This window comes from Molossus molossus, unplaced genomic scaffold (genome assembly GCF_014108415.1).
Source record: "Molossus molossus isolate mMolMol1 unplaced genomic scaffold, mMolMol1.p scaffold_m16_p_6, whole genome shotgun sequence".
Classification (NCBI taxonomy): domain Eukaryota; kingdom Metazoa; phylum Chordata; class Mammalia; order Chiroptera; family Molossidae; genus Molossus; species Molossus molossus.
Window position 1 is genome coordinate 102,989,867 of NW_023425399.1, and position 72,089 is coordinate 103,061,955.

Here is a 72,089-nt window from a genome sequence, read left to right on the forward strand (position 1 = left end):
GTGAAAGTCAAATGAGATGATCTATGGGCTAGGGCTTTATGAACTCCACTGCATACAGGAAAAAATAGCTATTCGGGTTAACGTGAGTGAACACATGAACTGGGTGAATACAGATTATCATTGTATAGCACAGAGAATTACTTTACATTAATGTGCTATGTACAGTGGAATAAATTCAAAGTTGTTACATTTAGTCTTTTATCTCTTTCCAGGGCCGTAAACACACACTTGCTGTATACTTAGATATTGCCAATGGATACAAAATAGATTTACTGCACATAGAGATTCCTAGCATACATGTTTTGAAAATCTACAACCTGAACCTCCTATACTTTCTCCTGGTAGATCAGAATAATTTATATGAATTGGACCTTACTTTGGGAGAATGAAGTAGATAAATGCTATCAAAATAATAAATTTAGCCGACACCTACATAGCGTTTTCTGTGCCACACACTGTTCTATGCACTTTACTGAGCTGAACTCAGTTACTCACAGTCCTAAGAAGATATTTTATTATCCCCATTTTCAAGATGAGAACGAGGCACAGAAAGTAGAGCTTCCATAATTTCCTAACTGAATGGACAGATTCTTGTGGGACTGATGCTTCTCTTCTCCATTATGTTGCTATTATTTGCTTGTGTTTTATCCTGGTTGGGGTTTTCCTTTATCCCCTGCCACAGCAGACTTCAGGGGGTGCTTCCAGGGGGATTCCCTAAGGCATCCTGTCAGGACTGGGTGGCGCAGTGGAAACTGAAGCATTTCTCCTTGTTGACCAACATGAGGGCAAACAACAGGTTTGAAACTTTTATTTATTTATTTATTTTGATTTTTTAAATATTTTTTTCTTTATTGATTTTGAGAGGAAGGGAGCGGGAGAGAGAGAAACATCGACGTGAATGGGACACATCGAGTGGCTGCCACCCGCACGACCCAACCAGGGCCGGGGACAAACTGCAACCGAGGTGCATGCCCTTAGCGGGAACCAAACCCGGGACTCTCTGGACCGCAGGCCGACGCTCTAACCGCTGAGCCAAACCGGCCAGGGGTTTGGAACTTTTAAAGTTTCTTCACAGAAGAAACCAGCTGCTTTCAGATGCATACAGCCTTGGATTCCTGCCTTTACCTCTAGTCTGTAAAGTACGGATGTCAGTCTGTCTGAAACGTGACCTCGAGAGCCAGCCAAGATCTCTGCTGTGGACAGTCCCAAGTGTCTAGCACAGGGTGTGCCACACAGTAGGTACTTAGTATTTGTTCAGTGAATGTGTGTCCGCCTGATTTTGTTTGATCTCACAGACAGGACCTCTTATCTACTAAGCTACTGATCTCTGAAGGGATGGGAAGTAAAGATGAGTGTGGTGCACACTGATTAATGTATGCATCTCTGCAGAGCCTCACTTTTAAAACACGCATTTCAGCTGCCCTTCCTTTCCCAGAGGCCTTTCTCTGTTCCTCGCAGTTCCTCGCTCGGTCTAGTTAATGAGACATCCCTGCGGGGAGAGAATGCAATGCGTTGGAAACAGTTCTCACAGTGCTCTGGGCTCTTGCAATAAAACATATCAAAGAAAACGGGAAAATAAAGGCATGAAAATGAGCGCTGCTAAGGCATGAATCTCCAGAGAGGAGCATTTAACCAGAAGCCCAGCGCGCCTGAGTCACCACCAAGATTGGCCCGAGGTGAGCTCGGCACATCCGCGTCGGAGCGGGAGACACGCCTTCTGCACACACAAGCCTCCCAGATCCTGGCCGCCCGACCCGGGCCGGTGCGCCAGTCCTGCCACTCGCCGGCCAGCCACAGGTGGGAAAGAGAAGGAGCTGTCCCCGGGATGGTCGCCCTGTAGAGCAGCGCCCTTGCGCCGCTGGCGTGGAAGCCCAGGAGCAGGGCTCCGGGAAGGGGAAGTCGCCTCTGAAACCTGACACCCACCCTTCGCGCACAGGAAACTTCGCGGGCTGGTGAGTTGGGGCAGCCGGGGTGTTGTTGCTGGAATGGGTCCCCACCCACTCGGGGTATTCTCAGGCTGGCCTTGCAAAAGGAAGTGAGACGTGGATGTGCAGCGGCAGGCCAGCCAGAGGCCGGGGATCTGGTTGTGTGTGTGAGCGCTCAGAGCAGCAGCCTCCACGGAGACCCGAGCTGGGAGTCGTGATGTGTGCGCGCGCGCGCGGGTGGCACCCGAAAACTAGCTGTTGTCTTTGTTTTGGTGTTTGCATTTCAAACAGCTGGTTAGGATAGAGAACTCGGCACTGCAATGGCGATCTCCTTCATTGGTATATCAAACAGCTACTCAATGATAATGTCGATGATGACCACGATGCCATGATTAGAGTTGCATTTAAGGAGAAGTAATTGAGTGAGGCAAGCCAGGCAAGTGATAGCACATTTCTTTGCACTTCCTCAGGTGAAATAGCTGCAGAGAAATCAAAAGTAATTTTTGTCTTCCAATGTTTTGCTCAGTTTTTTCCCCAAATTCCAAGTGTTGCATCGACTAGGGTGTAAGCAAGTGTGTTCGTTCAAGTGGTGACAACAGATTAGCTTCCAAGACTTTCCCACTCAATACAAACATTCCTTGAAAACTATTGAAGCAGGTGAAAGGTAACTAGCTAGCTAAAGCTAGAGGCTGCCTTCCTAGGAAGAGTGTGTATGTGGTTAAAGTCACACACCTGTAACATGTTTACTGGCTTTTAATTTCAAGATCTCAAATAAGGGTATAAGAGTCCAGTTGTTTAAATAGTTAAATTAAGCCCAAATTAATAACGTAGTTTCAGGGTTATTAGCAACAAAATTGTTATTAAGATAATAACAGCTATGAATTTTGATTTAGTTGTTTCAAAGAAAAACATATGCTGTTTTTAATATTTAGTTACATTCACACATATTCAGTAATATTATAAAATATATATATTATACATGCTTGTTAAGTTCTAAATTTGAAAAGTTAACAGAAAAGATAGACTTCACCATTATAGCTTCAGGTATTTAAGTTTATTGAATTTTCAAGTTATTATAAAGTCCAAATTGTAGTATGAAGTGAGAGCCATCTCCCCTAAATAGTTTTCATAGCTTCCTACCATAATCCTCTACCCACATGGCATCAGTCCGTCTTGAAGGCAAGAGGGGTTCTTATGTATGACCAAAAAATAGGTATTCTTGAGATAATTTGATAGTAATGAGGCTTTTCTGCTTAAGAAATAACTATGGCTTCCAATAAAATGTTACCATCACTGCTTTCAAAAGGAAAATAAAACATTGCCGAGGAAACCGGATGAGCCTGTTCTCTTAGTTGGCAAGAAGAAATAAAGGGAATCTGTCATATGTGAGCAAACCTCAGCTCTCTCACAGAACATTTCTGGGACAGGAGCACTTGGCCTGATAGGGAAGGTAACCACAGAATGATCATCTCAGCTCCTTGGCACACCAGCTCACACTGGTTATCTGCTGGTGTCTGAATTGCTTTCCGTGTATTTAACTACCCCTCTGGAAAAGTGGACGTCATCCAACGCCCCAGGTGGTTCAGAACAGAAACCTGCTCTTTTCCCACCCTCACTCTGAGAAATCTCAGGTTATTTGTTTTTTGATTTTCAGATCAACAGAGCATGAAATGTAGACAACTATTCACATACAACTCAGCTCAGAGTTAATCCAGCTTCTTGAATTGATTCATCAAGGCAGGTTAACCAAGAGTTCAGCTCTTGAGCAAGTAATTGTAATGTTGAGATACAGGAAAACAATTACAGTACCAACAGACAGGATAAACAAGTTGTCTTCCATGACAAATATGTCACTTTCTAAAGATGGCAGCTAAAGGGGAATGATTTTTACTCCTTATTAGGTGAATATGGGGCTTTATATTCATGATATAGTTGTAGGAAGTAGGAATATCACTAAGAGCAAGCAAACAGTATTGTAAACCCCATAAATGGAGTTTAGAGTATTACTTACTTTGTTTCATGCCCTTTGCAGTCATTATTCATGAAGAATACTTGTCTAGAGTGCAAATAATGAGAATAAAACTCTGTTTAACACACAGCTAAAAAGTGTCTTCAGTGAGACACCTAAGTCAATAAATAAATGAGCAATTATGCAAGTGTCAGTGCTACAAAAGTATTGAAAGGATAATCATGAGAGTGACCTGGGATGGGGAGGGAGGCTCTGTGTGACTCAGTGGTCAGGGAAAGCCTCAGGGAAGGCCATCTTTTTAAAAGATCACCATGGTCTCCCTGAAGAGAAGGTATCAGAGGACAACCAGAGTAGGCAAGAGACCAGTTAGGAGGCTATTCCAGTATCCAGAGATGACAGTGGCATAAAGCATGTAGAAGCCGTGTTCCTAGAGAGAAGTGGATCGATTCAGGAAATGTCTGAAGGCAGAGCTAACACAACGTGCTGATTAACTGGATAAGGGGTGGGGACGAAGGAGAGGAAGAGCCAAAGGGATCACCAAGTTTTTTACCGAAGATACTGGGTAAGTGGTAAAGTCATTTCCTAAGATGAATAAGGCTAGCAGAAAAACAGGTTTGAAAGGAAAATGAATTCATTTCCAGCCTTTTGAGGTATTTTAGGTATCCAAGTGGAAATGTCAGACTAGGCTTTTGGATATAAGACTCTGGAGTACTTGGGAGAAGTCATAGGCCGATAGAGAGACTTGGGAATCAAGTGCCCATGGAGGCTTTTTAGAGCCGTGGGCCTGAGGACATCACCAAAAAAAAAAGTATGTATGTGTGTGTGTATATATGTATATATATACATACACATACATACACACACACATACATATATATATATATATATATATATATATATATATATATATATATATTATATAAAGTCCAAATTGTAGTATGAAGTGAGAGCCATGTAGAGTGTACATTTATGTACCTATTTACACATTTAGGTAGGTAGGGTAGATAGATATCATAGACATTGATGTGCACACAAAGAGTAATGTAGTATGTAGGAGAGAGAGAGAGAGAGAGAGAGAGAGGTAGAGCTCTAAGGGCCAAGTCCTGGTTTTTCTAACATTGAAACATTTTGCATAGAAGGAGCTAGTAAAAAGCCAGCATAGTGGGAGGTAAACCAGAAGAAAGTGTTGTCATGGAACCCAAGCCAGGAAGTGTTTCAAAAAAAAAAAAAGGAAAGGACAATTGTGTCGGATATTGCTAGGATTATGAGTGACATGAGGACCAGGAAGTGATGATTGCAGGTGGCAATTTGGAATCATTGCCAGCTTTGATAGGAGATGGAGTTCTTTAAAATAAGGAGTTCAGATAAACTGTCTTTGAAAAAATTTGGAATTAGCATTTCACATTATCCCAATAGAGATAATTCATGATACTATATAGAGACTTTAATCAAATCAGTTTTTTAAAATGGCTTATAGAATGAATGAACAAAGGAATACATAATTAGAAATACTTACAAAGGTGTTAAATGAGCTGTAAGTATAGTATGAGCAAGAGTAAAACCAAGTGTGGGCTGAAACTTGGGGAAAAAAAAATGCTAAGGAGAGCAAAACATTCTTCTAGTTGTTTAGAGCCAAACAGTGAATAAGTAAATCATTGGATGTAAGAGAAAACATTGTTACTCAGTGTATATTGCTTTTCTCTTCTTTCTAATGAAAAGAAAGTGTTTAAAAACAGGGAGGATAAGACAACACTAAAATGAAATTTAAACAAAAGATGAAAAGTTAATGTGACCGCAAGCAAATTCTTTAAATGGTAAATAATAATGGTAAGGGCAGTCAAGAGGACCTGTCTAAGGAAATAGTGTTTTAGTTGAGACATGAAGGAGGTCTGGGTTCTAGTCAAATGGACAGTTGGGAGAGAAGAGTCCAGACAGAGCCAAAGCATCTGTCAAATTCCTGACCTGGGAAAGAGCTTGGTGGATTCAGTGAGCTTGCAGAAGAGTTTAGAGAGAAGAAGACAGGCAGTAAAGAGGGGCACGAGGTGAGGTCAGAAAGACCACTTGGAAAGTCATAAGTACCGTACTCCAAGACTTAGTTGTTGTAGGGACAACTTGTACTGGGAAGTTGGACTAACTGACCTTCAGGCTCTCTTCTAAAACTGTGATCCTACAGATGCAAGAACAATTTGTGTGATGTTTGATAGATATTCTAGAACACTAATGAAGAGATAGTAGTGACTGTGTAGTTAATACATTTGTAAAAAGATATATAATAGATCAAAGTATATTAAATTGTAGCTGCCATGTACGCCAAATGTCTAATATCCAGAAATGCAGAAAGAAAATTTTTTTAGTAGGTGAAACTATAATCAAGAATATCAAGATTCATCCACATAATTTTGGGAACAATTTCAGAGAAGACTGATGGAATGTCATAAATTAGTGAGATTTACATCAAAACATTAAGAAGTCTATCCCTAATAAACTACTGTTAGTGCTGAGTAATATAGTTATGAGTATGGCATTTAACCTCCATAAGGCTTGATTTTCTGTTGTGTGAAAGAAAAAAAAAAGTTGATTGTTTTCATATTTCTATGAGTCTAGCTTTAGACCTGGGTAACTTACAGTTCTTGCTTCATGTTTAGTTCTTTTTCTTTTTTTTCTTTGTATCTTTTCTTTCTTCCTTCCATTTATGTACCTATTTACACATTTAGGTAGGTAGGGTAGATAGATATCATGGATATTGATGTACACATAAAGAGTAAAAAAAGAGAAAATATATATAGATTCTATAAAAGAGAAAAATTTTCATTTTAAAGGCTTAGGGAAATAGTACAACATTTTATTTTAGTTTTCTTTCTGTAACACACAAATTTATTTTTAATTATGATGATCTTGGGATCAACCCAATATGTTCTTTTTGTTGCTTCTCTCTTTAACTTACTCAGGAAATTAAAATTGTGTACCAAATCTGACCTGAGGGATATACCAGAACAAAAATAATTAGAAAAAGCAAAATTGCTTTGTATTCTACTTGTCCAATCTAACTTAGGCAAGGACCTGACAGCCTGAGAAGTTCATTTAAAAAAAAAATTACTCAGTTCTTGTGGTCTATTTACTCAAAATATGCTCTTTTCATAAACAAAATGTAATGTTGATAAATGTTTTTAAACATGTCAAAATATTTAAAACATAGAACAAAATTAGATTTAAAGATAAGAAAAACTAGCATCTCTTAGTGCTTAAAAAAATATGAAAACCTTTTCCAAGATCAAGAATGTAACCAATCGCAGGTTCAACTGCCTGCCACAATAAAAGCCAAACTCTCGAGACCGGTGCTGGTGAGAAGGAAAGTGTGTTATTCAAGTGCCAGCCACCTGAGAAGATGGGGGACTCTCATTTCAAAACCCATTTCTTCATCTCAGTACAGGCAGAGGTTTTTATAAATAGGAAGAGGGGGTTGAGAGTTCTCTATTAAGGGGACTACATGCAGACCAGCACAGTCTATTCTGATAAGGGCCTTGAAACTGGTCAAGCAATGGTCTGCTGTGTATCCTCTTGGTTCTATGTTTGAAGGTCAGAAATCTCCTGGAGCTGGAATGCCTGAAGGTCAGAATCTGTATCTTTTGAAGTTAGTTCCTGGGATTCTGATACAAACATTCTGTTTATCTACAAGCTACGTACTAGTCAGAGTCAGCATTTACAGAAACAATGTCAAAAGAATGGTGGGGTGGTTTAAATTCCCCACTGTTAGAAGAGCTTCTGAATATTGACTCAGGTACCTGCATGGACTGACTTAGGTCTGTGGTTTTCTAAAGTTTTCTCCCACATGTTGGGAAATGCAGGAGCCATGTAACCCATTTGCTAATTTCTTAATTAATTGAGTAAAAATAAAGATAGTTACCACAATTAACTATGTAGAACCTATTGTTTCTAGTATCTGTTCCTATCCTGCTCAATTCAGTCTTTGACTTTAATTTTTTTTTTTTTTTTTTGCATTTATCTTGAGATAGAGCAGGAGGGAGAGAGGGAGGAAGAGAGGGGGGGGGAGAAAGAGAAACATCAATGTGAGAGAGACACATCAAGTGGTTGCCACCCACATGACCCCAATCGGGGCCAGGGACAAACTGCAACCAAGGGACAAACGTGCCCTTAACAGGAACCAAACCCAGGCCTCTCTGGTCCACAGGCTGACACTCTAACCACTGAGCAAAACCATCCAGGGTGACTTTAATTTTTTTAAGATTGGCAATACCTGTTATCAAATGCTGCCTCTCGGGGCTTGGAGGTAAGAGCTTCTACTAGAAACAATACAGAAAACAACACTGCAAAACATATCTTAGAAAAATTGCTTTGATAAAAATATTCTGGTATCTATAACTGAGGGTTAAAACATAAAGAAACAGGCATAAATAAATAGAGCATTATATCAGAAAGACCTATTCTTTATAGGTCTTACTGGTGCTAGTTGATGAAGACTGGATAGTGGTAATCAAGTGAAATGAGCCACCTGGGGCTTGTCTTTCTCTCCAGACCACACTAGACCATTATCAGGTGCTAGTTATTTAAAAATCAACCTAGACAATCTCCCAAAATCTCCCTTGTTAGATTTTAATTTTTCACTTGCTGGTGGGAAAAAACAAGCAAACTGAATTAGAATGCATAACTCATCAGCCCGGCTTCTGGATACCTCCTTGACTGAGGTGCACTCTGCCCGCCCCAGGAATGTACATACTCGATGGGAATTCATTCTGTTTGAGATTACAAATTACAAAGCATATCGCTGGATAAAGGTGAGGACCTGATGAAAATGGAGGGTAAGGACCCTTGTCTGTTTTTTTTATTTTATTCTAATGGCAAAAGTTAACGCCAACCTGGTGCCCTCTGCAGATCTGGAGAAAGCCTGGCACGCACATGTTCCCAGTGCAAACTGCGAGGATGCCTTTGAATTCCACGTAGTGGTTTTCTCTGTATAACAACCATAGGACAATAACCATGTGGCTGTGAAGATGACTTTCCTTTGCATTATAGTGTTTTTCTTCCTGGTTCCCAGCGGCTTTTCTAATCGAGTGTGGTTTTCATGGTTCTGACTCCCTACAGCTTTTCACTGTCTTAAAGTATAATTTGACTTTTAAAGTAAACTTATAATGGGAACCAGAAACCACTTTCCTATCCTTTAGTTCATGGAAGATATTGGACCAGGGTGATTTTCGTGAAACAGAGCCTTGAGGTATGGCGTATTGAGTCTAGAGTAGTAATATTGATTCTTAAAATCAATGAAGTAAATATTCACAAACCCACAGGGATAGGCACCAACTAATTCAAAGGAGCAAAGGAATAATTCAAAATCATAAATGTTAAGTATTTAAAGAGAGATATACTGTTTGCATCAGCATGTCTTATAACCAGAAGTAACAGTTTTTTGTCTTATTTTTCAGGAACCCTGTGTTCTAAAAGTGTGTAGAACTTGGAACAGGGGGGGTTCAAGAAATAGCCCAAAACTACTTCCTAATTTGTCTTTTGTACCGTAAACAGGTTATTGTGCATGGTCACTTGATCCAAAACATGAAAATAAGAAATCCAAGAATTATTGAAATACTTTGGAGAGCACAAATTCTGCCTGGATAGCATAAACTTTAGAGAAAATGCCGTTAGTTATGATACAGTTGATACTGTTAATCACAATAAAAGGTCTGTTCATCATGTTAAAACTGCGAATAGCAATGTGGTCTCTGGTATGATTTTCATATATCTGAATTTTTATGAAAAAAAATCTTTAAGTACCTTTTATCTATCAGCACCATATTTGGTACTTTGATTGTAAAGATGAATAAGACATAGTCCCTGATCTTGAAGGACTAAAATCTGGTAAGGTAGAGATATACACCAGCAGATAATGATAGTGTAAGCTGATAAAATTAGTGCTTTGAATGCTGTATGATAAATTTAAGCTGTAAAGAGATCAGTTAGGAGTGCAAAATAAAAATATGTCTGAAATTAGGTCAGTGATTATAATGTTAGAAAAGAAAGGTCAGATTAATTAATGAGCAGCATTAACCAGATATTAGAGAAAGAAATGTTTATAAAGTCCTAATTGCTGGCCTAAGGAGGCAATAGATGGATGAATAGTGATCCCCGAAATTGAAAAGATGTATAAAAAAGGTGACGCATGTTGAGGGAGGAAGACATACTGTATGTGGGATACCTGTGATCATTCAGTTAGGTTTTGCAGGAAAATGACGTCCATCATCTAACCCTCCTAGGGGAGGTGAGGCTGGTAATAGTGACTAGGGAATACTGGAATGCAGGCAATCACTGAAATTCACAGGAACTAATGCCACCTTTCAGGGAGACCCTGGAAGGAGAGGGGCATATAGCCATAAAATAGGACTCATAATTTTCTTTCTTTTCTGTAAGCACTGGCCTGCTTTGGCTAATAATGCCATTTAAGTTCTGGAAGGACTTACTGGAACAGTAAGGTTATATCTAATTATTTATATTTATAATATTATTGTTAAATTGAGAGGATATATTAAGTATGTCTGTAGCTCTTAGTTTATGACTATGACATCATTTGTTCCTTCTTGTAGGATAATCATTTTAAGTACTTTTTTCTTTTCCTGTAATTCTGCTCACCCATGTTCTCTCCCCGCCGCACTGTGAAAAGTGAGAAGTCTGATCTTAGCTAGGGATGTGTTCTAATACTGGAGAGTGCAAACCTAACAGATTCCTAAAGTGATTGCATCTGTCGATTTGGGCTCATTAATATCATGGTTTAATAACTGACACCCGTCCATATTAATTTAAGAACAGACTAAGTCCTATTCTCTTCATTTTACTCAGTAGCTCTGTTTAATCTCTGCTGTGACTGAATTTATGACCCTTTTCACCTCAAGATCTACTTACCAAAGCATAACAAAATGTATCACAATGTTCTAAAGGAACTGAAGAATAACTCTCATGTAACAATTATTTTTGCAATTTCCTACAATAGGTCAAATATTGTCAAATGATTGACTTGTAAGTGTATGCCAAGGGACTAATTAAGTTTAGAGAAAGTTATTCTCTCTCTTCTCTCCTCCTCCTATCCCATCTCCATCCCCATGATAATATGCATTTCAGTTTACTGTTTGCAATATTTTATTGCACTGACAAACATTCTTTATATAACCATCTACTGACTCTCACTCTCCATCTCAAGTATTTTTGATGATTAAGTAATCAGTATGAACATTCTGCATACCCACTTGTCCAATTGAGGCATCCTCTCTGTTCCTTCTGGATTAATTCCATGTGTGTAAAGCATTCTTTGTTATAGATGCATCATTTCAGACATCTAGTTCTGAACAAATGTGTTCTTCATAAAAGCTTCTTATAATAAGCCAATAGCCCAGTTATTTGTGTTCTGACTATTATAGATGGAGGAACAATATCGTAAAAACATTTGATGACTCATCTATGAGTTAGACACATAATCCATGTTTGGCAATATCCCAGTTAGTATTTCTAATTAGAACCATGTTGATTTTAGTCCTTTGGTACCTTTTTCCTCAAGGATTTGGTTACTTATATTATTCACTAAGCTATTATCTATGAATCTTCTAGATTATCCCCCTGTGTAAATTCATCAGTATTCACATTTCCTTGAAAAATATCAATGTGTTTTTTCTTGTTTGAGGTTTGAGGATAGGTAAGCTAATATTCTGAGTACAAATCTCTTACTTTGCTGAGTATTTGGACTTGTGTGAAAGTATAATATAATGCAAAGAAAAATGCACAAATATTATCTCAGACTTAAAAAGTCCTCTTATAACTTATGATGAGCAGTGGAGGACCCCTGTGAGGTATGGCTGTTTGACCTGGTTGTCAAGGTGAAAACTGGCATTGTAATGTGTTCTTGATTAAAGACTGACAAGTACCATCATTTTCAGCTTTAAAATACTATCACCCAAAGAATGTATTCATTGCTTGCACTGATTTTCCGGTCTAGGCCACTGTGTAAGAAAAGGGAAAGTTTGATCATTTTCCTTTTGATGCGACATGTTTCACAAATTCTACTTCTTCTTAAAACTGCTTCTTGTTTGGAATAGGTTTTAACATTTCAGAACATTCATGTCGTGTATATGCCAAGATATGAACAAGATGAAAGAAGGTTAAAAAGAAACAAAAATGTCTTCCATTCCAACCATATCTTTATGAGCTTAGTGTCTTTAACACAATGACAAAACATCAGCTCAACAAACAATTTAAAGGCAAAATTGAACTACATGATCCAGGCAACAATGACATCTTCTCCAATCCACAGAGTTCTAAGGAAAAGGTTGTACAAAGGCAGAAGCAAAAAAGTTTTTTATCTATTTGGGGCCTTCCTTTTGACCTGATGCATTATCTAGTCCCTCCAGATACTAAGAGCATATATCAAATCCAGCATGAATGAGACAATTAAGTCTAAGAAGTAGGCTAGACTTTGAATAATATATTTTGTTTTTTAAGCAGCAAATATCACTTAATTCCCATTACTTTAAAATTTTCCTATTTAACTGGATCTAAAATGAATTGACACTGGAATTAAAGAGGAGAGGGAGTGTCCAAACTAAATTTATACCCTGGCCATAGGGTCTATAAGGAACTCCATATAATTCTTAAGACAGTTGCTTTCGTCATAAAGCCTTATTAAGGAAAAAACAAAAGATGCTTCTTTGTAGACTTTTTAGAGAAATGATATATCTTCAGCTTCTTCTATGTCATTAAAAATAATGAAGTTTTTTTATAAGGCCAAGCATTTCCTGGGGTCCCTAAACTCCTGCCTGGGCAAATGATTTTATTACATGTCTGTGTTATCATGGAGGTCATATTGTCTCCTTGAGTCTTCTTTTTCTTTGACATCTATTGACAGTTGAGCAGAGAACTTTTCTTTTTAGTACAAGTCATGGGTACAATTGATTTCTCAGAACTTTTTCTCAAAGCCCACTTTTCTCTTCTGATAGTTTTCTAGAGCATTTGGTACCAATTTATTGCTCTCAAACTGGAACATCAATGACTTGTTGACCAGTCTTTCTGATGAATCAATTTCTGCTAAAGTTGCTATGACTGAAAATAGCTAATAAACTGGTCTTCCCAGTAAGCACTGTGCTTTCCAACATGTAGTGAAGAGCTAAAGGCATGCCTACTATGAGAAGTTTCAGGCGTAAGAAGAGATATCTAGAGGCACAATTGGGGGCAAAAAGAACTTTGTTAGTTAAAGCTAGTGTTGCTCATGGGGATGGTGGGGCCATGACCTGCAATTTCTGGAGCAGCTACCATTTAAAATCTTCCATCACCAGGGCAGACTCTGGGTTCGATGAGCAATCAAATCCCTAGTTCTGAAAATATGGTTGTACTCCCTTGTAGAAAAGGCGACCTTTCTGTAGAGTCTCTTGAGGCCCCCCTCAGAAAGGGGATTGGCCCGTTCGTAGAGTTTGAGGCTTGATCCCCAGTACTACCCACAGTACTTGACTGTATATCCTTGATAGTTTGTTTTCGGTTTCCTGTCTTGTGGGTGAACATTACAAGTATGTGTAAATAGACTCAGTTGATAAGCTGGCAGGCACTGTGGCTAGTCCGTAGACTAAAGTTATCGTAACTGATAGAACTGCCTGAGCATTTTTTCGTCAGCAATGGTGGCATTTTTCTTAGCTAACTTCAGGCAATTGCGGGCATCAGAGGTGGGTTTATAAACAACTATGGTTTCTCTAAACAGGTTCAGGTCCACAGGTGCAAACTAAAATGCCAACGTCATAGATAGGTGATATCAAAAGATCACTTGGTTATTTACATCTTGGTAATTTTAGAGTCGTTCTTTTTTTTTTTTTTTTTTTTAGTTGATTCTTTTAGAGAGAGAGGAAGGGAGAGAGAGATAGAAACATGGATCAGCTGCCTCCCTCATGTCCTCCACTGGGGATTGAGCCTGCAACCTGGGCATGTGCCCTGACTGGGAATTGAACCGGACCTCTCAGTCCATGGGACGACTCTCAATCCACTGAGCCATACTGGCTGGGCTTAGAGTCATTTGCAATATCATTACTGCCCTTTGAGTTTTTACCTTTAGAAATAGACACCAGTATACTTCAGTCCAATTTCCAGCCTGCCAGCTTAGAAAAACCTACTTATTACATAGAATAAAATAGTTCCAAATTGAGGGTTTAGACAATTCACAGGAATCGCAGAGATAAGAGTTTGACTTTTCTTAGAGACAAAATCAAACCTTATTGATTATAGTGAGCCACATGGTGTCCAGCGTTTGCTGTTTAAGCATATTCGGATGTGTTGCCAAGTAACAAGGTAGGTCAGATGTCTAATGGCAGAAGATGGCTATGTAAGATATAGGCCTACAGTAAAACTAACCAGTTCATCATGGGAACGTTTAATGCTGGTTTTCTATCTGTACTTGGCCTATTTCCAAACAATACTTCATTTCAAGGCAGTGATGTGGAAGTGGCGGACACACTGGATTATAAGAAGGGGTATGTAAGTGGTTTCTTGTTTAATCTACCATCACTACTGACATTTTTTGAAATATTTTTATGGGTTTTTCTTTGCAGAACTACTAGGACACTTAATGAAATGAACGGAAATAATTTCCACTCTCTTTTCAAGGACCCAAGGTTTTTAAACGATTGTTCAGAAAAACGTTTCTGTAATGCTTGTGTAAAAGGACATGCAGATGTATATTCCGTAAGCATAACATGGTTTATCAGGACGTTCCCAGATCCGTCAAAGCTTTGGTGATAATATCAAGACAGGAAAATAACCATTGGGATGTATCAATAGTAGAAGTAGAATTACTTTTTTTCCTGTTGGTTAAAGCAGAATTCAAAATATTGACTGTAATATCTTTTAAGATACTATTTGCCATTAGGTCTTATCTGTCTTTATTTTTAATGGCAAAATCCCTACTTGAAAATATTCTTAGTTCAGCAGCCTGCTGCAACTAACAATGTTCCCTTAGATTTGTTAGTTTCAAACAAAGCTATTTGTTGTATCTTAAATTTATGCATTTGTATTAGTTTTGATGAGCAGAGAAACTGTAAACCTCCATGAAGGTCAATGACTGTCCTTCAAATGTCCCTATACCATTGTCACTGGGTATTGTGTCAGCAGTTAACATGACCAGATTGAAGTTTCTGGTAAAACTTTCTGATGATTGAGGTTCAAAAAGGCACTAAAGTAAATTAGCACCCTGTACAGTGCTATTCACTAAAGCATTGTGGTAATAGCATACCTATACTCTTACATTTTCAATAAAATTATTTTCATTGTTTAAGCAGTGGTAAACTACCCTGTATCAAGAAGATGCTTCCAACTCTCTGTACAGGGAACTTGCACTTGAACTGGTTTTTAAAATAGGTCAGAGATGTATTTGCATTTATCTCTTCTGTTTCCTCTCCTGATTCCCTAAGAACCAGAGGTGACAGTAAACATATTAAATAGCATCACACCTGCTGACCAATCAGAATATCGGGGACATTTAAGCCACAAGGGATTGTACCTGCTGCATATCAGCTGGGCCAGAGGACCAATGTCAAACTGTTATAAAATCAAAAAGAGCAAACTGGCTTATTTGGAAACCAGACACATTCTAACCTTCAATTCTGTTTACTTGATTCTAACACTTTCAAATACCAGATAGTAACAGGAAGATTCTTCCTGTTCTTCTGAAATATAAAATATGAGTGATGAAGTCTTCTTTGAATGGTTTTTTCAAATTTTATAAACTTTGGCCAAACTGGAGCTATATATTCTTTTCTTCCTTTTCAGATAGTCAAGATTAAAATAATTTCAAAACCCACGAATAGTAGAGCACCCTTCCCTCACATGCTGGAATCTCTATGCTAGTCGCTCATCCAAATAGCTTTAGGACCAGAGTCCAAAGGAAAGACAGGCCCTGGCCGGTTTGGCTCAGCGGTTAGAACGTTGACCTGCGGTCCGGAGAGGCCCGGGTTCAGTTCCAGCTAAGGGCACGTATTTCGGTTGCAGTTTGTCCGTTTGTCCCCGGCCCTGGGTGGCAGCCACTCGATGTGTCCCTTCACGTCGATGTTTCTCTCTCTCTCCCTCCCACTCTATCTGTACAAAAAATCTCCCTTCCTCTCTCTTCCTCCTCTCTCTCCCTCCCACTCCATCTGTACAAAAAATGGAGGGGTGTCCTCGGGTGAGGATAAAAAAACAAAACAAAACAAAGGAAAGATAGGAAGTAGAAGTGCCGTAGAACTAGACGAGAAGTCATTTCATAACCCCGAGATGGCTTCAGTGAGGGGGAGGAGCATCCTAGTAATTAGGGTGGAGTCTGAAATAACAAGGGTGTGACTTCAAGAACGGAGCCAAGTCCGTGAATAATGCACAGTGTACAATTACGATTTATCTATATATCAATATCCTCTAAAGGAAATACCTGTGTGGAAAAAGACCTTGAATTAGCCATCAACCATGACAACCACGAGTTAAAATATCTACAGAGCTCCATGGTGTTAATAATCCCCATAATTTTCACTGAATAAAAGATCCAAGAGGATTAATTCGTGTTGGTGATAAGCCAAGTACAGACAGAAAACAAGACTGAACTTTCACTTTACGAGCTAATGAGTTTTAATGTAGAGCTACTTCTTCGGTAGCTGATCCCGAGAGGACCTACTGTGTGCATCATCCTGATTGAATGGACTGCTTTGCTTTCTTTAATACTAGTGTTGCAGAGTTTCCCAACCTGCTTTCTACCAGTTTTTGCCGTGTATGTGTCTTCATGTTTGTTTTAATGGGGATATGATGGTTAGAGAGAGAGGAGTGGCTGTTCCAGGTTCAATAATGGTTTTTGCCATCAACCCTGGAAAGAGGAGGCTCCTCTCAGAATCTGGTGTTACAACTTTTACTAACAATTTAGCCAAAATTAACTCATGATGGATTAGGCTGCTTTTCCCTCACGTGTGTTAGCATTACAGTACTTGATCATGTGGGCTGCTATATTTTTCTAAGTTTAGGGTAGGAATCTATTGGGGAAGAAAAACAGTGCCCCTGAATGACCCTAGTTAAGTAATATTGGATATAATGAAAGGGTTACTGCAACAGAAAAGAAGTAAAACTGTGAAATAGGTTAATGCTGACTCCTTTTCAGGCTCACCTGTTTCTCCTTTCCCAGGGACCCCGAGTCCCTTGTGGGACTGTCCCTCTGCGACCTGCTCCTCTGGTCTTTGCTCTAACCTTCCCACAACGTTATCAGGGTCTGTCTGTCCCTAGTTCCATTCCTCAGGTTCTCCTTTCTCCTCCATAATCTGATATTCTAATTGTTGCTAATGCACTAATTGGCCAAAATATAATAGTGTTAATTTTGGGAAACCGTACAAACAACCCTCATGATCTGCTGATTGCATATTTGTGAATTTGCCTACCGGTGACAATTCATTTAGAACCCCAAAGCATTACCCCTGAGGCATTTGCAGTCATTCACAGACTTGCGTGGAAGTGGGGGCATTCTGAGCTTCCTGAGGTCCACATTCCCAGCTGAGGTCATACAAGCTGACACCCTCCTTCTTCCGTCAGCTCATATGATACACAAGTATTCTCTGCACAGTTTATTTGGTGCCACGTTTCTTGCATTTTTGTCCTTGTACATGGAAGTTTTATTTTATTTCTGTTTACAATGGCCCCCAAGCACAGCAGAGAAGTTCCGTCTAGTCACTAGACCCTAGTGCCTCTAAGCGCAGGATGGCTGCGAAGAGCCTTATGGAGAAAATATGAGCATGTTCCATAAGCTTCACTCAGGCATGAGTCACAGGGCTGTTGGCTCTGAGCTCAAGTTTATGAATCAATCACACATATTAAATATGTGCCTTTAAACAGAAAACACATACAGCAAGCTTTGTACGGATCAGGTGGTGAAAGTATGGTGACCAGAGGCTCCCAGGAACTTTGCCCTGTATGTTCCCGGGGGAGCACGGGTGCACTGTCTTTATAAAACAGAACTGCCATGAATACCAAGAATCGGTGGTATTTACTTCCTCCCATGAAAGCATTTGCAATAGTTTAGAGATAAAAAATGTAGTCAAGTAGCTAAAGGAAGAATAAAAACAAGCAAACACGGAGTCACGGAGTCCAGAAGGAGAAGAGATCAGGGGTTTAATCAGAGAACCTTTGGTGCCCATTACATTTAAACCAAACTCGAATTCTGACCTTCTAGGTAGCAAAGGCAACAAACAAACAAACAGACAGCAACAACTAATATAGTTTTTTCTATCAGATTAAAGAAAGTATGTCAATTTATTGGTAGAGACATTTTTTTCTATCATTATATTCTAAGGGTAACTTTATGGCACAAAGCACATACTAGATAATGTGTTTTGTTTTTTTAATCCTCACCTGAGGATACTTTTGCATTTATCTTCAGATAGAATGGAAGGGAAAGAGAGAGAGAGAGAAACATCAGTGTGAGAGAGACACGTGGATTGGTTGCCCCCTGCACAACCCCGACCAGGGCCGGGGACCAAACTGCAACCGAGGTATGTGCCCTTGATGGGAATCGAACCCACCACTCTTTGGTCCACGGCTGATCCTCCAACTGCTAAGCCAAACTGGCCAGGGCATAGATAATGTTTTTAATTGTAGTTTCATAAATGACGCAGAAGATGACCTTATATGATTATCTTTATATTGACATTAGCAAAGCCCAAGGCGCTCATATGATCTGAGTTGCTCTATGAAGGATTTCTACAGGGATCTAAAGTCTGTGTGTCGCTGGGATGCTGACATAAAATGCAGTGCTATCACAGGTTATGCTCACATTTCTACTCTTAGAGAGCTTCAGGTGAAATTACTACCATGGGGGAATTACCTGGTCCTCTGGCAAATGGGGGGGGGGGGGCTACGTTAGTTCAGGCTGCTGTTTTGGTGCCTCTAAAATCACTGTAGAAAGAGATGTCTGTATTTGCCTATGGACTGGACAGTCACCATGAGGCAACCCAGAAGACTGGGAAAGCTGGAGCCTCCAGCCCTTATCTGATGCCTCCAGCCCATGCCTGGAGCCTCCAGCCCATGCCCTAATTAACTGGATAGACCTGAAACTGCCCCCTCCAAGCCTTCCCCTTTCAAATATCCATGGTCATTTGTATTTATTAATTCATTCTCCCACTGGTGCTAAGAATTTTCTGATAAGCTTTCGAGGAAGGTACAAAGTATAGGCTCAAATACTGTAGTGAGTAAAGAAATAAGAAAAAAACAAAAATATTCAGCAAAAGCTTATAAACTCCTATAGACCTCCCCACATATATTTTATAGATTGATTGTTGATGCCCAAATTCTTGAGCTTAGTTTGTCCTGATTTTTTATTGGTTTGATTATTAACCCAACTCTTGCCAGAATTTATAAAAATAGGTGTTTTCAGCTGTTGTATAAACCTGCATTATCAGCAATTTTTTTGTATAGAGATTGTTGGGCCTTCATATTGCTTAAATATTAAATGGGAAAATTTCATGGAACTTATTATTAAATAAATGTACATGTATTTCTACAGACCCTAATAGGGAGACATTTCAGGAAGAGCAGGCTGCTGACCCTACAGGGAGAAAATGAGGTCCTGAGGAAACTGAGGGGAAAAAACTTTTAACCATCATAGTTTATGAAATATATAAACAATTCAATCTCTGTAATTTTAGAATTAGGAAGAGAAAACACGAAACTTGATTCAGTTAAATATAACAAATGCAATTAAATGGATACACAATTTGTTGTATTTGGAAATAATATGAATTTTATGCAGATTACTGGCAGTCCCTTATGATAATGTAATGTATTCTGGAAAATAGCTATTGACTCAAATATATATAGAAACATAAAACAAATTTTATGCTATGGTATGGGTGACGAGGGGTGGGGAGCTGGAGAGAGCTTAAGTAATATAAAACCTTATTTCCTCATAGCTTTCAGACATAATCCTTGATGGTGTAGACCTCGCATTTTATACATGTTCTTTAATTTTGTCCGTTCAAAGAAAGTGCTCCCTTTTGTAAGGGCTAAAGAAGAAACGTGGAGTACGCAGAAGACCGCACCATGGCACGGCTGTGCAGAGATGGGGATGCTGACCAATGCAGCCCTCATCTTGTGGCAGCATCTCTGGGGCACTCTTAAATAATTTGTTTTTTGTTTTTTTTTAAAGTATGAATTTGGAATTGTAGTTGCTGGCTGCTCAGATGGGTTGCTGGGTAATGGGGGAAAGCACAAATCTGAACGAGCCCTCAGCACGCCCTGCTCTAATGGCCCTGGGGCCGGAGGGGAGGTCCGGCCTTCCCACCCCCCCGCCCGGAGCTGACAGACACCCTGACCCTGTCCAGGGAAGCGGAGGTGCTCTTCTCAATGGGACCATTGCTACGGTGAACTGTTCCAAAATTATTAACTTTTTTTTTGAGTCATAGTTGAAATTTTAAATTCTTGGCATGAAGCAAATTTAAAAGTACATAGGTGAATAAATAAATTGCCTTCTTTTTGTTTCCTGAAATTTGTTTCACCTGGCAAGAGGGACTCGATTAATATCTGAGTAAGTGTTAAAAATTAAAATGATTAACTTTAAAGATTCTTGAAGTATTCGCTTTCAATTGTCATGTTCACCAGAGAACCTCTTTCTTCCCACTCCCCACCCCTGCGATATGAGGGAGTAAGATCTCTGGGGAAGGCCCTGGCTGACGTGGCTCAGTTGGAGCATTGTCCAGTACACCAAAAGGCGGTGGGTTCGATTCCTGTTCAGGCACATACCTAGATTGTGGGTTTGATCTTCAGCTGGGGCGCATACGGGAGGTTTCTCTCTCACATGGATCTCTCTCCCTCTTCTTCTCTCTCTCTAAAAATAATAAATATATCCTTGGATTAAAAAAAAAAAAAAGATAACTGGGAATGTATGGAATGTGTAGGCCAAAATAGATTTTGGAGAACTCTTTTCAAAACCATTCACAATAGAAAACTAAACAGCCTCTAACATACTCCTGTCTCTGATAAGCTATGAAAATAGTACTGGTTTGATAAGTTCAGTTACATTCTGCTTCTCCCTGACAAATATTTACTCATATTTTAAAATAAGAAATTAACTAAAGGTAGACTCGAGCTAGCAACTTAACTAGCTAAATCCTTTGTATGTAGGGTCCTCTTCACACAGACCATCAATTGCGCTGCTGTGTTAAGACTCTCAGCTCCAAAGGGCAAGTAGTAAACTCCTAGATTATCTCATTCTGTGCACTGTCCAAAGCAACTGAATAGCCAGCAGTCAGCGTACACAATATCTGCCCTTCTAAAGAGGAATTAACAGTTTGTTTAAAAAGAAGACTCCCAATTTATTCTAAATATGTTTACATTTGTATAAGTGTCACTTATGAACTCACCTGGACCAGAAGCACTGCATAAAGTGAAGTATATCTGTTTGTTTACTTAAAAACAAAGCAAGTGCTTACCAGTGTGTCCGGTTCATGGCTCCAGGACTGATGCTAGTATAGAAAAGTGCTTACTCACTGCCCTTTCTTTTTGCATTGATTTCTATGCCCAGAGACAAGTTTCCTTGCTTTAGAAATGCAAATTCGGAAAGAGTGCAGTGGTCTCTTGTGTTTAAAAGCAAAGGCTGTGGATTCTGACAGACCTGGATTCAGACCCTGAGCCAGCCAGTGGTTAGCTGTGTGGTTCCGGACCAGTTCACTAACCTTTCTGCATTGCAGTCTTTTCATTTGCAAAACCCCCAAAGATTTTTGTGAGAATTAAATTAACTAATGTATGTAAAGTGTTTAGCACAGTAATTTTTTTTTTTTTGGTACGTGCCCCAAGCGGGAACTGAACCCAGGACTCTGGTCCACTGGCCAACGCTCCAATCGCTGAGCCAAACTGGCCAGGGCCACAGTGATTTTTTTAACAACCTTTTTTTTTAATATCATGATACACATAAACTGACTACTAAAATTCTGTGGCACACACACACAAAATATATTTTTTGATGATCTGACACACACACAAAAAGATATAATTCATTCACACAAGACAGCTATTGTGTGTTGGCTGTTGTCATTTTTTTATTTGACAATTTAAGGGAAAAGTCAGTGCCCCCAACTAAATAGTCAGGTGTGACAGGTTTTAATAATTCTTATGGTGCACCAGTTGCAAATCGCTGGTTTTGCTTAATAGCAATCATGCTAATTCCAGTTATAGTCTAACAACTCAGCAATGGTTGTTAATATCTACTTACATCTAACTACACTGGAAAACCAGAATGTAATCGAATCAAGTGCTCTGGCAAATTCCTCTCAGTTTTCTTCTCAAAGTGTTCCATATATATCAGTTTTGTATCCCTGTAGGGATTCTTCCCTCCTAATAGAAATTATTTATATTTAAATTTTATAATTATATTTGATTTAAAAATAAGTAGTGCATCCTATGGTTCAAATTTCAAAAAACACAGAGTGAAAAGTGCCATTCCATTCCTTGCCCTCCGCTCCCCCGTCTAGTTCCCCTCCTCAGAAACAAATCTTTAAAATCTATTTTATACATAAATCAATAAACAATTACATATGCATATCCTCCTTTCTCCCCCCTTTTTTTGCACAAAAGTTAGCATATTATTTCGGGTTGTCAAATGAAATACATGATATCCAGTTAAATGCACAATATTTGGGACTTACACTACAATTAATTGGTGTTGTATCTGAAAGGCTAATTTAACTGAGTGTCCTAGATTTTATTTGCTAACTCTTGCATCCCTAAATTACCATCCCACTGTTTGGCATATTGCTTGTCTACAGTTGTTTTTGATACTTCACATATTGGAATCACCTGGGATGGTTTTAAAACTCCTCTACCCAAGTCATACACTCCAGACCAATTTCATCAGAATGTCTAGGGACTATACTTGGGCAGCGGTAATTTTTTTCTAGTGATTTTCTTTCAGTGATTTAATTGAGGAATAATTGACACACTGAAAATCATACCCATTTTAAGTGTATAGTTTAATGCTCTTCGACAAATGCACATGCCTATTTTTACTTAACGATATATTTGGCCAATCAATCAAACATTGTTTCTTAAAATCTAAACCCTTTAGAGCAAGCGTTATAGTCTATGCTACTTTATTTCATAAGACTTGAGCACTTTGTGTTTTAGATAAATACAGGATGACTAGGAATAGAATCATTTATTGCCGTCATTATTTAGTTGTTTTTTATTGATTTGAGAGGAAGAGAGAGAGAGAGAAATCAGTTTGTTGTTCCACTTATTTGTGCATTCATTGGTTGATTCTTATATGTACCCTGACTGGGGATGAAATCTACAACCTTGGCATATTGGACAACACTCTAACCAACTGAGCTATCCATAGCCAGGGCCTCGTTATTTAGGCTTAATGCACAAATTGAGAAATAGTGTTAGTGAGTGTTTGCAGTTGCAGTGCTAATTAAAGATATATTCAAAGATTGCAAAAAAAAAAAAAAATTGTTGCCAACAGTGCTTTATATCAAGAGTTCATCTCCACGTGCGCGGCACCCCGCGTTGGCTAAGTGGTAAGCCAGGTTCTTTACATATACTGTGTGACCCCATTTACACAAGAGGGATCTGGGACGGAGGTTAATAAAATTTTCAGTCCATGTAGCTAGTGATTAGAGGAGTTGGGGTTCAAACCATGTCTGACCCCAAGCCTTGCTAGGGTCACATCCCAATCTGACCTAAATTTGAGATTTCACCTTTCTCATCGCAATTCAGAAACTCTTTTTTAATTTGGAAAAAGATTCAGAACAGCTGTTTCAATTTCTCAGCGAACAATTTCCTCAGCCAAAATGCCTTCTTGAGAGAACCAGCCAAAGAAACCAAACAGGTAAAATTCCTTTGGGCTCGAGTTTCTGTCTTCTTGCTAAAGCCCTTACAAGATAGTTCTGGATTCTGTGTTTGTTCACCTGTCTTGGATTACTGGAGCATAAAGGGCGTATGAAAAAGTTGAGCATAAAGGGCGTATGAAAAAGTTGGACGGACATAATTATGAATTGTGATCGAGGAGGAAAAGAAATAGTGTCTTTTGCTACTGAACCTTATCTTTCTGCTCCAATCGCGTGTCTCTCTCATTCACGTGTCTTGATGTGTGACTAAATGAAGGAACCGACTTAGAGCAGTAGGGGTGTGTATCTTGTTCCTGCACATGCCAGATATTTTCTTTCTCTTCCTTTATGGACGTGTTTTATGAAATGCGTGATGTAGAGACAGACCACAAAACCACTCTTGTTTCTGCAGCAGAGAACACACTGTGAGTATCTGTTTCAAGGTTGTTTCCTCATGATATCTTTCAGCAAACCGGAGGCAGATCCAGAGAGTAGAAACTGAATTCAGTTTGCAGCTTAGCTTCTTTCATCTGTCTCCACTTACAAGACTTATAAAAATGTCTTGCATATAGTTGATCTTCAGTAAATGTTTGTTGAACGGTCTTGACATTCTCTTTTACAACGGAGGTGATACTGTGTTCTGGGTAGTTTGGCAAAGTGGGTGTATCAGTGTGGCTGAATCTGCAAACACAATCATGAATTCAGAAACCGTAGTGCTGCAATGGGATCTTAAATTCTTTAAATTTTGAAAATTTCAAATCACCTAGAAGCATCTTTAGAGGCTTAACTACACCTAAAATCCTAACATTTATTTAAAAGTTGATGAGAGAGAAGTCTCTAAGGTCTTGTGAGCTTCAGAGAGGACCTCATGCTTGGCAGTCCATGGTAAGCGTGGACTCAAAAGAAAAAAAAGACATCCCTGAAACCACAATTAGAGGGATCCCACTAGTTTGGAATTGGGTTTGGCTCCGAATCCAAAAGAAAATGCTTTGATGGCAACAAAGAAAATGTAAGTACAGTTTTCTCTAAAGACTGAAAGGAGAAAACTGGAAACCAGGTCAACTTCTTAATGTTTTATTCTCTTAGTGTTTTTATTTAATTCTGTGAATTGGTCTGAAGTGCCTTGATTCAGTCTTTGTTTCCGAAGTATCACAATCATGATGCCCAACCACACAGTGGGTATTACCTTGTCGTGGTTGAAGGACTGGCCTTTATAAGCTCAGAATGATAGATAGCTCCTGTCAGGCATTTATAAAAGTTCCCTTTATCCAGCCCAGGCCTTTGATGATCTCACTTACAATGTTTTCACCTCACTTCATCCTATTTCTTCAGACTACTCTCATTTGACTTGTTTGATAGCTTTTTGCCTGTGGCTTCTTTTACATCTGGAATCCAGGAACACAAATATGTCTTCGTAAATTCTAGCTGCACAATTTGGCATTTCTGCTTTACTCCTCCCCATTTTATTGCATCTTGTTGCAACACGTAACTTTAGTCTTAGTGTATTAGCAAAGGTGCAGATTATTATATATTCAATTAAATACCACTGGTAAAGGGCAGAGTGGTTTTCCCAAGTTAATTATTCACAAGACTTTTATAATCTGAAGGGCTCGACAAATGTGGGCTGAAGCCAGTCACAATACAGATATTTAGATTATGTTTTGAGGTCTGTAGGGCCATCTAGGAACACAATTTCAAGGGAGAGGAGATAGGAGTTTGATTTTGGACACCCTCCCTGCTCATTTCTCGGTGTCCCTCCATCTGTCCATTGACCTCTTTCCACTAAGCTTCTTCTCTCTCTTCCCATTCAGGAATTTCATGAATACAAAGATGCCTTCTTCTGCTCTTTGCCTCTTTTTCATAATCCATGCAACGGAATATATTGTCTTTTTTCTTTTCTTTTTTTAACCCGGTACTTTGCTAATGAAAACTTTCCTTGGAAGACTTACTTTTAGATGACTGTAGGAGGTAATGAGTTTGATGAGTTAACTTAATCCACACTGATGAGTGAACTAGTTAATATATCGCCTCCTTGGCAATTTCTTGTCCTAATACAGTTAACGTGACTTCTTTTCACTGGGCCACAGGGAATGCCCATCGCGTGAAGCTTTCATGAGGACTTCAGGCATCGCGGCTGAGCAGGTGCTGGGATCCAGGAAGGTCTTTGTGTATATGTCAAATAAACTGGCTACGGAGGCCACATTTAGAGAACAGTTATGGGGGGGGGTACAGGGAAAAAAACAAGAGGTTTTCTAGAAGTCTGCCTTCGTATCACACAGGGAAGATCAAGCACAACTTTATTTTAAAAATGTGTGGAGATTGAAAAATAAAGCAGGTAAATTACAGTTTTCTTCTAATCTTTCATTAACTCTCTAGAATATAGGTTCTTAGAATTCAACGTTACTGTAATTTGTCCTCAGGCAGACCTGTCTCCAGAGTCTCATACCTCCTGAGCAATTAATTATCCTCTGTCCAGGGATCAAGTTCAAAGTGAAAAAAGGGGCTCAGTAGCAAACTTCATCCTTCAGTTTACATAGAAGGTACATTTTATTTGCATCCTATTGTGACGATGCTTTCTGGAATTTTCCTGAAACACTTGCCATTTTTTATGCATTTAAAAACACGGCTCTTGGTTTGACTAGAAATACAGGTTATTTTTATTATGTATCCAAAGTTGATGTCCAAAATATTGTGTTGCCTCATTAAGAGCCTTGCATTTGGGATCATAGAAATGAGGGGTTAAGCCAGTGAGTCTCTTGCATGAGAGTCTGTGATATTGCAAGTGATAATGAACAAGAAGAAAGGTCTCAGCTGGGGAGAAGGGCTATACAAAAAGTCAGAATAGGGTGACGCCACAGAAAGTGGACGGGAGCTTTCTTTAGATCCGGGGGCCTACAAGATCTGTCTGATGAAGGAACATTTGAACTCAGAATTGAATGATGGTGAGGAGACCGCTTGTGAAAACGGGGAGGGGGAGGAAGGTGATAGGCCGAGGGAACAGCCAGTGCAAAGGCCCCAGGACAGGATGAAACATGGCTTCTTCAAAAAACAGAGAATGAGTGAAGGACACTCAGCCAGGTCACACAGCACTTTGCAAGGCAGGAGAGTGAGTCTTACTTTCAGTTTGATGGGATGTCATTGGAAAATCTTAAACAAAACAGCAGTGTGGTGTAACTTAATGTTTTTAGAAGATAACGCTACTTGTTACATGATGAATGGATGGGGAAAGACAAAACTAGAGGTGGGGACGCAAGTTACGAAGCTCTTATTTATTTATTTTTATTCCTCACCTGAGGATATTTTTCTACTTATTATAAGATAGAGTGGGAGGGAGAGAGAGAGACAGAGACAGAGACAAACATCGATGTGATAGAACCACATCGACTGGTTGCCTCCTGCACCAGGGCCAGGGATGAACTGCATCCGAGGTACGTGCCCTTGACCAGAATCAAACCCAAGACTCGGTGGCCCGCGGGCCGATGCTCTAACCATTGAGCCAAACTGGCCAGGGCAGGAGGCTCTTGTTAATTGCAATGACCAATTTGTTCATGTCGGGACCCTCTGAGGGTGGAAGGAGGTGCTATAACAGAATAGGAGGCGAGAACAGGGCATGTGGTCAGCATCCAGGGCACGCGGTCACTCCAGCTACTACAGTCGTGGGGTAGGGAACCTTTGATGCCATTTCATTTGATCCCACAGCAAACTCCGTGTGCCCGGCGCATGGTCCCTCCCCGGTGAATGTTTGTCGGGTGAGTGAGTGAGGGACTCTGATGAGATTAGCATTCTTGCTTATGTGAGGTCTAATTTTGACTATAAAAGCCATACTCTTTCTCCAATTTGTTACCTAAAACCTCATTATCTTTGCTTTTAAATGTTTCTAAACTGTCTCACATGTATTTTACATTTTCTTTTTCATTTTCTCCTCTCTCCTGGGTTTGGTGTTCTACATACAGAGGTTCTGTAAATGTGTTTGCTGGACTAGTTTTTATCAAAGGCAGAAGTCAGAGGGGTCATTGACAGTGTGGTGTCCCCAGACAACTTTCTGATCTTTCCTTTGAAGCAACCCTGGGCCACATTTAATGCCCAAGTTGATAAGGCCTCCACCTGGGCAATCTGTCAGGGTTCAGTTAACAAAGCTGATGGTATGTGTACACTCACGTCTTATGCAGAGAACCTCCTTCTCTGTCCTCTTCCGCCCATCTCGGAAGCCAGCACTACCTGACTCCCAGGTAAAGGAACGAGGCATCGTTTCGGTAGTGCCCCGCCCTGCCTTTTACAGGTTAGAGTAGCTTTTGCATGTTGGTAACTTGTACCAAATTCTCAACCAAAAATTCTAATCTCATCCTCCTACTTTGAATGATGGGCACAGCAAAATTCAAACGTGTGTATTTTACTAAATTTGTATTGTAAATTGTATCTATTTCTGGCTGACTCCATAAACATTCAAGCAGACTTATCTTCTGACAAGGTCAGGTTAAACTGAAGACTGGCTTTAGGGAAGGGGTTTCCCGGCTAAAGACCTTTTCATGTTTGAGGTGCCTGCGTGCATATGTGTGTGCGCACGAGTGTGTACATGAGTGTGTTCATGCATGCCTGTGCCTGTGTGCTCGGTATGACCTTGCCGATCCTTTGCAATCGATACCTGATGTAACCCAGTCAATGCTCTTATGCTGGAGAAAGAAAAATGTTCCAGCTTATATTTTTACTCGTTCCTCATATTTTATGTAACTTATTTGTATGGCTTAAGAAAATGTAAACCTATCCACCATGAGATATAGTATATCATTTCCTGACATTTCTAAACTTATTCAATTATTCAACAAGGACACCTTACCTGTAGTTGAATTTATCAGATTAGTTTCCATTTTAGATTCTAGGGAAAGTTCGCTCTTGTAGAAGTTGGAAGATTTTCAGGTGTATAATATCAGAGCCCCACCCTCTGCTTAATTAGGGGAAATAAAATGGACTTAGTATTAGCCTGTGTTTGTCACTGAATAAATATGAACTAGAAGGTCGGCTGCTGATATTATCAGAGAAGGGCAGAGCCAACTTGATTCTCAAATGTAAACTTTCTAATGTCAATGGAATATTCACCTTAATGTATTCAGCAGAAATATATGGACGCAGTGAATGTGAAACTTTATTTTTTAATCTGTGTAAGTAGAATTTATACTCCTGAAATTTAATATGCAAGCATTTAACTTTCATAGTTTTGCTTCATTGTAATAACAGTACCTACCAAGATGGGCTCAGATTTCAGTGGGAAAACCTTTAGTTGCCAGAAGGAACCCCTCACCTGCAGTTAAGTTCACTGGAACCTTAGGAATCAAGACAGTGGAAGAAAGATGTGGATTTTTCTTTTTAAAAATTGATGAAAATTATATAAGATTCTTTGAGGTTGAAGAAATAGATTGATTCCCAGGAATTTCTTTGGAACACAGACCTTGGTAAACTGGAAAGTGTCAGACAAACAAATGTGTTCTTTGTGATAGATACCTTATTGTGATTCTTTTCCTCCTAAGATGTTAACAATTACCTCTCGGTATTTTGACTTAATGTAGTAAATTATGGTATCTGTCCTTTTGCTCAAAAATACCAGATCAATGGGAGAAAAAAGGAGGGACATCTGTCATACTTTCAATAATAAAGACAAATTTTTAAAAATACCAGAAAGTAAAATGTAGATCTTTAACGAAACACATAATGATCTCCTTGGGCAGGAGTGGACTTCAGGGACATGACCTTGCAGAGCTGAGACACAATATAACCCAATCCATGTTCTTGTAGCGCAAGGCAAACTTTCCTCTCAGCCGAGAGCAACTCTGGGAAGGACAGGCAAAGCTGATTTCATAAGAACTGTCTCCTAACAAGTCTTAGTTTATGAAAACTCCAACTCTTGGCTTTTATTTCCTTGCTGAAATCATGGTTCTTTTTCAGTGAGAACAGTCACTGTGGATTGGAGCAGTTAAGAGGGCGTGTTTCCAACGAAAGTCTCTTTCAGTTTTGCGTAATTCTGAGTAGCACCCTTATTTAAGTGTACATCCAGTACACCGTGCATGCTTTTGAACATTTCATGGTGCTTTTCCGCCCCCAATTGTCCTTCACCTAAAAATGTTGGCCAACTCTGAAGTTAAAGAAGACTGTAGAGAGAGGGCCACCCTGCCCTGCCAGGTTCTGTTATCAGGACCTTAGCAGGCTCCTCCCGGGGACCAAGAAGCTGCCTTCTGCTCTGTTCTGATTAGACTTTCAAATGTACACACAGCAGGGAAAGGTGGGCATAGCTGTGAATGTCTTTGTGCTAATGATGGCTTTTCTTTTCTCACCAGTAACAGCTGGGGGTGAAAGTTGTCAAAGACAACATTATAAATGTTTTATATTGGAAAATGCTAGGTGAGTTGAAGACATGGTCAATTTATTAGGTCACTGCCAAGAAGTAAACAATAGACTCATTAAAGCTGTAATTAGTCATTGTTGACATATTTTATTTTCCATCAGGGCTCCAGGAGGGATAAAAGTGATGGAAATAACCAAGTGCTTTGTTAAGCAGCAGTAAAACCAGCTTTTAAAAATTTAGCCATGACTTTTCCTTGGGATTTCTATGCTAACCCCCTAGCCCCCCCCTTTTTTCCCCTGAGAAATTTGGTAACTTAATTTTAGGCTATAAAGTTGTCTATGTTAATTGATTAATTAGTTTGTATTTTGTTACATTGTATCATTGTATCATTAGTCAAACTGTTTTTGACTAATGTTACATTGGATCATTAGTCAAAATGTTTTGGGTTTTTTTTGTATTGTTCCTTAGTTTTGGGCACGTCCAGAGTGGAGGAGGAATTCATGGTTAGGAATGCATTGAGCCAGGTGTTTTACATACTTACAACTACAGATAAAGACCCTAAGAATCAAGGGTTAAGTAGTTTGCCTATGACCACGTGTTGGGTAAATGGCTAAAAGTAACTCAGGGCTATGGACTGCAACAGATGCATCTTACCATTACACCTAGGTCTACCCTTGATCCTGCAGATCTAACCTCAGCAGCCAAGGTGCCCCAGAATATATCTTCTGCTTCTAAGCCAAGTTTTTTATAGGCATTGACACTGGGTATACATTCTATGTGCAGGACCAGTGAGCACTCTGCTAATCCCAGCCTCTCCTTTTCCCGATCAAGTTTCAGCTGTCATCCCACCTCTTCATGAAGCCTTCCTGATTATTTCTGTTCCCATTTGCTCATTCTTTATGAATTTTTCTTCTCTTCTAAACACCTTTTTAGACTTAGAGCCCTAGATTTTCTGGTGTAGAGCTCATTTTAAATAACTGATCAGATGAAGGGACTTAATATTTGTTTATTTTCTCCCCAACCACATAAGGATTAGGAACCATGTGCAATGGCCTTCCTTATTTTCCATTCAGCCTCATATCATACATATTGCAGAAATAAAATTCAAATTTAGAAATTTCAATTTACACAAGCGTCTACGTAATATAGAAAAGAGTCCTTGTGAGACAAATAATCACTTCCTTTGGACTAACTCCAGGCTTTGTAGATATAATCTCTCTTTTCTAGCATTTGCTAAGCTTCTTGTTAAATATCGGCTAAAACAATGACCAGCCAACATTCTTTTCTTAAAGAGGTCTTGGATTTCTTATCTTTCTTATTCTTGGAGTTATGTAGAATTGTGTTTAAGTGAGAAAATGTAATAATATAACATCTTATTTTCATAGATATGTGCCTATGAACCCATCGATGCTATCTAAGTTGGCTTCCTTACATCTCAGAGAGGCAGACTTTGTGGGCAGATATTTGGATTAGTATGTTCTTTCTCAGATGATGAAGCAAAGCGGTAGAAGTTGGCATGACTTCCCTGAAGCAGCAGCCAGCTGGAACATGAACCCAGTTTGCAAGGTGATCAGACCAGTGTCTAACAATTTAGTAAAACATTTTTAAAAAATCCTCACCCAAGGATATTTTTTCCATTTATTTTTAGAGAGAGAGTAGAAGGGAGGGAGGGGGAGAGAGAGAGGGAGAGAGAGAGAGAGAAAAAGAGAGAGAGAAACAACGATGTGAGAGAAACACGTGGATTGGTTGCCTCCTGCATGACCTGGATCGGGGCCAGGGATTGAACTTGCAACCCAGGAATGTGCCCTTGACTGAAACTGAACCTGTAACCCTTTGGTCCTCGGGCTGAAGCTCTAACCGCTGAACCAAACTGACCAGGGCTAAAACATCTTTTAAATGAGCATCTTTTTAACTAAAAACCTTATCTTTTTTCTACATGGAGACATTGGTTAAGAGTAGAGGCTTCCATTTACATATATACACTTAATGTCCTTGCAAATATCACATAACACTACAGAGAGAAGAGATGGGCTAGCTGGGAAGGGCCTGTCCTATGATGATGCTGCTGGTCCACTGAAGCAGGTAACTATGGTCGAAAAGGGATCATCTTCCCAACCTGCCACTGTCTTAGGAGAAGATAAACCTTCATGAATGTGGAACACTCTTCCCTCCAGTCAGCGATAGTGTGAGGTTGCCCACAGCTGTCTAAATTAGGGAGCTTTCATTGGCGGCAGGGAGGCGCTGGATTAAACGGTAGGGCCCCGTTTCTCAAACTTGGTTGCATATTGAAATCATCAGGAGAGTGTCAAAAAATACGAATGCTTTTGTCTCACCATCAGAATTCAGATGCACTTGGTTTGGGGTGTGACCTGGGCATCAGGGAGTTTTTTATTTTTATTGAACGTGTTGGGGTGACATTGGTTAATAAAATTATATAGGTTTCAGGTGTACAATTCTATAATACAGCATCTGTATATTGTATCGTGTGTTCACCACCCCAAGTCAAGTCTTCTTCCATCACCATTTGTCCCCCCCTATACCCTCTCTACCACCCCCCCACCCCTTTCCCTTTGGTAATCACCGTACTGTTGTCTGTGCCTATAAATTGTGGGGTTTTTGTGTTGTTGTGTTTTTGGTGTTTTTTTTTTTTTTTTGCTTAATCCCTTCACCTTTTTCACCCACCCACCTCCAAACCCCCTCCCCTCTAACAGCTATCAGTTTACTTTCTGGATCTATGAGTCTGTTTGTTTGTTTTGTTCATTAGATTCCACATATAAGTGAAATCATCTGGTATTTGTCTTTCGATTACCAGCTTATTTCACTTGGCATAAATAGCCTCCAAGTTTGAGAACCACTAAGTTGGGAAACCCATTTTCTGTTCTTACTGATTGATCTCAAGAAGACATTGGCTCATTGTAGGGACTTCCTAATCTGCTTTATTGCATCATAAGATTTTCCAGCCTTGAAGAGAGATAACTTGTACCAAAGGTTCTTTCAATATAAGAATTTGCAGAATCTCAAGGATTTTACATTTCTTTTTCTTGCTCCTAACTGAAGGTCAGGCTAAAAGGACCTAGGAGAGCATTATTAAAATATGACCCCCTTACGAAAAGTAAGTCATGTGGCCCCCTTATAAAGGCAAGCAGAAAAGCTTTTCAGGTCAAATATTAAACCTTTCAAAACATTCTTGAAGCTTAATTTACTTAATCCGAACATTCATGCAGAATTTTCCATGCATGTGTTTAGAATGAGCAAAATAACACCTTTGGAGGTGTTACCCTTAATTGTTGGGGAAACAAAATTTTGACTCTGTGAGGGAATGAAAGTTATATGTAGCTAGGAAAGCATATTAAGTGCATAGTAATAACGGGCTTCGGCGGAGGAAGCAACTTGTGAGCCATGTGCCAAACTTTACTGATGGCAATCAGCAAGAAGTCGCTCTAAACTGTAACAGGATCAAATTCACTAAACGAACCCCTTTCTTGCCCAGTGGGCTTTTCTACCCTAGAACGAGTTGACTTGCTGGGTGGGAGGAGGGGGGTGGTTACAAGTCTCAACCTTCTGGAAACATGCATGGAGCTGAAGCAGGATGAAGGAGAAAGTAGTTCACAAACCTGGCTGATCTTAGTGAAATATTTCAACTCCATGATCCAGGCCCCGAGGGAAGATGCTGGAGGCTGCTGTGGAGAGGCCCTGGGATTCGTATTTATACCCCCACCAGTTTCAGGCGGGTATTACTGTTTGAATACATAGAACACCACTAGTCAGTGGCTTCATTGTAAATAAGTATGAATTAACACCTAGCTAAAATAAATCAATTATTTTATTTATTTATTTATTTACTTATTTATTTATTTTTAATCCTCATCTGAGAATATTCTTTCATTGCTTTTTCAGGTAGAGTGGAGTGGGGAGTGAGAGAGAGAGAAAAACATCAATGTGAGAGAGACACATCGACCGGCTGCCTCCCGCACAACCCCACCCAGAGCCAGGGACTGAACTGCAGCTGAGGTTCATGCCCTTGACTGGAATCAAACCTGTGACTCTTTGGTCCATGGGCCAATGTTCTCATCACTGAGCCAAACCGGCCAGGGCCAAATCAATTATTTTAAAAATAAATATAGTATTCTTTCATTGTTAAGCTTTACAAACAATAGCTTTATTGAGATTTAATTTATATACCATAAAATCCACCCTTTTAAAGTATATAACTCAGTGGTTTTTAGCATATTCACGAAGACATGCCACCATTACTATCTGAATCCATAACATTTTCATCATCTTCTAAAACAAACCAACAAAAACAACTCATACCCATTAACAATCACTTCCCATTCCCCTGGCAAATGCAAATGTGCATTCTGTCTCTACGAGTTTGCCTATTCTGGACATGTCATATAAATAGGATTGTAAAATATGTAGCCTTTGCTTCTGACTCCTTTCACTTAGCATAGGGTTTCCAAGGTTCATCCATGTTGTAACACGAATCAGTACATCATTCTTTCTTTATGGCCGACTAATATTCTATTCTATTGTATGGATATGCTACATTTTATTTATCTCTTTATCCATTGAAAAACACTTGGGTTATTTCCAGTTTGGAGTTATTAGGAGTATTTGTTATCAGGTTTTGTTTCTTTTGTATAGAGACACAGGGTAGAATTGCTGGGTCGTCAGGTCACCCTATGTTTAAATTTTGAGAAGTTCCAAACAGTGTTCCATAATAGCTGTACCATTTTACATCCCCACCAGTGACAAAGGAGGGCCCCATTTCCCCACTTCTCTGCCAGGACTTGTTTGGTTCATTTTTTAAAATATGTTTTCATTGATTTTTAAGGAGAAAGAGAGAGAGAAACATCAATCAGCTGCCTCCTGCATGACCCTACTGGGGGTTGAGCCCACAACCCAGGCATGTGCCCCGGCTAGGAATCAAATCAGTAACCTCTTGGCACACAGGACTATGCCCACCCACTGAGCCACACTGACCAGGTGCTTTGCTCATATTTTTATTATAGCCATCCTAGTGGGCGTGAAGTGGCATTTCACGGGGGTTTTGATTGGCACTTTTCTAATGACGAATGCTGTCTTAGAGTCTTCACATGCTCATTGGCCATTTATTTATCATCTTTGGAGAAATATATTCAAATCCTTGGTCCATTTTTTTAGTTTAGTTATTTATCTTCTTATTTTTGAGTTGTAAGAATTCTTTATATAATCTGGATTCAAGTCCCTTATCAGATATATGATTCAAAAAATATTTTGCCTAGTCTGGGGGTGTATTGTCACTTGTTTGATATGACTTTTTAAGCACAAAAGTTTTCCATTGTGATGGAGTGTATTTATGTATTTTTTTTCTAATAGTTTCATAGTTTTAGCTCTGACATTTAGGTCTATAATTCGTTTTTTTTATTAATTTTTGTATTTGGTGTAAGACAGCAGTCTAAATTCATTCTTTGGAATGTGGTGATCCATTTGTTGGAGAGGTGATTCTTACCCATTCAATTGTCTTGCCATATTTGTCATAATTGACCATCAATGTAATAGTTTATTTCTAGACTCTCAGTTTTATTCCATTGATATATATGGCTATCATTAGGCCAGTGCCACACTGCATTGGTTACTGTAACTGTAGTAAGTTTGGAATTGGGAAGTATGAGTCCTTCTGTGGACAAGATTCTTTTGGCTATTCTGTGTCCCTTGCATTTACATATGAATTTTAGGATCAGCTTATAATTTCTGCCCAATGGCAACTAAATTTTGATAGAGATTGAGTTGAACCTATTTGGTGTTGGGTTGTTTTAAAGATTAAACCTGTTAGTCCTTAGTACTTACTGTTTAGAACAGTAACTGATGTATAATAAGGTAATGTAACTATTCTTAGTTGTCTCAAATATCCCTTTCTAATACTTTGATACTTTTGTTAGTTTTAACTGCTGGTATCACGTGTGTGGCATTTTCCCTTCATCATCACAGATTTTTTTCTTTGGTAAAAATTATTGTATTCATATGAAAATTCTGTTAATTGATGCATTCTATTATTATTGCCCAAGTATAATTCTTACCTCTCTGAAGAAGCAATCATAAAATCCTGTACTGTAATATTGTAGAAAAGCATCTATGAAGTTTTGATCACTATTTCTGAATTTCCTGAAGTCATTAACTTAAGAGTACCCTCTAAAGATGCTCTTGTTCCAACGCATAAAAGAATTATTATCCCACTGGCTGAATACACTATAAATTGAGCTAGAAACTGACTTTTTTTTTTCCTCTATTGATTTAGAAAGAGAGAGGAAGGGAGAGGGAGAGAGAGATGGAAACATCGATGAGGGAGAACATCGACTGGCCACCTCCTGCATGCCCTCCACTGGGGATCAGGTCCACAACCTGGACATGTGCCCTGATCGGAACCGAACCAGTGACCTCTTGGTGCATGGGTCGATGCTTAATCACTGAGCCACACAGGCTGGGTTAAAAACGGACTTTTCCCCTTTAAATCATCAATGTGAGCTGATGGCTGATGTGAACATTTAAAGTGAAAGTTTTTTGATTCACTTGCTCATTGGTTACAGAGATGTGTCAATGTCCATAGGGCTTCTTTCGGAGAGTTTGGAGGGAGATGACAAAATCGTGCCTTATTGCCGAGTGAGTTCATGTTAATTGCTTGAAACCATTTTGCAGTGGCTATAGAAATACTGCAATGGAACATAAAACACACACCTCAGCTACAGGCCAGCTCACTGTAAGGCCCTCTTAGCAGGGTATCAGGCTATCTGAGCAATCCTCAGTGTGGTTATTGTGTGGCTCCCTGTCAACACTGGGCTCTATGAGCTGAGTTGGTTATATAGGAGATTTGCTAGGAAATAGGCATCCTTTCCACGGAATTATCTTAACTATAACTATATCTATTAGTGAATTTTCTAAATATTAACAAATAAAGAAATAAAGGCATATGCCTGAAGTGGGATTCTAGCATTTAAAATATATATATATATATATATATATATATATATATATATATATGTTTTTATTGATTTGTTTAGAGAGAGGGGAAGGGAGAGGGAGAGATAGAAACATCAGTGAGAGAGAAACACTGATCAGCTGCTCTTGCACCTCCCCCACTGGGGATGGAGCCCTCAACCCAGGCACGTGCCTCGACTGGGATTCGAACCAGTGACCTCTTGGTCCATGGAATGATGCTCAACCAACTGAACCACACCGGCTGGGCAACGTTCTAGCATTTTATTTCAGTAACGGTTTTAATAAAACAAAAAGAAACCAACCAAACAAAAAACAGAATCACTGTAAGTGATAGAGAAATGAGATTTACGGGGGTGGGCAAAAGTAGGTTTACAGTTGTTCATATGGAAAATAATACAATCATTAATAAATAATAACAGAAGAATAAACACTGTGTTTCTCAGACTCACAACTTTAAACCTACTTTTGCCAGCCCTCGCATTCATCAGGTAGAGCTGTACGCCCCTGTGGGAGTTGGCTGGGCAGTCTGCGTGAACATGTTGCTCTTCTGTTTTGTGTTGGACCTGAAGTCAGCAGACCGAGGGTGGGGAAAGGAAAATGGTCATGAAGTGGGGGAGAGCAAAGCCAGACAGGAGTCCACGAGGTCACATAGATCCAGGAGGATGCCTGGAACTTGCCTAGGTCTGTCACCACCTCCGACCTTGACGGTACAGAGGACCTGTGAAGGGGGCTGTGCCTTCCCCGGGAGCTGCACACACACAGCCTAGAACTCAGAGCTGCACACACACCTAGCCTAGGGCTCAGAGCTGCACACACCTAGCCTAGGACTCAGAGCTGCACACACACCTAGCCTAGGGCTCAGAGCTGCACACACACCTAGCCTAGGGCTCAGAGCTGCACACACACCTAGCCTAGAACTCAGAGCTGCACACACACCTAGCCCAGGACTCAGAGCTGCACACACACCTAGCCTAGGGCTCAGAGCTGCACACACACCTAGCCTAGGACTCAGAGCTGCACACACACCTAGCCTAGGGCTCAGAGCTGCACACACACCTAGCCTAGGACTCAGAGCTGCACACACACAGCCTAGGACTCAGAGAAGCTAAACAAGGAGGCCTTGTGGGAGCTAGAGAAACTACACATACTTTTTTTTATCCTGTGCCAGCAAGGTGAACTGGCAGATCAGTAACAGCGTATGTGAGCTCCATGGCCTATGCCCACAGTCTGACCCTGGATGTACTTTGGGACTGCACACATTTAAGTTTCCAGGAAGGTGGTAAAATGCCTTTAAAGAGGCATTTACGTTTATAAGCATTAAGAATAGTCCTCAGCCCTGGCCGGTTTGGCTCAGCGGTTAGAGCGTCTGCCTGCGGTCCAGAGAGAACCGGGTTCGGTTCCCGCTAAGGGCATGTACCTCGGTTGCAGTTTGTCCCTGGCCCTGGTTGGTCATGCGGGTGGCAGCCACTCGATGTGTCCCTTTCACATCGATGTTTCCCTCTCTCTCTCTTCCTCTCTCTCCCTCCCACTCTGTCTGTACAAAAAATGGAAAAATGTCCTCGAATGAGGATAAAAAAAAAAAAGAAAAAGAATAGTCCTCAGTTACTTTAACCTATAAGCACAAGCCTTCAGAGAGGTTTCTCTGAATCAGAACCAGCTACTTTATTTTGCTCCTACTGACCATTTACTCATCTGTAGCCAAAAGGCTATGTTGCTTTAACCCCGAGATTTGAAACATGTCTGCTAAACAGTGTTTGTAACATCAGTTAGGGGGTTGCTTTCTCTCTAGGGGTACAGGTGAGCTTCGGGGATAATGCGAAGCCATTGCTCTCACATTCTTCTCAGCAAGATTCCATTTAGAACACCTGTCAATATTGTGCTATAACCGGGGACAAACTCATTTGTGCTTGGCTGGCTCCTGCTGTGTCGAAAAGTCCAATAGTAGGGAAATACACGAATGCATCGATGTTCTTAACAGAATAATTCAAAGTTTTTTCAGTTCAGGTAGAAATGCCTTAGATCAGGGAGCAGGCCTATCCTGACCCTAATTAGGAAGGTTATTGGCAAGCTGCAAGGTTCTCAGTAAGACTACTCCTTGGGCAAATTTGGGTTTTCGCAATTTCAAGTTCAGAATTCCAAGGTCTACTAGAACTTGACTGCAGCGTACTGTGTCCCCTGTGGGTATAAGAAATGAGTAAAAGTGGAGGGGACTCATGAACAAGAGGTTGTGGATGTGATTGGATTTAGAAAACAAAGAGCAGGGTCGAGGACATTCCAAGGGAAAGTTAACTGTAATAGAAAATATATTACTGGATTATGGGCTACAATAAGAAAATTAAAATAAACCATTGAAGTAATAAGACTGGTTCTTTTTCTTGTTTTTTTAAAAATTGTTTTCTTTTATTTATTTTTAGAGAGAGAGAGGAAGGGAGAAGGAGAGACAGAAATATCCATGAGAGAGAACATCGATTGGTCGCCTCCTGCACGCCCCCCACTGGGGATTTGGCCCACAACCTGGGCATGTGCCCTGACCGGGAATTGAACCGGCGACCTCTTGGTGCATGGGTCAATGCTCAACCACTGAGCCACACTGGCTGGGCTTATTGGTTCATTAAAACCTTCTACAAATAAGTACAAATACACAGAATTAGACACATCAAGTGGAAAAATTAGTATCAAAACAGAGGGAATCTAAAAATTTATGTAAAAGTAGATTGTAAAACTCCATAAAGTACATTTGAATTCCTAGATAAAAGTTGTACAAAATCACGTTTGCAAAACTGATTCTAGTGAAGGCACGATTAAATGGACTAATTGCCAAAGAAGAAATAGAGAAGGTAATTTAAAACACACCCCCATACAAAATCACCAGGACAAGGTGGTATCACATAGAAATATTTTCAACCTTTAGAGGTAAGTAATCTTAATAATACTTAGACTATTCCAGAACACAGAAAAAGAAGGAAAACTTTTATATTCTTCCAATGAAGTGAAAATAATGTAAAGCTTAAAACCACAGATTAATTCAGCAAGACAAATTTTATTAAACAAATAAAAAATAAAATAAAATATAAGAAACAGAATGCAGAGCACATTAAAAGATAATAGAACAACTGAAATTTATTTTATAAATGTAAAGCTGTTGCTATATAAGGAAATCTATTAATTAAAAACAAGCTGAGGGGGGAAAAATCAAGCTGAGGAAAGAAATCAGAAGATCATCTCAATAGAAGAAAAAAGGATAATTGACATATTCAATATCCACTCATGTTAAAGGCAGCCAGCATCTTGCTTAGTGGGAAAACTCTAGAGAATTTACAACTAAAATCAGAAACAAGGATGCACATTGTCTCACATGAACAAATTCCTCTATGAGCAGGGGTGGGAAAAACTTCCTAACTCAGAATTTGATTTCCCCTCCCCCAAAATAACATTAACAACAGCCATAAACGTCTCCTGGGTGACATAAACACCACAAAGTGAAGTAAAGAGGCAAAGGAGAAAACATATTTGCAAATTTGCATAACAAAGTTTTAATATTTCTAATATACAAAAAGCTTCTAAAAATAGAACAAATAAACCAAATTTTTAATGGACAATTCTGTTTACAGAAAAAGAAATATAGGCCCAGCCGGTGTGGCTCAGTGGATTGAGTGTCACCCACTGACTGAGAAGTCCCTGTTCAATTCCGGTCAGGGCACACGCCTGGGTTGCAGGCTTGATCCCCAGTAGAGGGCGTGCAGGAGGCAGCCAACTGATGTTTCTCTCTCTCTTCCTCTCTCTCTAAAATCAATGAAAACATATTTTTAAAAAATAAGAAATACAAATAACCCTTAAACATAGGAAAATATGCTTAACCTTCATCGGTAAGAGAAATACAGGCTAAAACAGTATTAATATATGATTTCTGGCCTATCAAATACCCAAAAAGCCAAATGTTTTACCACCTTCTCTATAGATAGAATGTCGATAGAGCTAAGTTGAATAATCTTGAGAAAGACATACTGAATTATTTATGAAAAAAAAATGTTATGATATCTGGAGTTTACTTCCAAATAATCTGGTAGAGGGAGAGTTTGGGGTACATAAAGCAAGGTTGGCCATATATTAGTATTTAGAAGCTGGGGGAGCAGTGTATGGGGCACAGTACTATTTCCTCAAGTTTTGTATGTGTTTGGAATTTCTTGCAATAAAATGTAAAGGAAAAAAAAATTAAGTTTATATAGTTTCAAAAGATACCACAAAATTAAGCCAAAGGAAATATTGTTACTTTGAGATAATTTTTTTTTTAGAAATAAATGTACTTTTTTTTTGGCTTGGAAGTGAGAATGATATATCAATGGAGATAAATCAATTCAAAGCTGACTTGTGTTAGCCTGCAGGAGGTGGCCAGCTGATGTTCTCTCTCATTGATGTTTCTGTCTCTCTCCCTCTCCCTTCCACTCTCTCTAAAATCAATAAAGAAAAAAATAATAAAGCTGACTTGTGTTAAAATTGTACCCCTTATTTTCAGGGTAAGTAAGCTGAAATTCAACTCAACAAATTCTTCATTTATTTCTATTTTATTTGATCCCTTGATCACAGAATGAAACAAAATGGATACTTTTATTTTTTAAAATACATTTGATTGCTTCAGTAGACACATTAACCATTGTCAACTTATGTAAAAGTTGTTCCATTAACTTGATGTTGACATATTTGCAATTGGTTTGAATCTTCCATGTAAGTTCAGATTCATTAATCTTAAATATCCTTAAAAAAATTGTCTTCAATAAACCTTCATAACAGAACAAGATGCTATAGAATACACTAAAAAATTATTTTTAAAAGGTACCCCTGCCCAGCCGGTGTGGCTCAGTGGTTTAGTGTCGACCCATGCACCAAGAGGTCACCAATTTGATTCCTGATCAGGGCACGTGACCAGGTTGTGGGCCTGATTCCCAGTGGGGGGCATGCAGGAGGTGGCCAATTGATGTTTTCTCTCATAGATGTTTCTCTCTCTCTTTCCCTCTCCCTCTAAAAACTCAATAAAAAAAATTGTTTTAAATAAAAGGTACCCCTTACCTCCAGAAAATGACTTTTGTTCTACTGCTGCACAGCTTACAGGTCCCTAGAGGGCTTCAGCCATCCATAATTTAGCTCCAATTTCCAGGACATGAATGTGGTTTGGGGAAGCAGTGTTTGAAGGTCAGTGAGGGAGAACCACCTTCAGGCTATCCTGCGGACACCTGAAGTGTTTGCTATGAGAATCCCTGACTTTAAAATATTCTAGTGGAGCCCAACACAAACCAATCACAGATAAATGAGGACCTATTAATCATCTGTTCATTTTATGCTTGTCAGATTTATTTTATTGAAACCATTCATACTGAATATAAAATAATATTAGCGATTTTTCATTTATCTATTATTTTTAGCTTTCCATAGTGCCTTAAGAATATTAACTCGGCTTTTATTAATTTAATAAGTTCAAGACACGAGGTCAGAGCTTGTTATGGTGTTCTTAAGATTGTTACTTGGAAACTAGCACAGCGCACCAGTTAGCATGGGTAAGTCTGTCTGTACAGTGGTCGTCCATACATACTACAGCATTTGTTAAGCTTCCCACTGGAGAAAGCAGAGTGTAGCTGCAGAAACATGGGAAATATGTAAAATAAGGGGTGCCCATGAGTGTGTGCTAGGTGGGCAAATAGATGCTTTCATGGAGGAGCCAAGTTCTCTGAGCCCTGACCTATTCAGTGGACCGGTTTATAAACTCTGCCAGCAAAATCTCCCTTTTAAACATAGTCCCTCTACACTTCATTTTTTCCCCACGTTAATTAGAATGGTTCCTCTGAAGACATAAAAATTCTATTTGAGAAGTTTTTTAATACTCTTGTGAAATGTATGACTGAAAAATGGGCCCAGGAAGCTGGACCTGTAAAGTACCAAGTAATCATGTAATCTAAATATTCATATCGCAAATGAGGAAGGAAGGAGAATACGAGGCCTGAACTGGGAGGGAAGGGACAGCAAGCACTTCCTACCGGCTGCTCTCTGATGAACTGATCCATCCTGACATTTGCACAGCTCTGAGAAGCTTCAATATATTTGTACACAACACACATGTATTAAGCTCCTGCTGTACACCATTTGCTATACTGGGCTTTGTGGATCCAACAGCGGACAGAGGATGTGAAGTTCCTGAACTAGTGGAATTTACACTAAACAGGAATGACACGTAGCAGGGGAAAGGAGAGAAAGTATGTACGACCTCCCGATAGTCTGACAGTGAAAATCATGTTCCTATTAATACCCAGAGAAGATGTTCTTTCCCCATAGAATGAAAATATTTTGAGTTTCTACCTATCTAACTCACTTTTTTTAAATTTTTTTATTTTTTTTCATCCTCACTGGAGGAAATTTTTCTATTTTTTTGTTCAGATAGAGTAGGAGGGAGGGAGAGAGAGAAACATCGATGTGAAAGGGACACATCGAGTGGTTGCCATCCGCACGACCCAATCAGAGCTGGGGACAAACTGCAACTGAGGTACGTGCCCTTTGCGGGAACCGAACCCGGGTCTCTCTGGACCGCAGGCTGACGCTTTAACCACTGAGCCAAACAGGCCAGGGCTAACTCACTTTTCATGTCAAATTATAATGACCAATAGTTTTGGATATCCCTCTGTTAGAAACAGTCACCCTACAAGTCACATGACTTATCTGTAAACTGAAGGCTAACTCACATGATTACTTAGATTTCCTTATACCTTTGCGACCCTCCATTAAACAGAGCCTCGTGGGTGTTTTGAATATTTTCCCTACTCTTCCCAGCCCCATACCTTCCCGTGAAGGGCTTTAAGGATGATGCTTCAGTTCTGTATCTAAAAGACCTCCTGGCTTGTGTGGTGTAGCTTGTGACACAGTGATAGTGGTGGAGGGTCAGACCCACTTCCTGAAACACAACCGTCTTCTGGCTATTTTATCCCTTTTAGATCCATAGAACCAAGAACTGACAAGACCACTGGTCATTGTGCAGGAATAAACAATGCTGCTAAACTTGTCAGCTTGTTGATCCTCCCCATAGTTTTTTTTTGTTTTTAGCCCAGTTCTTGGAAGAGGAAACTTGCTGAGGCTTTTATTTTTCTTTGTGGTGTACTGTTGGCTGAGCTAAGGATAGAATGTTGAGATCATATGATTTTAGGACTCAGGAAACCACATGGTAATAAAAGAGTAACCAAACTAAATTTAAAAAGGTATTATATAGAGATATGAGTCGTGATATAAAATGAGAAATAAAATTTGTTTTCAAAAGAAATTTAGAGGTGAATTATCTCATGCCTAGCTTGACACATCAATTCCTTTAGTCTACTGAAGACACTAAATAAAGGTTTTGCACGGGGCCAGGCTTTCGCTCACTTCAGATGGAATTTGTGTTAAGGGTTGTGTCTAGCATCCTCTCCTTAGAGAACAGAGCCAGCGTGGGCCACAGTGCGATGGCTCCGGGTTAAGCCTGGCTGGGAGGCAACCCCGGGATTGCCCAGGCAGGTTTCCATACAAACAGCAGAGAACAAATTGGCTCAGATCAGGAATACGTGGTAGGTCACGTAATTGGCAACTGACGACAGTTTCGTTCTACAAGTGGGAGGTAATCTCCCCCGCAGTGGTCCTGAATCTCCCCTTGTACCTAGTCCCTCCCTCTGCTATAAGGTTCTCGTCCTCTACAAAATCTTCCCAGACCACGGAAGTCCATGAGGACTACTGTTGTGAAGGAACCGAAAGGACAACTATTTGACTCATTTCTCAATTAATCATGTTCCATCCTGTCAAGTTACATTGCATTTTCTTACATCCTCATTTAAGTTCTAAGTGCATGCACACCTGGTCAGGAACTAGATTATGAATTACATTTTTTGAATTTTCATCTCTGAATCTGATACTCTATATTGAAGATATTTAACTAGATTCGCTCAACACTTAGCCTTCCCTGACACTATCACAAAAATATTGCAGCCAACAGTTAACTTTAAGTAACATTTTATGATGTGCTGCTGTGTCTTCCTGACTGCATTGTTTTCATTTTTCCAGGGAGCCGCAGTACCCCCCAATCTGAGCTTGTATTAAGGCAGCCAGTGGTTTCAGTTTCTTCCCCAGATTATCAATGTTTGTGTCTAGGAAAAAAAAAATTGGCTTTGGCCACTTATATCTTACTTTGAATAAATATGAATCTCTTTGTTTTCCCATGAGAATTAGCAGTTTCATCCAATTCTTCTAGTGAAATGACAGACTTTATTACTCTCTGTAAAAGCTTTCCGTGAGCAGGTGGGGGGGGGGAACGGGTGGGAGGGGGAGTGATGATTGGTGACAGACCTTAACTGGGGGGAAATCATGTGACCTGAGCAGCGATCTCCTCTAGCAACTCATTTGGCTCAAAGACTAGAACCAGCAACATCTTCAACTACAAAGTCCTGGTAAGATACTTAGAACCACTCAAACTCAGATCTGCTCACTGCCAGGCACCCAACCAATGCAGACATTTTCCAAGAATGCCATGTCAATAGTTGAGATATCTATTTCCTCTTATTAAGGAAGGCTGGTTGCTGATGGCCATCCTTCCTGAGCAATGATGATTATACTTTGTATAGATATTAAAAAAGAAAAAGTAGCCCGGTCGGTGTGGCTCAGGGGTTGAGCATTGACCCATGCACCAAGAGGTCGCCAGTTTGATTCCCGGGCAGAGCACATGCCCAAGTTGTGGGCCCGATCCCCGGTGGGGGGCATGCAGGAGGCAGCTAATCAATGTTCTCTCTCCTCAATGTTTCTATCTCTTTCTTCCTCCCCTTCCCTCTTTCTCTCTAACATCAATAAAGAAAAACAAATTAAAATGTAAACATTCATGGTCAGTAACCATCCACCCTGAGAGTCCTAACTCAGTGAAGAAAACGTATTATAGGGAAGGAACTCTTCAGTGCAGAATTGTGTATAGGGGGCTCTGAAAACACCTTTCCTTAAGAACCATTCATTAATTAAAGACACATAAATCCATAATAAATTTAGTAGGATTGAGCAGCAATATGGTTCAATTATAAAATTCTAATGTAAATGATTGCAAAGCTTCCAATGATGTAGTGATACCTAATTCTCATCTTTATTATCATTTATCCAAAGACATAAAACCTTTTAGTTTGGACTACTAACTAAAGTGGCAATGTGGAAAAAAAAAATTGTTTTGTTTAAATTGATGACCATGTGCATCATTTTCTAGCATGCAGAACATTTTTAGAATTAACAATTTTTAGATATATCTAGGGAATAACCTGCTATTAGACTCTAATGTTCATCACCTCAGCACTCCTGAGTGCAATGATTTCTGACTCCATAGAGGTGGGGCAAACGTTCCCACTCGCATAGTGAGGAAAGAATCTCCCATTCTGGGAAAATCTCTAGGCCTGTGCAAGGGTATGACAACACCGTGTCTATAACCCACCAGTCAGAGAGTAGTACCGGATGGCAAAGCATCGTTCCAAACTCAAGACTGGAACTTCACCAAGTATTCAGTAGGTGATGGTGTCATGCAAATGTATGTGGTGGCAGTCTTGGTGTTACCAGTTTGGGTGCACTTGGCTTTGGCCATCGTCACTCATAGTCACTGTCACAATAGAAAAAGTAAGATTGAGGCAGAGAGGTTAGGGCACTGAAAGAAATGGCAAGTGACATCGGGCCTTTGGTCAGGAGAAATATTCTTGGAATTACCATAATTATGCCTCTTAATATCTCTTCCTCTTTTATAAGGCCTGGAGATCATTGAGCAGACTTACCAAAAAGAACAGTTTTGCCATTAACGAACAGAGGCTTTTTCAACATTGCTTTTAAAATGACTTAAAATCAGTGTTTTCGAAGGTTGCCATACCAGTTGTTACATTTTTTAAATTGAAAAGGACTATTTTGTTGGCACATGATAGGAAGCTCACTCTCTATGATTAGATGCAACACAATCCCCGGGGCTTCACTCTTCCACAGCCGTACGTGATTCCCGCTCTCTCTATGCCTGCGTCATCCCGGCTGGGTTTTTCTGTTCCCTCCCCTCTTCCCAGCAACCGTACTCCTGACCCCAAAGGGCAGTTGCTTTAAAACACAAAGTTATGACCCTGGCCAGTGTGGCTCAGTTGGTTGGGGCATCATTCTATACACCAAAGGGCTGCGGGTTTGATTCCACGGCAGGGCTCATATCTAGGTTGTGCATTCAGTCCCTGGTTGTTGGGGTGAGTAAGGGAGGCAAGAAACCAATTGATGTCTCTCTCTCTCTCTCTCTCTCTCTCTCTCTCTCTCTCTCTCTCCCCCTCAAACCAATAAACATGTACTCGGGTACGGATTTTTTAAAAAAGGTTATGACTCTTTAAGTTCTACTATTGCTGTGGCAAAGCCTATTACGAATATCGTACAGCTTTTGTTCCATGTTAACTGACCTGATGCAAAGAAAGATTTGTACTGACTACAAGAGTAGATGTGCCCTTACTCCTGAAGCTGCTCAGAACAAGCGAATTGAGAGTTTGGCAGAAGGGAGGCATTCCAATGTCTTAACCTTGAAACCTAAATTTATGTTGTGTTTTGAAGACTGCAAAGGAAAGTCAGCCTTCATTGTAACAAACTATTATTCCTCTCTCTGCAGGACCAACAAGACCATCACTATGACCGATGGGGACTATGACTATCTGATCAAACTCCTGGCCCTCGGAGATTCAGGGGTGGGAAAGACGACGTTTCTTTATCGATACACAGACAATAAATTCAATCCCAAGTTCATCACAACAGTAGGAATAGACTTTCGGGAAAAACGTGTGGTGAGTTCTTCCTCCTACTGTTAAACTTATTACTGATCCCCCCAGATAAAATAAGAATTAAGAAGCTGTTTATTGAATTCAAGGCATCTGCCTTTTATCACATGAAATTTATAACCTGCCACTTTAATTTATATTACTTTCTACTCCCTCAACTATAAATAACATTGTGTATAGAAAAACGTCAAGTGACACTATTGATTGTCTCCAAAAGTATGCAGGGCACCTGACAGAAATCATTTATGGATTTATATAGTGTGTTTTCTATGAATTCATAAGGAATCTTTCAAAACTTGAGTTATTCAGGATCTAAAAACATTAACTCTTAATCTGAGCTAAATTCCTCACTAAGAACAAGTGTTCATTTCCTAGTCTTCAGAAAGACGTCAGAAGAGTGATTGGCAAATAGCTGGAACATGAGCCTTATAAGTTCCTGCTGCATTTTTATTTATGTGTCGACTCAGCCATCAATCACTAGCTGGTTACGAACAGAATGTGAGACCAATCCTCGCTATTTTCCAAGATAAGGGCGTTTAAGTGAGAATCGCAACCACGTCCTTCTCCCATGCTAGACGCTAATGACAGGAATAAAGATATTGTGACACGTGCGACACGTAGCATAGGCGCGGAAGCCTTGCAAGATGCACGGCCACCGACGGTAGTCTTCCTTGCCAGGCGAAGTCACAGCCCATTCATTCCCCGAGAACTGAGCAAAACAACAACAAAGGAAATGATGGTTGGGAAGCCGAATTATGGTTTCTTGTAATGTCCTGGGCCTTATCTGAAAGATGAAACACTGTGGCTTAGTCTTAGCAAACCTGCTCCACCCCGCAGGGTTTTCCTGGACCCCTCCTGGCCCGAGTGCCCCCGATCTAGGTAGAAGTCCATGGCTTTCCCTATACAACGTCCTCACTGAGCAACACTCACAGGGGCTGATGCAATACTAAAATGGGTATGCCTTGCTTAATAAGAAGTCAAAAGACCATCATTTAACATTTTTACACTTTTCTGAAAAAAAGCTATGGGAAAAACAGCTAAGAAAAGGAGACTTGACGTAGTCTGAGTAAACTTACTGAGAAATTCTGTGCACATGGCCTGGCTAAGTCGTTTCGAAAGTGCGGCGCCCAGTAAAAGACACTCCAGTGTTCGCAACGCACTTTCCTGTTTGCAAACCGCCTTCACTTTCGTGATTCCGTTTGAGTTCCCAGGAACTCTGTGAAGCCGGAGAGCTATGGCTCTCCGTTTCCAGGGAAGGAAATGAGGGTCAGAGAGGTTGCATGAAGAGCCGACACTTGAACCTGGAGCTCAGGTCCTACATGCAACGTTGGCTGCTCTCTGGGAAGACATGACAGGAGGTGTGTGACTGAAGTCTGCAGTATGCCGAGACTGTGTGGGAAATCATACTCGTACTTGACATTTAAAAGTGAGAGTCTGTGTGATACTTCTGGGGGGAAGAAACAGCAAATATTTACCCTGTACTCGGAACTCCGATGATAGTCATTGAGAAGAGCCTGGCGAGGGAGCCCAGAGAATCCGAATGTTGACAAAACCCAAGCGGTAGAAACTGACGCAACCCTGTCTTGCAGGTGTGTAACACGCACGGGCCGAATGGATCAGCAGGGAAGGCGTCCAAGGTGCACCTCCAACTCTGGGACACTGCAGGACAGGAGCGGTAACCGTGACCTACTTTGTTTCTCACCACAGAGCTCAGGAAGAAACGTCTTTTGTTTTACTATGTATTATTTTCTTAAGTTTTAGTTTACTTTCAGTATTACTCGATACTGGTTTCAGGCATACAGGAAAAGACTTATTTCCAAGCGAAGGCTGTAGGTCAACGTGAAAACCGCATTCTATGCGACTCTTCCCCTGGTTCCAAAACAGACTTTTGTGTTGAGAAATAAAAAGGCGTGATTGGTAGTTGGTTAACCGTAACGAGCATGGTGGGTTTGGTTCAGATTTCAAAAATCAGATTTTCAAAAACCTCTGTGAAGATTCTTGTTATGCTAGAATGGGGAGACATGAAAAAACTTCTCCAGGACTCCCCTGAATGAAGGTGGGAAGTGAGCACTGTGATGAGTACAGCTTGGAGGGGGAGGGGAAGGAAGGTGTTCAGATGTGTCTCCTCTCTCCCCTCTGTTCTTCCTCTGAGCCTCTCTGTCCTGGGCCGTCTGACTAGCTCTGTTCTCTGGGACCTTGCGTACGACACTGTCTTCCAGGGGGGACGTTTTCCTCCTGTCCCACCTTCCCTGCCCTGTCCTGTCGCCAGCCCGGCTTGGAGGCCACCTCCTCTGAGGACTTTCTGATCACCCGGATGAAAGATGCTGCCTCTCCCTCCTGCACTCCTCCAACACCTACTCTGCCCACCTCCCATCAATCAAGTGTTTACCCCCTGTGATAAAGCACATTTTCTATCTGCTCTTCTCTGATTCACTCGTAGCCTTGTCACCCAACAGTGCTGTCAGATTCGTAAGGGCAGAGACGAGGCTTTTCAGTGTTACCTCTGGTGCAACGTCCGACATAAGAGCCCCTCAGCGGACAGTAGTGCTGCTGGCTTAGAGCTGCAGGTGTGCACCCATTATTTGATGACAACGTGATCCTCTGAGATACAAGATTCCCAACGTGCTAAAGACCCTGAGCTGGTGAAGCTCTTCGATATTAGATTCAATAAAAATTGGCAGTCAATTGTCAAGATAAGATATTTCGAAGGCACGTACCTCCGCATTCGGCACCGCGTGTCTGAGAATGTTTACGCTTGTAAACACTGCAGCGTTTGAAATGCGTCCAAGAGCCTTCTCGCTCTCACGCGTGTAAACGCCAGGAGAGGTGCCGGGCCCTCTCTGTTAGCTTTTTTGACTGTGAATTCCATTTACACACATCCTTCAACACTGCTGGTGCTGCTGGAGTCATTCCTCGCAAGCCTCTCTGTTCATATGTCAGTTTGGTTGTCACAAAGATGTATGTTTTGTAGACCAATGTGATTCGAATCTGAAGAAGTAATATGAGAAAATGTGGTTCCCATATGTCTTGGCACATGATATGTCAGCCTAGCACGATGGCAGGCTTCTCTCATCTGTCCCCTTCAGACAGCCCGTGAGGGAAACGGGGAGCCAGGGGCAGTCTTGGTAACAGTGGGGTTATTCATCCCCTGGGAATTTTGCATTTTGTCAGTATAAGGTGTATCTAAGCAACAAGATAAACACATCTCCACCCTGTGCTCAGACACCTGGCAGCATGAGCCATATAAGATAATGGTTATTGATGAAAGTGATATTATGGAAAGGAGGGAAAAGATAATACCCCTTGTGTAAGCCCAAAGGTCACAGCCTTCATTCCCAGTGAGGGAGAATGATAGCGTGCGCCCGGCAACTGTTCTTTTTTTATGGGGTCAAGCTTTCTCCTACGGACAGAATGAGGTTGGTAGGTGAAGCTGGAAATCAGTTACCTTCCCTCTGGAATAAGTCTTGGAAAGACGGGAGGATAACAAGGGTCCTGGGGAAGGATGGTCCAGGGGACGAGCCGTGTCCAGACGAAGAATATTCTTTCTGTGTTGCTGTGGATGCAAAAGTATGTGTCCCAGTCAGACCCATGCAACAACAAGCATGTGAGCAACTTTGTCGTGTGTTGTGGGCAGTGAGAGGGGGATAAGGCACAGTCCTATCCTCACATAACACCGCACACACACACACACACGCACACACGCACACACACGTACATGCACACGCACACACGGGCTCGGGGAGAGAGGAGTGAACAGGCGGCTGTGGTTGAGTTAGCAATACTATTGTGGTTGAGTAGAAGGCAATTTTGAGATTTTACAATTTGCCAATTTTATGGGTACAGCTCATCCCCAAAGACAGGGATTCATTCAATAAAATTACTATAATCTCTGTGAGTTTCCAGTCACTGGTAGGAACAAATCCACAAGAAAAAACAGAGTACAATTTTTGGTGTTTCATAATTGTGATGATTATGTCTTACCAAAAATATCCCAATTTGGACATGAATAGTCATTAAAATATCTCTTTTCCTTGCTTTAGTATTAGAAGTATTGTTCTTTATTAAAGTCATTTAAGTCTTTACTAATTTTATAGTGTTATCCTCTATTTCTTTCTCTTAATTTGACATACCTTAGTGAGCAAATACTAATGTTCAGGGCCATGGAAACATAATGCACAGCCAGTTAGAAACACGGCTCCTTTGCTCGTAGAGATTACAGTTTAGGGTGGAATTTGGACAAATAACAATTGCAATATAGCCTCAGAACAGTGACAGGAAAACAAAGGATAACAGGTTGGTGTACAGAAGGAGCCCATCATCCAGATGAGGGTGTTGGGAAGACCACTTGGGGAAGTGATATTTTCTCAGACATCGTTGTATGCACTCATCCACAATGTGTGAGGGAGGAGGTGAAGGAAGGCTCGCGGGGCAGGAGGTGAAGGAAGCGTTGAGGAGAGGTTACCCAGGAAGAACAGCATGTGCGAAAGCCCAGGGGAGACAGTGAACTTTCTAAGAACTAAAAGAAGATCGGCACGCCTGCGGGTGGTCCGGAGATGGATCTGGCTAGATGAGCGAGGGTCAGTTCACGCAGAGCCTTGACAGTTTCTTAAAGAGCTCAGTCATTATCCTAAGAGAATTACATCATCATTAAAATGTCTTTTAGCAGAAGGTTTATATAACCACAGGAAACAAACCCGGGAAGGGAAGGGCCCCAAACAAAAAGGAAAGCCTGTTGAGCAGGCTGTTGAAGTGGCCCAGGTGAAAGGCAGCGTGTTGGAGACTAGAGTGGTGTGGCAAGGTGGATGGACAGGGAGGCGATGGCGAGGACACATTTGCTGATTGAATACAGCAGGTGAAGGAAAAAGAGGGTATAGCAACCAGGAGGAAGGTGATACCATTGACAGAAGAGAAAATCGGGAGCAAAGGCCAGTTTGGTTTTGGACAAGTGGAGGTGGAGATATATTAGTTTCCTCCAAGTGAAACACCCAACAAGTAACTGGGCACCCAGTACGAAGGCAGGAAAGAGCTAGATGTATGCATTTGCGATTCAATATATTGGTGATAATGGAGCCAGAAAGTGAATCAGATTACCCAGTGAATGTGTGTAGAGAAAGATGAGGTTGAGAATAGAACCTCTAGGAAACCAAAGAATCTACAAATAGGCTAAAATAAGGCACCAAAAATGAGGACATTTAGGATAGGAAGTGATATTCTTCTTAATTTCAAACTCATGCGTCCTTCTAAAAACCTACAGCTGAAGGCACCTCTGTTTGGTATAACCTAACCTTCTCTGGTCTATTTATGTGGTCTCTGGTTTCATCCATTCCTGACCTTGAAGTGAGTCTCAGCACCCTGTCCCCTTCACTGAGGATGCTGCAGGGGAGGGGCAGGAGCAGGGGAGAGAGGTCTTTACACTGCCCTCGACAGTGCATTCTTCAAAACCCTCCAACAGAGATGAGTGTTCTTGCTTTTTCTCCCAATGACTGAGTCTCTGATCTTCCCTCGGTTCTTATAATCATATTCCTCTTTTTCCCTGTCTTCCCTCTTCCCCATGAGACATGGATGCCACTCTAACTCCAAAGAGTGCTTACAAGGAGTTTTCTCACCAGCATTATTTTCCCTACGAAAGAACCTTGTTCCAGCTGTTAACAAGTTGTGGTTTTCTGCATGCAACCATGAGCACTCATTTTCAGGCTACTGTGTGCCAAACATTCTTCTGGGCATAGAAAAGAAGGACTGAAAAGTATAAGTTAAAGTCTCGATATAATACAGTGGCCTACATGTTCGTTGTGGACCATAGGAGGCCCTTGAGCCAACAGTCCAAGGGGCTGTGTAAGCAAGTGTGTGATTGAATGTTACAAATCCATAGTGCGTAAGGGCCATGGACCATGAAACCAGGCGTGGTCTGAAAAAGGATCTGCCGCCAGGTCTTCCCTGGCCCTTCAGCCGTCTTTCTGAGTGATCCCCGTGCTGTAGGATAACCCTAGGCTGCCATGGCATTTCCTACTGCAAAGGGAAGCATGTTTGTGTGTCACCACGGTGTCCGAGGACTAACTTCCAGGTCTCCCCTCTGTGCTTTCTCGGCAGATTCCGGAGCCTCACAACCGCATTTTTCAGAGATGCCATGGGTTTCTTACTGATGTTTGATCTTACCAGTCAACAGAGCTTCTTAAATGTCAGGAACTGGATGAGTAAGTGGAACCCAGTGACCTGTGTTGGCCACTTTGTGACCCAAGAGCTCTCTTTGCTTGTTTGCCTCGCGAGACAAAAGATTAACCTTGGGAAGTCAGGAGTTCAGTGTTCCCTGTGTCACCTCCAAAGGGGTGGCCTTTCTGTGCATCACCCATGGTGGCCTGGAACTGTGTTTTCCTTTGACTCTCTTAGAAGAAGCCCATGTGGCTTCGTGTCCATCTAGATTTAAGGTATTTATTTATTTCTCCTCACCCATTGATTTGTGTTTTAGAGAGACAATGGGAGGGAGTAGAGGGGGGGAGAGAGAGAGACATCGATGTGAGAGAGAGAATCCATTGGTTGCCTCTCGCACAACCCCAACCAGGCCGGGAGCTATGTATGCCCCTTGACGGGGAATCGAACCTGTAACTCTTTGGTCTGAGGGCCGATGCTCTAACCACTGAGCAAAACTAGATTTAAGGTTTTAATCTTTGCAATCATAAGGCCACTCATTCCATTTGTCATTTGTCCAGTTAGTCTTTTTCTTTCTTTCTTTTTTTTTTTTTGGTACGTGCCCCTAGCAGGAACCGAACCCGGACTCTCTGGTCCACAGGCCGACGCTCCAACCGCTGAGCCAAACCAGCCAGGGCTGTCCAGTTAGTCTTAAAGGGCTTCTTAGAACTAAGCAAGCATCCTCATCTGCCTGAGAGAGGCCCCAGAGAAACAGCTGTGTTCTCTGGGAGGGCACCTGGCACCCCAAGTGTGCTCCCTGCACTGGGGCTGAGCCGTGGGCTGCTTCACCCCAGGGAGGGTCTGGTGGGCGCAGGGCAGCCATGAGAGGGTAAGTACAGTGTGTCGGTCAGCAGCTCACCTGGACACTTACCTTTTATGTATTTTTTCAAAAAAATAGTCAAATATGAGCAAGCCTGTGTAGAACACCTATACAACTTAGATATAACATGAAGTTGAAAGTACACACACAGTGTTTCCTGGAGAAGAGAAAAAACAAGTTTCCTGTCTTAACATTGTTTTTACATGAATTTGTGGTGGCTCAGAAATGTTCCACTTTCATAGATCCTCACCTTGGACCTCCAGGGGAAGGAAATGGAGCAGGTGCCCAAAGGAAGGAACACAGTTCTGTGTTAAAGTCATGCTCTATTTCGTCCACTTACGTTTGAGGACCAAGTGCTATGAAGCAGTGTTTCCATATAGAGGGCACCTCCCCGGTGGAGAAGCACTCACAGTGCTCATACAGGGGCTTCGTGTACATTATTATTCTTTTAAAAAAATTTTTCCTTTATTGTTTTTTTTTTAGACAGGGAGAGAGAGATAGAAACATTGATGAGAGAGAACATCGATTGGCCACCTCCTGCATGCCCCTCACTGGGGATCGGGCCCACAACCTGGGCATGTGCCCTGACCGGGAATCGAACCAGCAACCTCTTGGTGCATGGGTCGATGCTCAACCACACCGGCTGGACCATGCACATTATTATTAATCTCCACAATGTGCAGTTTGTGAGGCATTATCTCCATTTTACAGATGGGGAAAGTGCGGTTGAGAAGAGGTTAGTAATTTGCCTGATATAACATTGAAAGCTGGAGATGAACAATTGGATTAGGAATCTGATATGAGCAGTCATTTGACATCATTTGTTTGTAACTAGCTTGCTGGTTCCATCTGCTTTCTTTCTAAGGCCAACTGCAAGCAAATGCTTATTGTGAAAATCCAGATATAGTATTAATTGGCAACAAGGCAGACCTGCCAGACCAAAGGGAAGTCAACGAACGGCAAGCCCGGGACCTGGCTGACAAATACGGGTAAGTCGGTTACATGGCGGTGCCATCTGGCTGCTCACTGCTGCTTAGTGATGGGGCAGGTGCATGGTTCAGACTGGGAGGAATCTCCTTGAATCAAGAACAGCCCATGAATGAAAAAGATCTTCCGGAGGAATGCATGTGATGTTTTAAATCAATGACTCAGTAATAACAGCAGCTAACATTTACTGAATACTTATTAAGTGCTAGCAACTATTCCTAGACTTGAACTCATTCAACCCCTTATAACCGTATGTAGAAGATCTAGAGTTATCCCGTTTTATATGTGAAGAATTGAGGCATGGAGAGATGAATAACTGAGGGGAGGCCATATAGCTGGTAAGTGGCTTGACTTGAACCCAGGCAGTCTGGGATGAGATCTCTTCAACATGACTCGCTACTGTTGCCTCTCAATGAATAGCTGCAAACCTCTAAAGGTAATAATACCTGGTGTGGACATAAGATTGCAAACTGTATCCTAGGTGAGTTTAAATGGCAGATTAAGAATTGTAAACTCTCTCATGCAATTATAAATGGACTTCCAAATCAGACGTTATCATTACTTTTTAAATTTAAGGCAGTTTCGTCATATCTGCCAATTTTTTGGATTCTCCTTGAGAGCATTAAAAATGTACATGTATTCTTGAAACTTTTGATTCCAAATCAGTATAGACTGTATTCACATGAATCTCCTATTCAGTGCCTATTTAATTTCTAAATCAGATTTCTAGATAATTGATCAGAAGGGAAGTAACATTGATCATTAATTTAGGCATTTATAGCCTCTTAAAATAAAAAATAAAAATAGTTATAGTGTCTTGACTTCAAATTCCTGAGTACCTCCGGTGTCAGTTTCCATGCTCATAGTGCTGGTTACACTGACACTAATGAGCAGCTCACCAGTGTTTACTCACGGAGAACAAGGATGCTCTCCAAGTGAGCCAGCGAAACCAGGATTATCGCACAGTCTCTGTCCGCCGGATTCTCACCTGTGCGCTCCATTCGCACATCTCGTCGCATCCTTTCTGATTTCTTTCCCTCGGTAATGGTTGTCCTCTCTTCCACGCTAGCATACCGTATTTCGAAACAAGTGCAGCGACCGGCCAGAACGTGGAGAAAGCCGTGGAAACCCTCCTGGACTTGATAATGAAGCGAATGGAACAGTGTGTAGAGAAGACGCAAGTCCCCGAGGCGGCCAATGGGACCTCGGGGAAGCTGGACGGGGAGAGTCCGGCAGGGAAGAAGTGCGCCTGCTAGACTCCGACAGGAACTCGGCACCAAGATCCCCGCCCAACTGTGACTTCCCCCCACGGCGACAAACCACGCATAACGGCATGTCTTTCTTTTTCTGTCAGAAAATCTATTTTCAGAAACCCGAAGGGTCAACAGTATCCAAAAGAATTGACCAGTTGTTCCTGAGGCCCTTCGAACAAGATAAAAGATTTCCCAGTGTGACCTCAGCCGTCAAGGAGGCCCAGTTTCTCATACAGAAGACAAGTGCATAAGATGAAATAACTGAGTTTTCCATCAGAACAGAAATCACCCTGTCCACATTGGAGAAAGGGATAGGCTACCAAAAAGAGAACATAGGAAGGTGATTTTTTTTTTTTTTTTTTAAGGATTGGGTTTACTTCTTATGTAGAATCTGATTATTACTTTTAGATTTGCTTTGGGGGAACAGTTACAAATGGATACACAATCAAGAATTGTAAGTGGATCATTGAGAATGACATTACTCTGTACATCCAATAAGCTGTACTAGAATGACTAAATTAGTGATGGGGTTGTAAGAGGATACATGTCAGACTTCTGCTGAAATGTAGGAGGTGGTGTAATAATGCCATGTTCATATTCTTAATAAATGGCAGATAGACAAGAACAAGATTGTGAATGACAGCACACAAGAGAAATGCCTGGGGGGAAAATGAACATATGGGAGCCCAGCACTGGGACAAGGGACATGGAATGTATCTGCTACAGATGTCTGGGGAGTCACTTAGCTAACGTTCACTCCGGCCAATTAGAAGTTGACATTATCAGTTGGGATTAAGAGACGACCCAGAGGTTTCTATTTTAAGTGAAATTTTAGAAATAGATTCAGGGTTTGGCTTCACATTTCATTTTTCTTAGCAAGTGGTGATAAATAGTCCCAAGGACAAATTGAAGAGGGCTGTTGATTAAATACCTCTTTCAAAAACACAGTCAAAAAGAACTATTTCCCCTTAATTTCTCTTAGATAAACATGCTGGCGATGTGACACCAAGGGTGACAATTAATTGTGGGTTTCTTTTCAGTTTACAAAGGCACTGGACACTCTAAACCACATGTTCCCCCTGTAACCCAGAACTGCCCCTGGCTTTGAATCAGTTGTGAAAATACATGTATGCCACTTTGTAGACAAGCAACTTCCGAATAATCATGGATCAATTTTATGGTCATTCTGATGATGTCATTAACCACATAAAAATTGATGATAGCTCATGCCATATTACAATATATTTAGCATTTGTTTTTATTTTTCCTAAGGCAAAATATAGTTGGGGGTTAGGTAGGAATGAAACTGTATCTTATTTCACCAAAAATTGGTTAATTACTTTATTTTTCACAAGAAGCTGCTTTTTCTTTCCAAAGATGATTCTCAAAAGTATTTTCCATTGGCCTGTTCTTAGCGTTGTGTCTAAACTAACATAATCAACTCCTATTAAGCCATTATTGAACTATTTCAGTGAATTTTATCAATAAGAAAGGCATTGCACTTCAAGTTTCCTCTTTTCATTATGAGTATATGATTTTCCAGCAGAATGGGTCCTCTTACTATACCACTTTGCCAATTAAACTTCAGTTTTCCAACTCAGTGCATATTTATTGTGTTAAGTTACAGACACTGGGAACTCTAAACCCAGCTCCCCCACCCCCACCCCTTAACCTCTGCCTACCAACCTCCGTCTGGTACCAAATGAGTTTTAGGAACACAGATCCAAGGGAATGTCGATTTATAATGTTCTCAGTGTGGACCAGACCCAGAGATGTGCCAAGAATCAAAGCAATCTGGAAGCTCTGATGGGCTGGCCCCTTGTGAAGTGCGCGGTGTGTACTGCCCAGTTCTTTCTTCTGCAGCCCAATGCCAGCTGCTAAGGTGGGTCACGCTTGGGTGTTCCCTCCAATGGTGTTTTTCTCCATGATGCTCTCCATGACGCCAGGACCTGCACCATGAGGATGGAAAGCTATTAGCCAACTTGAAAGATGATTCTGTTGGAAGAAAAGTGAACAGAAACAATTCAACTGTTGCTGTAGCAAAATTTGGTGAACTTTTGAGGTCATTATATCAATTTTTTATTTGAATCCAAATTGTGATATCCCCTGCATTTCCGTAATAGGGAGTGTTCAGCCTTTATAAAATACTAAAAGTATTCTATTTTGGATATGTCTTTTTGTTTCTTTTTATTTTCCAGTTATATGATTGATTTACTTGTGCCAAGTGTCTGTCATTGTCAGTTATTTAAGAAGCATTTATTCCGGGTCTATTTTAAGATCGTCATTTGATAGTTGCAGTGTGAAGCAGAGGGTGATGATGCCCATAATTTTAGAACTCCGCCTGGAAAAGTAACTATTATTGGGTAATCATCTCAAGAACATCCAAACTTAAAACAGTCAAGAAAATTAATTTATAATAGTATTCTACTTATAAAAACTTGATCTAAAAAATATTTTCTGTCAAGTTTGACAGCTGACCCCAACCAAATTCTATGTAAACATTAATAGAAATTCCTTTACTCGTTATTTCATAATTAATTATTCTGTATTATCTATTTTACAACCTTCAATTGGTGGAGAGCCCTAAGTATACAGACTTCTTTAAAGAATTACATTGTCCCTATAACCCACAACATGATTTTTAAAGCTGAGTCCAGTTACTAATTATTTCCCAAATGCTCTAGTCAACCAAATTGTATTTTGGAAAATATTTAAAGTGCACATGAAATTCCTTTCGGTATAGAAACCATTTCTGGGGTGTTTACTCTGCTTGATGTTTACATTCGCTAACAGTGCCTCGGATACCTCTGGGACCAAATTTGTCTCTAACCATAAAGCTCATTTCCTAGAGTGTCATGTCATAGGAAGGTCTCAAGGAGACAGTAACACAGCTAAAGGTCTCTGATGTCTTCAGCAGAGGGTTCAAGGGCATTATGGGAAGCTGGAGATCACATCATCACCGTCTGGTCTCCTAGCTCACTTCCCATGGAGCGAGCATTGCTTGAGGGTCTTAGCTGATTAGGTTACCTTTCCAGGTTAAAAAAAAGAAAACTCTTTGAAAATGTATCAAAAATAGTTGAGAGAACCCAACGTTTGTCTTGATATGATGAGGGTGACAGGTCACGAATCAGCAGAGGAAATATTTAATGCTGGGAATCGAGCATGTGGGTCTGTACATAAGTGTTTCAGGATTCTTACCAGTCCCACTCTAGCCGGGTTTTAACCACTTCCATATTATCAGCTATCACACTGCAAAAAAATTCAAAGCCAGCACTTTCTAAAGTAAATGTTGTATTTAACCAGAAGGGCCATTCTTTGTACCAGGGGTGTCTTTCCTATGCTTCTCGTGTAAGCCATCCTCTGCCCATCAGCCCAGGTCGGACCAACTGGGCAAGAGTTGTAGTCAGCTTTTATAAGAGAGAAAGGCTTGACCATAGGGAAGGACATAACTATATTTACAGAATAATTTCATAATAGCCAACTATTTTTTAAACTGTAAATTGAGTCCACTGGAAATCAACAAATTTGATGAAACTCACATATGTTTTCACCAATTGAGTGAGCGCAGCAGTTAGAAAGAAAAGGAATATGTATAACAGATAAAGTGTGTCTATGAAATAAGAGTGTTTACTGCTCTATTTCTCTGTTCACCTGAATAAAAAGGGGAGTGGAGAACATAGCTTTCCTCATGGGGCATCACACCAACACGATTGAGGGAAAATTCCCAACTATAAAGAATTTTGGAGTTTAAAACTCAAACTTTAAAGAGGGAACATTGAAGTTGCTGTTTCCTAAGATACTGACTAACTCTTTAAAAGGACATTCTGAGAGCTGATATTAACCAAAGTGACTTTAAAATGTTGACTGTCATCTTCTTTTGCCTAGCTTTAAGTATTAAGAGAAGTTTAGAATATTTAAGTATTTTAAGAAAAGCTTTATTATTTTTAAAGATGCCAAGATGATGTCTATATTTGAAAAGGTTGTCTAAAATGTCACCAAAAGCTATATATTTTTTTCTTGATTTTTGACCAAGATGATATTAACTTATTTCTGGAGAGAGTGCTGAGCTCTTACCATGGGAAGTAGATAAAGAATATTATCTGAGATGAGCATTGTCTCAAAGCTTTATACATCTAGGAAAATACTTGTTTTATAAAGTAGAACTGATAAAAATTATTGTTAGATATATAGGGAGTTTTATAACGTACTACCTTAGACTTCTTGAGTGGAGACCCAACCACAATGACATTGGTGAGCAAGGGTTATAGAGAGAGATTAGAGTTAAAAGTTGTCTGCATAGAGTTCTTAAATACGGCAGGACATGGAGAAGTTCACACCAGGCTGATTTTTAGGTAGGAAAAATAATAATAATAAAGAGTAACAGAGTTTTTGTAACTAGATATTTATCCATCATTTTTATCTATTAAGTAGAGAGTTATATCCTTTGAACTAAGCTAATAAAAATATTTAAGCTAAAGCCCTGGCCAGTTTGGCTCAGCGGTTAGAGCGTCGGCCTGCGGTCCGGAGAGACCCGGGTTCGGTTCCCGCTAGGGGCACGTGCTTCGGTTGCAGTTTGTCCCCGGCCCTGGTTGGTCGTGCGGGTGGCAGCCACTCGATGTATCCCTTCACGTCGATGTTTCTCTCTCTCTCTCCCTCCCACTCTATCTGTACAAAAAATGGAAAAATATCCTCGGGTGAGGATAAAAAAAATTAAAAAATTAAAAAAAATATTTAAGCTAAAAATATTCCATTATTTAGTATCAAAATTTTGGAGACTTACAAACATTTTATTTATCTGAGTCTCATTTTCTCGTAAAAGCATCGCAAAGACACTTTCCTGCAGCGCTCTCTCTAATCAGCAGCCTGGGCTTGAGAGATTTCCTAACATCATGTAGAGAGAGAAGAAAAAACAGTGCCAAAGAGTGGGATTAGTTTAAAGGGAGTCATCTTTTGAAGAAGAAAACACACAAATGAATCATCTTTGAATTGAGTCATTTAAATGTTTTCCAGTTCTTTTTTTTCCCCACAGAACGGTGGAAGGCATGGCTTACATCCCTCAGTTGACTTAGTCTTTAAGGGTCTTTAGCAAATTGTGTAGGAGCTGGTATGTCTGTCCTTGACCCAATGGGTCCCTTACTTAACCAGTGGCTGTTGTCTTTATGTCTGTTGGCACATCAAAATAGTGTCCCTAGCAATGCGTGAGAACATATGCTTTTCCATAATCTATTCTACAGGCTATTTTTTTCAAATGCTCTTTGAAAGGAAGCCTATTGTTGTAGAACAAGAATGTGTCCAGAAGGAACAAGTTGGGGACCACATGTGTGCTATTAAATATCATAGTGGTTTCTCCTCATGCGGGACTTTAACCCCCTGTATGTCCCACAGGGTTTCTGTCAGGTTCAATAATAAACATATATAATAAATTGATTTGTATGTTATGTTTCATTTCATAAACAGACTAATCATTGCAAACTAAGAACTAATAAAATATCACAGTCATAATTTAAACCACTTGTAACAAAAAGTGTCATAGCAGGGACACAACAAATTTCAGTAGATGTATTGGAAGCTACTAATGGGTAGGTAGTCAACTTGAGGTCACTGTATTTGATTGAAAATGTTTAGTATATCTCAAGGTACTGAAAAAAATAAAAGAGTCCTATTTCATTTTGTATGTCATTTTGTATTTCTTATAAAGAGTCCAGTTATATTCTAGGTAGTATATTACAACTTGGTCAGCATCCTCCTTGTACAAATAGGGCTTTTGCGTTCATGGCCTTGTAAAAGATACTGATTGTATTTGAAATTATTTAAGAAAAGTTATCCTGCTTAACATGTTAAAAGTAGACACTGTTCTGACATAACATTGATGTGCTTCAGTGTACCCCAACGGTCTGCCTTTGAGTGATCTGGTCCTCATTTTTAAGCTAAGCACGTTTGATTGTTTCGTCTGTCATCTTCACAGACCTCTGTTTTGTCTAGTGCTATGAATGTAACTTCAAACTTCAAACATAGAGTTTTTTGTCTATGCCCCCGAGTAGACTGTGGTGCTTGATAGACACTATTAGGTCATTATTTGGTTGTACCAAAGTCCCAGTGACTTTAAAAATCATAGCATCCAATGATTTTGTGATGTCTGGGTTCGAATACCACAGCTGAGAACTGTATCCAGTGATCATTACTGCACACTTTTCAAATAAAAATGCATTTTTATCAACTATTTTGTGTAGTCGACCTTATTTCTGTGCTCAAGTTCAACGTGGGATGGGTTGGGGACACTAAATGAGTATTAACATGAAACTTGCCATCACATTAAAAATGGTATCCACCTGAAATTAATATGTCAATTATAGCTCAGTTTAAAAAGGACGTATCTACTATGACGCAGTCAAGTGATTTTATCCATCTTTCTGAACTTTCTCGTTGATTATTTAAAGACTGGGCTTTGCAAGGGAAAGCTTCTAATAAACGATGCGTTTATGAAGTGAGCACTTACCATTTTGAAGCACTAGTCTATGGGACAGCACTTTCAGCTGTTATAACCTACCTCTTCCCCATAACAAAGGCAGAGGCAGGCGGTGGGATCTTCCTTAGTCACAGGCTGCTGAAGGCCCGTGTTCAAGGCTAATTCAAGACCACGGCGATGCAGCTTTCTTTTTTTAAAAATTTTTATTTATTTATTTTTAAAATCTTTATTGTTGAGAGGATTACAGAGGTCCCCCCACTCCCCCTCCATGGTCTCCCTCCTCCTGTTCCCGCCTGCCCCAGGCTTCACCACCCTACAGGCTGTGTCCATGGGTCATGCACACGTGCATGTAAGTTCTTTGGTGAATCTCTCCCCACTCCCAACCCTCTCCCCACTTCCTGCTAAGGTTTCTCAGTCTGTCCCATGCTTCCATGTCTCTGTTTCTATCTTATTCATCCGTTTATTTTGTTCATTAGATTCCACCGATAAGTGAGATCATGTGATCCTTGCCTTTCTCCGACTGGCTTATGTCCTTTAGCATAACCCTCTCCGGGTCCCTCCATGCGTCCAAGGTTCTTCCTTACAGCTGCAGCTTCCTTGTAAATGTGCATCTACAAAGGCTGCCTGGTTCCCAGAGCTGCTCTCCCTCCATAAGTTACTTCAGTAGCCGTGGCCAAGATTGAGGCGTTTTTAATTTAAAGGTAAACAACTCTCACACTGCCAACAGATAAATGCTTGGCACCATTTTCTCCACGCCCCTCTGTGGCGGCAGTGATGCTGTTTTACACAGGCTGAATCTTCGCTCCTGCCTTCATCTTAAATACTTTCAGATAAGTCATTACAGACTTGCTTTTTCTATTGTTTTATAGGATTTTTTTAATAGTCATAACTTGCCCCATGTTAAGAAAAAGAAAAGACCACCTCGACATCACTGTCTGGACAGATAGGATTGTTTGTTTATGTGTGTTTGTTTATTTAAAGTGACATAGTTTGCTGGATACTTACGAAGGAATTCCCTTAGATTTTAATTTATATTTTTAATCCTCACCCGAGGACATGTGGCGGGGGGCCGGGGGGAACATTCATCAGTTGCCGTCCATACTTTCCCTAACTGGGGATCAAACCTGCAACCCTGGCATGTGCCCTGACTGGGTCCAAATCAGCAATCTGTCAGTGTACCGGATGACACCCAACCAACTGAGCCACTGTGGCTGGGCAGGATTTCTTGTTTTAAAACTGTTTACAGGGTATTATATTATCATTCACTGTTCATACCAAGGGATTTTTTATTTCTAATCTGCATTGCTGCCTGTGGAGAAAGAACAGCCGTAATAAGAGTATGAGCATTGCTGTTCTGTTAGCAACTCAAGTAGGTCACTTGCATTATGGATTAGAAGCCAACACATGAATTATAATTTGATTAAGGCTATATTATATGTACTAGAAACATTTGGTGATAGTAATCAGATTTGTGAAATGATCATAGCTTTAGACCATATTCATAGGTCTAAAGACTTGTCTTTACCAAAAGATTAAAAAATAATAACAATAAAGCAGCAGCAAGATTAACAACAGAAGACTTCAATCTGTCTGATTAATTCCCCAGAGAAATGTACATCATGAGGTCATTCACCCTCACGAAAAAGTGAAACAAGGAGAGACTAGCATCCTGCTAGTCAGTATACTACATCATGAACACACAGCACCTTGCTCCCGAATGTCCAGAACAGTTCCTTGCCAGTCCTCCAGGGTGGTCAAAACCAGACTACTCAGTGTGTTAGAGAAAAGCAGACCAAGAAGGCAATTGGCATACGGGTTCCTAAAAATTGTGAGTTTACCACTGCTCAGCATCTGAAGAAGAACTGAAGGGAAAACTTACTAATCAAATAAAAGGGATGATTTATAAAAAGGAAATAGGAAAGAATATGTTGCATGGAAAATGATTTAGACACTATTGGAACTTATTCTATTTTTTTTTTGCACATGCCCCTAGCAGGAACCGAACCCGGGACTCTCTGGTTCACAGGCCGATGCTCCAACCGCTGAGCCAAACTGGCCAGGGCGGAACTTAGTCTTTACCTGCCAGTCCAGCTTATGTCTTGAGTATTTCGGGCACACCTGGTCTGCCCACCCTGCAAAGTATGTGCACCAGTGCTTTCCACCAGGACCTCTCTTCCACCAAGTAACAGCGCCTCCTGGCCACTTCTCTTTCTTCCCATCTTTGCTTAAGTGTTTTCTTCAGACAGAGAGTTGTTTTTATTTTTAATGTACCAGAAGTGATGCTTTGTAACTTCCTAAATTCTTTATATTTTTTACTTTTATCTTATTTTTCAGTTACAGTTTACTTTCAACATTGTTCTTTGCTGGTTTCCCATGTACAGCATAGTGAGCGCGTTCTTATTTAAAGTGACTGTCCTATTTACACGACTGCGCTACAGTTGCCATAGTTGCAATTATCACCTGACTGAAATCGCAATCCACCGCTGGGAACTCCAGATTCCCTGAGTTCACTTTATTTTTCTTTATAGTACTACTTTTCGGCTAATAATTTTTTCCACTGTAATCATTTGTCCAGTGACTCAGAAATGTTTATTTAAAAAACATTTCAAATGATAAAAGCTAAAATAATAAAGGTACAGGAAATAGTCTATCTATGACAAATAAATGCTGCTGCTGATGCTACTAAAAAGACACTTTTGTGTTTGAGGAGGTCAGATCTTTCTAGGCTACTGAACCTGCTTATTCATATATGGAGGAGATCCAAAGACCATTCATTCATTCCACAGTGAACCTGGTCCTATCTGTATTATGTCCAACTAACTATACTTCCATGTTCAAACATGAGTATAGTTAAACCAAAATAAAATCCAACCATGTCTTTCCATTTTTTTGTTGTTGTTAATCCTCACCTGAGGATATTTTTTCCACTGATTTTTAGAGAGAGTGGAAGGGAGAGAGGAGAGAGAGAAACATGATGCATGGATGCGAGGGAAACACTTCAGTCTGCACGTGCCCTGACTGGGGCTGGATTGAATCTGCAACCCAGCTACGTTTCCTTGACTGGGAATCAAACCCGGACCCTTTGGCGTGAAGGCCAGTGCTCTAACAGTGGCCAGGGCTCTTTCCGTTTTTGACTTTAGAATACATTGTTCTAGTGGAAACCCTCCAGGTTGTTACCTCAGTAAGATGGGTTCATTCACAAATCTGTATTTATTCCAACCCAGCATGATGATCGAGGGATAGGAGGAACCCAGGTGGTCTGAGTGAATTCTCCTACTGCAGTTATGCAACATTTCAAGGGTTACAGTACTTTGATGATTTATAAATACATCACTTCACCGCATCTGTTCATACCTTTTAATATTTCATCGATAATACTGGTATTTCACATTCCACATGGAAAGGCTTTAAGCATCTTTCCCCATGTCTGGGAGTTTCCCGGGGTGGGGGGGGTTCGGTGGTGAGACACCCAAGGAAAAGAAGGTGCCGACGTCACAGGGGTTAACAAAGGCAGCAGCTTCATTCAATGCAGCTGGTGGCTTTTATAGACCGGGCGGGGCGGGGCGGGGTGGGGGGTGGGGACACTCCGCTGGGGGCGGTGCAGGAGACTGCGGGGCGCATGCGCCCTAAGCACTTTCTGCATCATGCTTAGATAACAGTAACGTGATCTGCGCCTGCGCACCCAGTTCCGCGGTCAGGCCCTGAACCCCGGCCTCTATAACAACAGGCCAGGTGCCCGGGCCCCAACACCTGAGAAAATGTTTCTAGTTCTGCAGTAGAGGAGATGATCAAGAGGCTTAAAGTAGTTCACCCTTCGGGATGATGAGGGGCTCCCATCAGTCCCTTAGTCAAAGAGCGTCCTGCTTCCTGGGGTCCGTGGGTCCGCCGGCCCGTGGGGTGGAGTGTGCTTGACTCGGCGCAGTCACGAGCTCCACCCGGTTCCGTCTGGGAGGGTTGCGTGTGTGGGAGAATTCCCCAAAAAAGGATCTTCTGCCCATAATTCAGTCGAGAATACTGTCCCACTAACAATGGGCCAGAAGATTAACTTATAACATGGTAAGTTATTTTTTGTTATTCAATAGTCAACTTTATAACATTTATTCATACACATATACACTCTTTCTTCTACTCATGTAAATAAAAACCACTATCAAAGGTCAAAGTTGACAACCTTAAATCACTCCCTTCAGCAGAAACCTGCAAAAAAGGTTCAGGTTTTTTAAAACTTTAAAGCAGAATACATATTCCATCGTGGGGAAGCTCCTGGTTTCTTTACCCATGAAGTTTTGAAGAAAGAGTTCCTTCCTTCAGACATATGTTTGTTTGATTTTCTGGAATGTCATCTTCTTGCAAAGCTGTAGATGTATGATGATTTCCATTAAATACTGGCATTGAGCCATTTTAACATGAAGTTTAGCCTGTGTCTCAAGGAATTCATAAGATCCACAAAGGGGTCTTTGGCATTCAGATCTTCAGCCAGCCAGCTCATCTCCGTAGCCTAACCAGCATCACATAGGGGGTCGAGGCTTCCGTCTTCAGTTCACTGTGGAAAAGACCACACAGTCATCAAGATCAAGCACATTAACCTGTAATCATATAAATGCTGTCGCTCCACCATTACTGTCTCCACGACCCTCCACCACCACGTCAGAAGTAATTGCTTTAATCTGAGAGAGGCGGTTAATTGATGGATTGCAATTCTCCATGGGACAGGGAGACTCACCTTGTGGAAGCAAAGCGTACACACATTCACAGGGTTTACTGGGACAAGAGTGGAAGCGTGGGGGGACATGAGAGGTAGAGCATGTGTCTGTCACTCCATTCAGTGAAGAGTGCCCTGGAGATGGGAGACACCGTACCCCCGTTCCCTCAGGACATTTCACATCTGTGGGTTCTCAAAGCCTGACCTCTCCTCACTGTGTGTACATGCACACTCTGTGTACATGTGTGTTGTTGTCATTGTCTAGCGACCCCTAATCTCCACTTCTTCTAGTGGTCAACCCAAGAAGCATCTCTATGTTCCTATGCTCGAGGAGGGAAAAAAGTTGATTTTTGGTAGTTACTGCAAGGTAGCATGGAAATATATTTTATGGGTGATTTAAAAGATTCGCCTAGATTAATTTTTAAATGTGCTTCCTTTGCCTTAATGGCTACTTTTATTCTCAATCTCTCCCTAGAGTTGTAATCCCATTGTCTGGGGGTGTATCCGGACTTAGCAAACTATACTACCACTTACATTCTCAAAGGAGCCAATTAACCATATTTTGTTTTACAAACATGATACCTACCATTGAGATGGGGTGTGGGGTGAAGCAGCTGTAACTGATAAGGGACACAAGAACTATCACGGAAATAGTAAGACCATGTATTTATGGCTGAGAATGGGCAGAAAACCAGCTCTATCCAATGCTGATTTGCCTTGCAGTAACCTCTAGCTTCATTACATATTCATTGCATCGCCTTAGCATTCTAAACGACACACTCCAGGCTGCCATGATGGGGAACAGAGACGCAATGTAGAACACAACATGGCCAATGAAGCCCTTCTAGAATATTCCTGAACATTCCTCCCCCTTACTAATGTTCTACCCCTCCATTAAATGAGCCTCTATAAAAGAAGTGAATCCCACAGGGAGGGGCTGCTCTGCCCACGGAGTAGCCTTCTCTCCGTTCCACTGCTTCACTAATACACTTTCCCTTTAAATTCCATGCTGGCTCCAATCTGAATTCTTTCCTGCGTGCAGCCAAGAGCCCTCGCTTGGGTTTCTGAACCCCCAGAAAGCCTGCATCACATCATATCATTAACACTGCAATTTCTATAACAAATCATAAAACAGCATAGTCAGTCCGGTTTCCCAGTCTCAATGAGGAAATGTTCCTATCTGACCTTTCTCATGTCGTAGGAAGGAAATAAATCTTTAAAACGAACGGAGCTTGAGCTATTAATTAGCTGCAGCTGCTGTATAATTGGCCGTAGACGTCGTTCCCTCCAACACGTCCCTCTGTTCCTGCACACTCGGGGCCGCAGGAGTTCGGACGAGGAGACAGCCCCCTTCTGGCTGCTCCGTTCCTCCAGGGTCAGAGCGCTGGACGCTGGCCACAGGCCGCACCACCCCTGGGGAATGCTATCCAGTGTGGGTGGGGAGGGGGCCACCCAGGAAACCTGACAAGCTCAGGGGAGGTCTGCCTGGAGGCCTTACAAACTCAGAGACCTGACGTAACCACATGGGTTGATCGGAAATGAAATCTTAACTAGAAGCAAATCGTGGGGGTTAGTCATGTCCTCGGCTGGTGTCTTCCCTGACAAAGGTCAGTCTTTACCTAATTGAGCCTGTCTACTCTTTCTACATCTACAAAAACAAACCCTTGGACCATCAGAATAATTTTCCAGGCCCCTCGGCACACTCTCCCACCAGAGCACCTGACGAGGAGTCGCTCGTTGTTCTCTGGTTCTGCCCCGGACCAGCCTCTCGGCTGCGGATGTCAGCGAACTCTCCGGTACCCTCCGATGGAAGAGGGTTCGTCTCCGTTTATTCTTCCCTCAGTCTCAGAGATTTCGTGCTTTGCTTCTCCCACCTCCCTCATCTGCCACCAGTGAGTTTCATGTAACCCCTTACATCTCCTTTGAGTCTGATGTATAAAAACAGGCGACACTGCCATTCTCCAGAGCATTCTCCTAATCCATCGAGATTTTGCTCCCCGGCAACGGTCATCAGTTTGGCTCAAATAAACTCATAAACATTCTCTGCAGGTTTGGAGGTTTCTTACGTCGATACTGACAAGGGAGCAAAAAATTGACCATCCTCTCCTCCCTCGGAAAGTCATGTTCCCCTTTTTATTCTAAGTTCTTCACCCTTCCCCCCCGAAGTGACTACTCTCATTGCTTCTGAAGGGCGGGCATTTCACTGCCCCATCTGATACCGCTGGGGCTGCTTTCTCTTCCTTATGAGAAGTCGCCAAGGTCGAGGCCAAGGAGCTGGGAACATGGCAGCTGGGGGCCCGAGGAGTTTGGAAGACGGTTCATATTGGTTTCCTCTCTGGGCTGTAACTGCATGTGATTCGCTGAGGGAAGCGGGCTGCAGGGAGTTCTGCACAGGGAGAGGCGTTGGCCTGAATCCCTAGCCTGACGCTGATCACAGTGCCATTCCCGTCCCTCGAGGGACTAGACCGGGACATTCAAAAGCTGCTGAGACTTTTCAAATCATTCATGTAATTACAGACTATGTTTTCTTTTAAGTAACGATTTCATAAAGTATTATGAAAATGAGAGTTGTCTTTTTTAACAACTTGTCCCTCTGGATTCTGTTAATACCAGAAAGTGACTTTGACGGTCATTATTGTTGCTTGATTTGGTCAAGGTAGTTATTAGGAAGTTATTGAAATGGAGGAAATAAAGTGAAATACAAGGAACAATTCCTGCCCTCTTAACATTTACAATCTCTTTGCTTTGGGGTACAGACGTGGACATGTGGACATTTAAATACATATAAGCAATGTATGATTAAAATGCTCATCGAAGGCACAGAACATGGTAGTGGTGGGGGACAAGGACAGTAGAGCTGATCTCTTTTGTTCGGAGAAAGTATGGAGGCCCAGATTGGCCTTGTTTTATATCAAAGAAGAGGGAAAAGATACCTAAACGTATTAATTCATTTATTCAGTAGGTATTCACTGAATCTCTCTGAGGATTCTGTGGTGAATCAGATGAACACTGTTCCTAGTCTCGAAGAACAGGGAAACAGACAATAAACAAATGGTTACATAAGTATTAATACATAGGACTCTTTCTCCCGTGGGATGAATGCCAACATTCATGAATGCTCAAGGGAGGTCGTGAAGGCAGCTGGGGGTAGGGGAAGAGACACTTCACCTTGTAGCGACGGCCTTCGAGACCATTGTCCTAGGAGTTTCAGCCCAACGTGCAACCTTGGTTTTTAGTTCTTTGTTCTAAAGTTGAAAAAACAAAACAAACAAAAACATGCAGAGATCACATAACTAGCACATTTATCAGCCACATGCTTCATGCTTCTGATTAACCCCACCTCACTCCTTGGCAGTCAGCTTGCTGTCCCTGTCCCTCTACCAGGGCACAGAATGTAGCTGGTGGAGAGTCACTGATAAATCTGAAATTACCCACTCACTAGCTGTGTGACCTTATTCAGTTACTTAATCTCTCTGTGCCTAATTTCTTCATCTGTGTAATAGATACAATTATAACCTGTTCTTCACAGGTTCTGAAATGAGATACAAATATGTAAAGAACTCAGCTCCGTGCCTCACAGAGATTTTTAAGACTTAAAGGCAGTTGGTTATCAATCATGCTGAGTGATTGCCCACCGACGGTGTTTGCATGATTTTTTAAATTATATTTGCTTATCCATATTTCCAAATTTGAATAAATGAATGTTAGCCATGTAAAAATTATATAAAAAATATATTTCATCAAGTAACATTTGCCAAAAGGCCACTACGTAAGAAAATCTGTAAGGAAATGCCTTTAAAGACGCCTC

At 40.8% G+C, this 72,089-nt stretch overlaps 2 protein-coding genes across 4 annotated transcripts in view; one reads left to right on the plus strand and one right to left on the minus strand.

Moving 5' to 3' along the window:
• The first annotated feature begins 1,765 nt into the window (after positions 1 to 1,765).
• RAB27B (RAB27B, member RAS oncogene family) lies at positions 1,766 to 60,152 on the plus strand. Of its 3 annotated transcripts, none has more exons than XM_036245415.1 (6): positions 1,766 to 1,952; positions 47,705 to 47,876; positions 49,460 to 49,545; positions 53,958 to 54,061; positions 55,739 to 55,862; positions 56,930 to 60,152. In XM_036245415.1, exons 2-6 carry the CDS (start codon positions 47,724 to 47,726, stop codon positions 57,114 to 57,116), a joined length of 654 nt encoding a protein of 217 aa, XP_036101308.1. In that variant the 5' UTR covers positions 1,766 to 1,952; positions 47,705 to 47,723; the 3' UTR covers positions 57,117 to 60,152. The 3 variants fall into 3 exon arrangements, with proteins under 3 accessions (XP_036101308.1, XP_036101307.1, XP_036101306.1); XM_036245414.1 differs by lacking the exon at positions 1,766 to 1,952 and adding an exon at positions 4,337 to 4,456; XM_036245413.1 differs by lacking the exon at positions 1,766 to 1,952 and adding an exon at positions 24,106 to 24,169.
• A 7,547-nt stretch (positions 60,153 to 67,699) lies between these two features.
• The window catches only part of CCDC68 (coiled-coil domain containing 68), a 25,123-nt gene continuing 20,733 nt past the window's right edge, over positions 67,700 to 72,089 (minus strand). Inside the window, exons 9-10 of the mRNA XM_036245621.1 lie at positions 71,450 to 71,526; positions 67,700 to 68,122 (exon numbers count right to left, since the gene is read on the minus strand). Of these exons, the coding sequence (XP_036101514.1) occupies positions 68,065 to 68,122; positions 71,450 to 71,526 (135 nt within the window). The 3' untranslated portion in view covers positions 67,700 to 68,064. The remainder of the gene's footprint in view (positions 68,123 to 71,449; positions 71,527 to 72,089) is intronic.

Coding starts and splice junctions, on each gene's coding strand:
- RAB27B (XM_036245413.1), top strand. CDS start 24,111: ATGCGTGATGTAGAGACAGACCACAAAACCACTCTTGTTTCTGCAGCA. Junction 54,062..55,738: donor AAATGTCAGGAACTGGATGA/GTAAGTGGAACC, acceptor TTTCTTTCTAAG/GCCAACTGCAAGCAAATGCT. Junction 55,863..56,929: donor GACCTGGCTGACAAATACGG/GTAAGTCGGTTA, acceptor CTTCCACGCTAG/CATACCGTATTTCGAAACAA.